The 65,674-nt window shown below is 32.2% G+C and overlaps 8 protein-coding genes and 2 long non-coding RNA genes across 18 annotated transcripts in view; 5 read left to right on the forward strand and 5 right to left on the reverse strand.

Annotated features, from left to right (window-relative positions):
• LOC149485053 (uncharacterized) overlaps positions 1 to 216 on the reverse strand; it is a 2,829-nt gene extending 2,613 nt beyond the window's left edge. Inside the window, exon 1 of the long non-coding RNA XR_016316174.1 lies at positions 1 to 216. This exon is cut by the window's left edge and continues 142 nt beyond it. This is a non-coding gene — a long non-coding RNA (uncharacterized LOC149485053).
• Positions 217 to 3,161: 2,945 nt separating this feature from the next.
• Positions 3,162 to 7,669, forward strand: LOC149485054 (uncharacterized). 2 transcript variants are annotated; one of them, XR_016316164.1, is made up of 5 exons: positions 3,162 to 3,538; positions 4,236 to 4,431; positions 4,833 to 4,967; positions 5,833 to 6,558; positions 6,649 to 7,669. XR_016316164.1 is itself a non-coding variant. In XM_089699745.1 (4 exons), exons 1-4 carry the CDS (start codon positions 3,459 to 3,461, stop codon positions 6,097 to 6,099), a joined length of 678 nt encoding a protein of 225 aa, XP_089555871.1. In that variant the 5' UTR covers positions 3,162 to 3,458; the 3' UTR covers positions 6,100 to 7,669. The 2 variants fall into 2 exon arrangements, 1 of the variants encoding a protein (XP_089555871.1); XM_089699745.1 differs by having other exon boundaries at positions 5,833 to 7,669.
• A 486-nt stretch (positions 7,670 to 8,155) lies between these two features.
• On the forward strand, positions 8,156 to 12,371 carry Taf13 (TATA-box binding protein associated factor 13). Of its 3 annotated transcripts, none has more exons than XR_016316165.1 (7): positions 8,156 to 8,277; positions 9,095 to 9,141; positions 9,217 to 9,395; positions 9,474 to 9,631; positions 9,820 to 9,877; positions 11,955 to 11,987; positions 12,261 to 12,371. XR_016316165.1 is itself a non-coding variant. In XM_089699746.1 (6 exons), the coding sequence occupies exons 2-5, from the start codon at positions 9,100 to 9,102 to the stop codon at positions 11,957 to 11,959; spliced, it is 384 nt and encodes a 127-aa protein (XP_089555872.1). In that variant the 5' UTR covers positions 8,156 to 8,277; positions 9,095 to 9,099; the 3' UTR covers positions 11,960 to 11,987; positions 12,261 to 12,371. The 3 variants fall into 3 exon arrangements, 1 of the variants encoding a protein (XP_089555872.1); XR_016316166.1 differs by having other exon boundaries at positions 9,820 to 9,873; XM_089699746.1 differs by lacking the exon at positions 9,820 to 9,877.
• Positions 12,372 to 12,570: 199 nt separating this feature from the next.
• On the reverse strand, positions 12,571 to 39,809 carry LOC149485056 (uncharacterized). 2 transcript variants are annotated; one of them, XM_089699797.1, is made up of 14 exons: positions 39,673 to 39,809; positions 39,216 to 39,414; positions 38,732 to 38,926; positions 38,418 to 38,528; positions 37,614 to 37,667; positions 36,895 to 37,003; positions 36,538 to 36,655; positions 36,319 to 36,454; positions 26,755 to 26,894; positions 20,126 to 20,244; positions 17,188 to 17,342; positions 15,661 to 15,790; positions 14,686 to 14,861; positions 12,571 to 13,731 (listed from the first exon to the last, which is right to left on the reverse strand). In XM_089699797.1, the coding sequence occupies exons 2-14, from the start codon at positions 39,379 to 39,381 to the stop codon at positions 13,616 to 13,618; spliced, it is 1,725 nt and encodes a 574-aa protein (XP_089555923.1). In that variant the 5' UTR covers positions 39,382 to 39,414; positions 39,673 to 39,809; the 3' UTR covers positions 12,571 to 13,615. The 2 variants fall into 2 exon arrangements, with proteins under 2 accessions (XP_089555923.1, XP_089555924.1); XM_089699798.1 differs by lacking the exon at positions 37,614 to 37,667.
• Positions 27,260 to 29,491, forward strand: LOC149485057 (uncharacterized). The gene is made up of 3 exons (XM_089699587.1): positions 27,260 to 27,523; positions 28,400 to 28,539; positions 28,816 to 29,491. Exons 1-3 carry the CDS (start codon positions 27,294 to 27,296, stop codon positions 29,025 to 29,027), a joined length of 582 nt encoding a protein of 193 aa, XP_089555713.1. The 5' UTR covers positions 27,260 to 27,293; the 3' UTR covers positions 29,028 to 29,491.
• Positions 30,425 to 35,388, forward strand: LOC149485058 (uncharacterized). Of its 5 annotated transcripts, none has more exons than XM_089699748.1 (4): positions 30,425 to 30,576; positions 33,287 to 33,451; positions 33,557 to 33,741; positions 34,003 to 35,388. In XM_089699748.1, the coding sequence occupies exons 1-4, from the start codon at positions 30,548 to 30,550 to the stop codon at positions 34,197 to 34,199; spliced, it is 576 nt and encodes a 191-aa protein (XP_089555874.1). In that variant the 5' UTR covers positions 30,425 to 30,547; the 3' UTR covers positions 34,200 to 35,388. The 5 variants fall into 5 exon arrangements, with proteins under 5 accessions (XP_089555874.1, XP_089555877.1, XP_089555873.1 ...); XM_089699751.1 differs by lacking the exon at positions 30,425 to 30,576 and adding an exon at positions 32,065 to 32,460; XM_089699747.1 differs by lacking the exon at positions 30,425 to 30,576 and adding an exon at positions 32,469 to 32,674.
• Positions 39,810 to 40,973: 1,164 nt separating the features above from the next.
• Positions 40,974 to 41,863, reverse strand: LOC149485059 (uncharacterized). The gene is made up of 2 exons (XR_016316175.1): positions 41,468 to 41,863; positions 40,974 to 41,214 (listed from the first exon to the last, which is right to left on the reverse strand). It is a non-coding gene; the product is annotated as an uncharacterized LOC149485059 (long non-coding RNA).
• Positions 41,864 to 43,528: 1,665 nt separating this feature from the next.
• LOC149485060 (uncharacterized) lies at positions 43,529 to 48,465 on the reverse strand. The gene is made up of 4 exons (XM_089699645.1): positions 48,007 to 48,465; positions 46,301 to 46,532; positions 44,687 to 44,963; positions 43,529 to 43,970 (listed from the first exon to the last, which is right to left on the reverse strand). Exons 1-4 carry the CDS (start codon positions 48,463 to 48,465, stop codon positions 43,547 to 43,549), a joined length of 1,392 nt encoding a protein of 463 aa, XP_089555771.1. The 3' UTR covers positions 43,529 to 43,546.
• A 4,803-nt stretch (positions 48,466 to 53,268) lies between these two features.
• Positions 53,269 to 56,801, forward strand: LOC149485061 (protein disulfide-isomerase A5). Its single transcript, XM_089699752.1, has 6 exons — positions 53,269 to 53,635; positions 54,101 to 54,286; positions 54,857 to 54,995; positions 55,498 to 55,659; positions 55,956 to 56,081; positions 56,278 to 56,801. The coding sequence occupies exons 1-6, from the start codon at positions 53,503 to 53,505 to the stop codon at positions 56,477 to 56,479; spliced, it is 948 nt and encodes a 315-aa protein (XP_089555878.1). The 5' UTR covers positions 53,269 to 53,502; the 3' UTR covers positions 56,480 to 56,801.
• Positions 56,665 to 60,393, reverse strand: LOC149485062 (ELMO domain-containing protein 2). The gene is made up of 3 exons (XM_089699753.1): positions 59,609 to 60,393; positions 57,492 to 59,523; positions 56,665 to 56,802 (listed from the first exon to the last, which is right to left on the reverse strand). Exons 1-2 carry the CDS (start codon positions 60,125 to 60,127, stop codon positions 59,101 to 59,103), a joined length of 942 nt encoding a protein of 313 aa, XP_089555879.1. The 5' UTR covers positions 60,128 to 60,393; the 3' UTR covers positions 56,665 to 56,802; positions 57,492 to 59,100.
• Positions 60,394 to 65,674: the final 5,281 nt, after the last annotated feature.

The following is a 65,674-nucleotide window of genomic DNA, read 5'->3' on the forward strand; positions in this document are numbered from 1 at the left end:
TTCACAATGACATCTTCTCACATGTAAACAAAACCGGATACTAAGATGGCGTCCGTGGCAGCAAAGCTACATCGATGCCAATGAAGAGGGCGCTAATAAAAAGAGTGTTGATGCTTTTTCTAAGGTAAAACCACTGTTGTGAGAAAGAGATGGGTATATCATTATTATTTCCGCGTCAAATTGAACAATTACGGCAGTTCCATAGGATTCTTTGTTCTGAGACGTAGACAGAGAATCCAATAGACACCAGCAGTGCGTGTCGCAGAAAGAGATAAAAAAGAATACATCACAATATTTAGGGTTACCGTGTGAGGGAAAATTTACCCTGCAATTTGTAAGATACAAATCTCTCAATATTCACATAACATAAGTGGATATAGGTCTACCAGAATCTGATGGCATATTTATATTTAAGAAATAAAAGATTTTTATGTGGCAACTTATTTGACAACTATCAAATTGGATGTCAAATTATTTGTCTTTTTTGCAGTTGATGGATAATTTAAAGGATTTTGTCTAAAAAATCTTCGAAAATGTCGAAAAAGCCGCTGCGATCACAAGCAAGAGGTGTTGTTTATAATGTGTATAGAAAAACATTCGATGAAGAAGGGTCAAACACATCACAATTTTCAATTTTGAAGATTTTATTGTTAAATTGGACTTACCCGTTTTGATACTATGTATTAATTAAAAAATATTATATGTAGGTAACTATAATATTGTTTGTTGATAAGAATATAATTTTATGAAAACTTATTACATAACAGGAGTTTCCAATACGGCTATTCGTCAAGTCCAAGCTGTCCAAGTCAATTTTATAATGTGTGTCTGTTAATACTTACGAAAATAAACATAATTTTATTTTATTTTTATTTTATTTTATAAAAAATTATAAGCAGTTTTGATCTACATTATCATTATATCGATATTTTCACATGGCATACTGGTAATGAATATACAAATATAGGTATGTGTAAATAATAATATGTATTACCTGTATAAAAGTAATTTGTATAATTGTATATTATACATGTAAGTATGTACCTACATAATTATTACTATTACTATTAAGTGGATATCTCATTATTAAGTACAGTATTGTCCACTTATGCAATGTGAGTAATGATATTGAGGACAAAATAAAAAATAAGCAGTATCAAGATCGTTCAGTCCATTTTCCCTAGGGTTGCACACTCAAAATTTTGATTTCCCTAATTGCCATCAGATTCTGGTTTACCTATAATAATGAGATATCCACATTACATACTTACATGTTTATACTAATATTATAAAGAGGAAATGTTTGTAATTATGCATGTATGCATGTATGGTTTTCACGCATAAACTACTGGACCGATTTCAAAAATTCTTTCACCATTAGAAAGCTGCATTTTCAGTTTTCACTGTGCAACATAGGCTATATTGCATTTTCAAAAAAATTAGAGATCCTTACCAAAAATGCAATAATGTATCCTTAATAAAAATTCTGTCATCGCGTGCGCTGCGGAATCTATTGAAAATAGAACAAATAAATGTTCTACGGTATTATAGAATGGACCAATATCTACAAGAAAGTCCGCGATATTCCATTCAAAAGATATAACGAATTTTTAAAAGTGTCAATTTACAGAAAATAGTAGGTATACTGTGTAATACAATGAGGAGGCGTAGTGCGGGACGGGATGAAGGTGAGGAGGGAAGAGATATTCGCAGAAACTACTTTGATTCCGATTTGAAAAATTCTTTCAGTGTTGATAGCCCATTGATCGAGGAAGGCTATAGTAGGCTATATTGTACCATAACACTTAGACCAACAGGAGTGGAGCCACGCGGGTGAAACCGCGGAGCGCAGCTAGTATATAATAAACATATTACTTTTAGATGGGTAATACATATTATCAATTATGTATATACACATACCTATATATTATATAATATGAATATATATCATTATCATAATCCCATATGAAAATGTGTATGTAATGAATAATGATAATGTAGATGAAAACTCGATTGTGTATTATTTCTTATAAAATAAAATAAAAAAAATAAAAGAATGTTTATTTTCGTAAGTATTAACAGATACACACGTTAATTACATTGACCGACCCGCGAATGCGCAAAAAAAAACGAAATTTACTTAATAATAATTTATTGTAATAAAAAAATTACATTTAAATTATCTCTAACTTAATTAACTACGTCCCTCCGGTTCAATGTTGGAACCAAGAGTGTGCATTGTCTTCGGCGGGGCAGCGTCGCGGTGGTGGTGATTGCCGTAATACTTTCTAACCTTCGGTTTTGGTTTCCAATCTGTTCATCCTGTAGCTACAATCCAAATTTGTCGTAAATTATCCGGTTCAGGAAAACTGGAACAAGCCATTGAATATTTCAGATATTTAATTAAATACACACTGCAGAATATATATTATTATTTCCCATAATAGTGGGTAACAATTTGTAGAAAAGTTGGCAACACAAATTTTTTTTAGGTTAAAATTTATAATTGTTATTTTTGTGGTTTTTAAACAATGTATTCAAGTCAACATCACGTGATACACAATATATTAACACGCTGAAATATCATGAAGGCCTATAAACTGATAAAGAGTTGTATACTTACGAGTGAAAAGACAATCCAGGCATTTTCGTTCCACTATCACTTTTACACCCTTTAACGCTACACCGCACCATGGTATTATTTTATAAGGTATTAACAAGTTTAAATCATTCTAAACCAAACATACCATGAATTACGTAACTTAGAACATGTAAAAACTATATTTTTATGGAAGACGATAGCTAGCTGTCAAACTTTGTTTATCAAAGTAGGTTGCTATTCTTGAAAAAAGTGGCACGCTGCGTGAAACAAAAAAAATTATCGTTCCCTCTCATTTCTTTACACAACACCGGCATAAGTTGCTCTTTTTCTTGTGTGAATGCGACATAAGATATCAATTTGTCTATTGGTTTCTCTGTCTACGGCCTACGATGTGCACAAAGCAATTTGTACAATACCCACGCTCTATACTATTGTAATATAATATACTCTAAGGATATAAGCTTCTTGATAGTATATAATATACTCTTATAGTATTACTTGCTCTGTGTTCTTAACTTCCAAAAACAATGTGACAAGCGACATTGACAAACATTGACAACATATTACTCATTAATAATTAATTATGAGAAGAAGAAGAATTACCTACTAAATACTAATTACGTGGTCTGTGTTGACAAATGGCAAATACCAAAAAAGAAAACAAATAAAACAAACATTAACACAGTAAACATTTCACAAACCAATTATCGAGATAAACTACGCGAGTGTATGTACTTCGCGTGTCCATACTACGTATGTATAAAACACTTACTTGACGCTGCCCTACACTCATTCCACGCAGTCCGCGCTTGCAGCACGTTTGCAGCTCGCCAAGGAAAGACGTGTAATTGATAAAATGCCGAATTGCGCAGTTATAAACTGTAGAAACTCCACAACAGTGAGTGGCCGAGTTAACGAAGATGTTTCCTTCCACCGGTAAGTAATTTTCTAATCAGAATATATGTATTATGTATATAACAGAAAACTGATAATTTGAATGAGCAGATTTCCAGAAAAAGAGGCATAGAATATAGATTTTTTTGTGTCAACTTGACCTACAACTTTTTAACCGACTTCAAAAAAAGAAGGTTATCAATTCGGCCGGTATATTTTTTTTTATGTATATGTACGCCGATTACGCCGAGGTTTATGAACCGATTTACTGATTCTTTTTTTGTTTGCTGCGGAATGGTTTCGAGTTGTTCAGTTAGGCCTAGTAGTTTTTATTTTATGAGAAGTTATGTCTGATCTCGATGACTTAATTGAAAATCTAGCAAGTAACTTTAATTCACTTCCCGGTTACCGATTGAGCTTACATTTTGTATATGTATGTAAATTGGAAAATTATCATGACATAGAGCTGATTTGGTGATGGAATCGGAAGGTGGCCATAGGAACTCAGTAATTAATGGACTCAACTTTATCGAGTTTGGGCTCATTTGATTAGTGTTGAAAAATACACTAAAAAGTATTAAATAAAAATAACTAAGTACTTTATTATTTTTATAAGTATTTTAATACATAGGTACTTACTAAAAATAAATATTATGACATGGACGCCATCCATCTAGTTGTCAGCTTGGGAGTATTTTTAAGAAAACTCCTTATTGCTAAGACTGTTTGTTTTTTTCAGTTTTCCAAGGAACCCGAACATAAAAGAAAAATGGATCGAGGCGACAGGACATAACAATTGGTTTCCAACAAAATTTAGCACAATTTGCTCTAAACATTTTAGTGAATCCAGCTTTGTTAAAGGAAAAAAGCTTCGACTATTGATAAAAACAGCCTATCCGACAATTGATATACTGAAAACGATAACTGATGAAGAGGTAAGTGTGCTCTTTATAAAAAAACATAATTTTAGGCATTTGAAATGCGTACCTATTTACAAAAATTGTGCCTTTTGGAATATTGTAAATTTTGGATTTGTATCTGGAATTGGACTTTCGTAAATTTTACTCTATTTTATTAATTTTATATTGTTTTAATTACATGTCTAATTAGTAACTACATGTTTTACTTGTTTAAATGTTACAGAATACAGATCCAAAACCACTCTTTAAAAGCCACTCACCACAACCAAAAAAGATAATTTTAGAACAGATACTTAAGTTATTATAGATTGAGATAGGTATACTTACGCTTTCCTCCATATTATAATGTAGATAGTGTTGTTCGTGTGTGTATGTACATTTTCCAGATATTCACAACAAAATTTTTATTTTTGCAGGATACTAACGAATCGTCAGTGGAACTGCATGTTGCTCACGATAAAATTGAAAAACAAAACAACGAAAATAATGATCCAAAACCACCACCCCCAAGAAATCCTTCGCCACAACCGAGAAAGAGAATTTTAGAACAGGTACTTAAGTTATACAGTTTGTAATCGTTAGGCGCGGGTCAAACACAAGCGGCGCGGGCGCGGGCGTGCCATAAGCGCACCTCTTGAATCTGTTTTGCACCACATCCTTCTTATACATTTTGTATGAAAGAATTTTGGACAGGCGTCGAGACGGCACGCCACGGTTGTGCCAAGGTTGCGCCAAGGTTGCGCCTTTCCAAAATTATTTCATACAAAATGCCAATAGCGCACCCGATGCACGCCGGCAGCGCGCCCGCGGCGCGCCGCGCCGCTTGTATATGTCCCGCGCCTTAAGTGTGCACAAGCGATTATTCCGTAACTATTGCAAATATCAACAAACTTTAAACTGATATTGAAAGTATCTAATGAGTAAAATAGTCAAAGTAAATTGTTAAAAATAAAACGTGAAATATCTAACAATGTTACATTAAAAGCTCCCATACATTTTATTTCCCATACATAGCAGATTTTCGAAGTGACATCCTCATTGTGCAATACACTGAGGCTCTATTTACAGTTTCTAAACGAACTTCCCTTCAAATTTGCTAAGTGATTAAAGCAGAAAACCAAAAAAAAGAAAGGAAATGCTAAAATCTTTCATATTAAATTTACATGGGATATTCATATCTCATACTAAATGTATGGAAGGGTTTAAAGTTAATTTTTTTAGATATTTCTCGCTTTATTTTAAAAAAAATTATTAGGGCTATTTTACTCATTAGGTTAAGTACTTTCGATATCAGTTCAAAGTTTTTTGTTATCTGTAATAGCTACGGAATAATCGCCTGTGCACACTTAACGATTACACACTGTATAGATAGAGATAGGTATACTGACGCTTTCCTACATATTTTATTTTTTGCAGGATACTGATACATACGAATCGTTAGTGGAGAACACACCAAAAAATAAGAAGTTATTAAGTAAACTGCATGTTGCTAAGGAAAAAATTGAAAGACAAAACAAGGAAATAAAAAGACTGAGAGAACAGAACCGTCGAAAAAAAGTAAAAATACTATCCCTGATGACGTTATTTTCGTGCTTGAACAGAAATGTTTTCTCAAGTATGAGCAGGCTAGATCACTTGAAACAACCAACGTTACCACTTAAGAACTTTTCTCCAGACAGTTGAAGAATAAAAACGTAGTCAGCATGTCAAAATATTCCCCAGCACTGCGGAGCTTCGCTTTAACATTACACTTTTATTCAACTTTGGTTGAATAATACCTGGCCTACAATGTTATGTGACATAACCTCCTCCTTTTTTTTGAAGTCGGTTAAAAAGTGTTTACTCTGTGCCTACCACATCCCCACACCATTCAAAAATGGTACAAAAGTATAAACGGGAGCCCTGGTTTTACTACTGAGTCTTTAGACTTTAGTAGCTTTAAAGTTCTTAGCGAGTAAATCAAAGCATCATCTATATTGTTGCCTCATGATTGACGAAATGGCGATAAGAAGAAAAATAGAATGGGACGGAAAAAAAATTGTTGGTTACGTGGACTTTGGAGGCGTTTTAGATACCGATCAAGCTCCTGAGGCTAAGAAAGCATTCGTGTTTTTAGTCATCGGTATAAATGCCAAGTGGAAGGTGATCTAGATATTTTTTATTGTTTAATTTTTATGTAATTTTATTGTGCGCATCCACAAATGTTACTCATTTCATTCATTTTATTTTTAGGTTCCGGTTGGATGTTTTTTAATAGATGGGGCAAATGGACAGCAAAAAGCTGACTTGGTGTCGGAGACATTTAAACGAATCGAATATATGCATAGTTGGTCTTACTTTTGATGGGTGTCCGTCTAATTAAGTGATGGCCAAAATATTAGGTTGTTAATTAGAACCGAATGGCACAAGGCAACAACGTTTGAACACCCAGTAACAAAAGAACCTGTTGAATTTTTTTTAGATATTGTCTCCAAACATATAAAAATATTGTTGATGGTGATGGTAATTGCATTTCATGGAAGTATTTCAAACACTTGAACAGACTTCAAAGGACTGAATATTTCCATTTAACTGCTTTGACTGATTTGCTGCAGGGACTGTCCCTGCAGCAAATACAGACTGACCGCACAGACTGTAGTTATGGTTTCTAAATAAACTGTATATATTTATTTTAAAGAGTTTTATTTTGAAGATTTTAAATAAAAGTCATAAAATTATTATCTTATTGTGGTTTTTTAATCTACCAACACAACAACTAGGTAGTTAGGTTCTCAATTGAAATTATGATAAGAATTATGCGATTACTGAATTGAATGAAAGGGAATGTACATAATATGCACATTGTGCTCTTCTACAAACTTGTAACCTTGTAAAATCCTTAATCTTATGACTTCTCTTTGCAGTTTCATTACTTCTGTGACAAAAATTACTTTCATTACTTCTTTTAATCAATCTCCTTTATAGGGTGTAATCGTTAAGTGGGCACAGGCCACAGAGCAAGTAATATAGTATCAAAAAACTTTATACTGATATCGAAAGCCCTTTACCTAATGAGTAATGAGTTTTGGATATTTCCCGTTTTATTTTTAAAAAGTTATTGTTGTCATTTTACTCATAGGTCTTGGGTAAAGGGCTTTCGAGTTTCGATGTCAGTATAAAGTTTTTTGATATCTGCAATAGTTACGGAATAATCGCCTGTGCACACTTAACGATTACACCCTGTATATTAATTGTTAATATTGTTATTAGATTATAATGTGTGTATGGTAATTTATCATGTTTCTGTCTTGAATCGATTTTGTAATCGAATAAGATTCATTTATTTGACTACCTCACAGATATAGATCTATGTAGTTTGATCTGGTTTTTGGACTACCTACTAGCAATCAAAGACGAGGAAAACCACGGAAAACGTAAGTTGTTTTAATATTAGTGTACGAATTATAATAGTGTAGGTAGAGTTACTTGAAAATATATAGAATTTATGAAGATTACACGAACATCAGCACCCAAATTTCATCCAATTCGCTTTTGCGCTCGTGCACACAACCTCTCATTGAAAATACAACTAAGTAGGGTTTGAAACGGGCTAGATCACAGTTCTGTGGGCTAGATATTAGAATCGCCGTGCGAGTTGCGCGGGCGTCTCTAATCGATTTACAATTATTATAGTACTCTTTGTCGATTTAGCGTAAAATGAAATTCCCATCACTATATAAAAAGCGCTCGTGACGTCATAACGCGTCAGCCGTCAAGGTTGGTACAAAAGTCAAAAAATATGACAATAATTATTGACACTTGGTTTTCATACAGAAATTTTGTTGTTGATTTAATAATTAAATAAACTTTTCATTTTTGGAAATAACATGCAGTGTTGCCAATTTGGCATAATTTATGCTAAATTTAGCATATTTTTACATTGTTTAGCATTTTTATTTGTTGTCTAGCATATAGCTTATTTTTTAGCATATAAAATATTATATAATAAAAGTTAAACCATATGAAACCAACTACAGTTTTGCTACCTTGCATACGTAAATTTAGTCGACATTTCATGGACATGCACAACTTCCACCTTGGAATTCTGGAATGAAGTAATCGATTATAAAGACGCAGCTGGTAATAACCCTTTTGCAGATTTATCACAGCTGGCAATATCATTATTATCACTACCACATTCCAACGCGGAAATAGAACGTGTTTTTAGCCAAATGAATGTCGTCAAAACTAAGCTTCGCAACCGTTTGTCGGTAAAAACTTTAAATGCCATTTTATACATAAGATTCGGCCTAAAGAGGGCAGGAAAATGCTGCTACTCTTACACAGTTCCGGATAATGTACTGCGCTCTATAGGCACCAAGGAAATATATAGTCTTGGCAATGAGGCTTCCACGTCTACGTCAACATTATCGGCTGCGGATGAAGACCAAGATATTAATATTTTATTTGATAATAACACACTCGAATAAGAGATGTTATTATTATTTTATGATGTTATTATTTACATATGTGTAAATAAATGTGTTGGATAAATAAAATTTTAAGTAAAATGTCGTTTTATTTGACATTAAAAATTTTTAGCAAAATATTTAGCTTAATTATAAATCCTTTAGCAAAATTTTGGCAAAATTTTAACAGCCATTTAGCAAATTTTATGTTAGTCTTGCTGGCAACACTGATAACATGGCTACTCCAACTCCCGATACACCAGAACAATACGACCAGGTTAGGATGAAATAAATGAAAGTTGGTATCAGAATAGTTGATGAAATTATAACTTCACAATCTTTATTTTTCTAGTTTGATGACGAGGAGTCAGATCAACAATTAGGGGCAACAGCTTCTGGCAGAAAGAGACTATTTAGTAAAGAGCTTCGGTGTATGATGTATGGATTTGGTGACGATCGCAATCCGTACACTGAAAGTGTGGATTTTTTAGAAGATCTTGTTATTGAGTTTATAACCGAAACTACACACAGGTAAGATAGTAAAAGATTGTTATGAATTTAAGTTTTAATAGCATTTAACTTATCATGACACTAAAATTATTTTTATAGAGCAATGGAAGTTGGAAGACCAGGCAGAGTGCAAGTTGAAGATATAATTTTCTTAGTTCGTAAGGATTTTCGTAAATATGCTCGTGTTAAGGACTTGCTTACAATGAATGAGGAACTTAAGAAAGCTAGAAAAGCTTTTGATGAGGTTAAATATGTTGGTAAGTTCAAAATTTGTTTAATTTTATTTGCATTTTGGAGTTTTTGAAAATCAACCATTATCTTAACATTTTTATATTTTGTTTTTATTTTCTGATTTTGCAAGCGAATGATTTAATTATTTAATCAATAAATGTGCCAAGTTACAATAAACTTATCAACTAAAATTACAACCCTTTTAAACTTATAGAAGATCAACAATAGTATTGGCAGACAAAATGCTGCTCATGCTTCTTAGACTGATGCAAGTAAATGATTTTCATATTGACACATTGCTTCTGTGTGTGCACTGTACTAATAGCCTTTTGTAAGCAAAACAAACAGATGTGACTAACCCATTTGAAAATTGTATTTGTGTTATTGTTGACTTACTGAAAGATTTTGAAAAGCTTGACAATGGAAATGCAAACATTCCTGGCATGTGTAACATGTTTATAACAGGCGTGATACTAGTTTTAAATGTAGGATATGTACATTGTACAAGAATATATCGATATATATAATATATAAAAATCAAACCTTTTCCTTGGTCACGGCATCACGCGTGAACAGGTGGACCGATTTTGATAATTCTTTTTTTAATTATATATTCCTTGAAGTACGAGGATGGTTCTTATGTATAAGGTTGGGTCGCCTAAGATCGGATGTGACATAAGATCGGATGCATGGAATAACTCGCAAACTAGGCAATATTCTCTACTGCTACCAACACTACTAGATCCGCCATTTTGTTCTGCCCCTCTCTTCACTCTGCGGCCGGCCAGCGACCAGACGGGACGTGTACACAGGTGATTCAGCAGAAAAGGTGTATTTTGTGGCGAAAATCGTCGATCCGATCTTACCTACAAAATTTTGATGGCTCATTGTGGAGAGTACTTTCATTGAAATAATGTAATTAATTATTTTGGGGCAGAATTAGCGAATCCTCTTTCCATCTGTATACTTTGATTACGCCTAGGACGTTCACAACCCAAGATCCGATCTTCCCTCCCAATGCCGAAGATCGGACCGAAGTTTAGCTCTTGACTGCGCCTTATGCAATAATGCGCAATAATTATTAACTTTTAATATATTTAACTATCCAATGACGCTATGACTATCAGACCTTAGGTACATTTTCATTATTTAGTCCTAGAACACGGAGGATAAAAGTTTGAGAAACTTAATTAGGATGAGGAGGGAAGACCGGACTAAAAAAACGCAATAAAAAAAAAAACTTCTTTGTCAAATTTTTTGAGGAATTTCCTGACTCAATCATTGATGCTCAATGTATGGACGTAAGTCCGGATGTTTTCCTAATGTTAACATTATTAGTAAACGCATAGAAGTGAAGATACTACATAGTCCGATCTTCGGCCGAACTGTTATTTTCTTCACTATGGTAAGTCGAAAAAAGTCTGCTTTTTAGGCTCTAAATTTGCTTAGATAGATAGCATCTACGCAAACCAAAAAATTAGGGGTTAAACAATATTTTCTTGTCATCAATAATTTACAGTTGACCGCAACAGAAAAACGACATCGAATCATGAGAAATAAAATAAAAAATACAGTACGTATAAAATTTTCGGCATATGCGTCCGATCTTAGGCGACCCAACCTTAGTAATACAAATTTTACTTAACAAATAACAAAAATTTCAGTGAACAGCAAAACATACTGTTCTTACTTTATTAAATAGACATTCTTATCGTCTAGTTTTATACTTATTTAATTATGATCTAAAATTATATTACCTTCCATAAGCAAAAAAAGAACTTGAATAAATAAATGTTTAGAGTTGCAGTATCACCCCCATTTTAAGTCATGTATTAATAATAAAAATTGTATCTTGCCTTTTATAAAAATGTAAATTTGTATTAAAGTCTATTTCTTTTTTCATTATAATATTATGCTTCTATTGACTAGCCTTTCAGTAGAAAAAGCTAACTGTAAGCACTTTTGGTTTAAAAAAAAAATTGGTTGTCTGTAAAGTCGGTTTACTGACGATAGTTGAACGTGACAACGTCCAATTGTGCTTCTTTGTCGCTCGTTCCGCGCTCTCGCTAGCACTTCAAGCGTTACATGGAACGCCTCAGAGCGAGGTAACGCCGCACGAGTCATGTTTTTTCGTGCGTGCAGCCGGCTCTATCGAATTATAAGACGTTGTCACGTCAAAAATGTGTTAAGTAAATAAAGGGGGCTATGCATTAGAATTAGTGTACAAAGTAGGCTCTATTTAGACAAATAAATGGGTAATGAATATACCAATTAGAATTAACAGTCACAGTGAGGTTCATGTATGAAAAATCATGTTAAATAATTTATAAATATACTTTTTTCTTTCAGAGTGATGATAGTTTACAAAATGGACCAAATATTGTAAGTATACAGAATAATACAAGGAATATTTACTCATTGAAAAGTATTTTGGAGAAAAATATATTTAACTATTATGTAAAAAACATTCTTGTAAAATAATTTCAAAAATGAAACAGATAAAAACACATCTTGAGTGGACTATAAAATATTTAAATTTAAATTATTCAATTAGATTCAAGAGACCACCTAGTACCTACACATAATATATTTTATACATATTATCCAAATCAGTTTCAAGAATATTAACTTATATGTATTACTGTTTTTTTTTAGATTGATGAAGACAAGAATATTTATGGCAAAATGGTAATAAAATGCCTGAATAGCAGTTTGTGGGGAGTTTATATAAGTGAAAAATAAGTTATAATAAAAGACATGAATGAACATAGTGTTTTAATTAAAAACCCTCTAGAAAAAGGCAGAATGTGTGGAAAAAGATTTATTAAATACCTATTCTAGCATTTAATATACTGTTTCTATTGATTTAAATGTAAATCTAACATCACATAAGAATGTTAGTCAATCTTAATAAACAGTATATATTATGCTGTTTAATTATGTATCGGTAAGTAAAACAACAAGTTTTTTAGATCCTTTATTTGTGCAAATAAATAATAGAGAAACACAGGCAAAGTAATGTCAAACATAAATCTAATATACAAATAATTCAATCAAGACACAAACAAAAATTAAAAAACCTTCATTTTGGTTATGGCAAATAATATAATTTAATCACTTCAAACACGTCAAAAACTGGAAATAAGTTGCATTCTACTTCTAAAGTACAAAGTTCTATTCAGTACTATATTGTATAAATATATTAATTCTAAAAATGTAAAAATGTGTTTCGCGTGATTTACGCAATCACTTAAATAGATGTAAATAAAACATTTCAGGTGACTAGACCTGTTAAAAACAGCCAAAAATCTACTTTGGTTTTAGAATATATTTCACAACAAATTGGTCAACATATTATGTAACATTATCTTATAATAATAAATAGGCCGTTATGGCAGTGAATGTATAAACATCTAGACAAAATCTAAGATTAGCTCTAACATCTGGCAATGTGTAATACAAAAACAGTGAATACTTAGAGAAATAATAATTATAGTAGTAGCAGGAAAGCCCGTAACTTTACGAATAAAAAGTGTACTTGTTCATTACATTTCTTACAACGGAATGCTAAAAACAAAATGCTAGGACATAAGCCCTTTATTTTGAGCCCTGTTTACATTAAATAAATAGTCAACTTTATAGGACACCTATAACAATAATTAATGTTCTCAACATTATAAATATCAAAGGGGAGACAACAACATATTTTAGGTGTATAAATTCAAAAATGTGTATAAATTATTATCAACTCTATATAACAAACGGGTCAAAGATAAGGCAAGTCAACCTGTAACTTTCTATGTTAAACATTGTACATAAACGATTTTCAATCTTCTATGTTGTTTCTATGTTATTCTCAAAGGACATGCTAGTGCTACATACTCGAGATTATTAAAATCCTAATAAAGTGTATACTAAGAAATCTAATGATATATCTATGTCTATGATATATAAAGGCAGAACAATGGGTAAATTCTACGTTTTTGAAATTGTAGGTTAAAATCTCATTTTTAATCTGTGGGCGGGTCCATAGCGGCGATGATAGTTTTCATGACAGCTGCAGCCGTCAGAGCAGCGTGTGGCTGCCACTCTTTGCCGCGGGTGCCATCGCGATAATCAGATATACCTTGAATGAAAAATTGATTTAAAAATGCGAATTAACACAACATAAACAAGCATTTTCCTGAATGTCAAAATATGTAGGTAAACTTTATAATGGTACATTTTAACTACTTTTACTTCATAGCGCAATATGTTAATTGTGACAGTTTTGAATTTTATAAATACTACAATAATTCATATAACTAGATGGCTTCACGAGTTTTAATTGTACATGGTTTATAGGTTAAATAGCTACTTGTTGGCTCTGCAGTTCCAGCTCGTACGCGTTATTGTGATTTGTTACTTTGTACGTAACTATTAATAGGATATTAAATAAAGACTTTAATGAATTAATAGCTTTTAATCTAGCCAAACGGAATGTCGCGTCACACTGCTTTCTTCCCGCGACATTGACTGACATCTGCCAGCATTAGGGAGGGGACGTGGCCGCGACTAGTGATGTGCGTTCTTGATTTCATCTAACACTATGTACGTGTGTTTGACTGGGTAAGTAAAACTGTACGCGTGTGTGTGATGTCTGAGCGCGCGTTCTTCTACGTGTGCTTTCTATAAGCATATACACATGTGCGTGTCAGATCGCGCATTTTTAAGCTATTGCATAGGTTCTATCGCGGGCCTTGAGCGCGGGGACCGAATCGAGTAATTCCGTAACAAAAAAACCTCACGCTCCCCACTCCGACCGACACGGAGGTGTGGCTTAAAGGCATGCTATGCAATAGCTTTACCGCGGCAGTCCCCGAGTGCCACACGTCTTTTTGAAGTGAAAACTTCTTTAGCGGCGTTGTGTATAAAATCTTAAACTCGCGTCAGAACACGTGACCTGATCGAAAAAGCGTAAGACGGATGGATATCAAACATGCTCAACGTTAATAATCAAGTTTTCACTTCTGCCGGCACTCCCGGAGTGCAACCCGGCTTTTTTTTTATCTGTGTGTGCGTCTATATATGTGTGTCTCACCTCGAATAGACACAAAGCAGTCCTTCCTGTTCCCCACGACGCTATCGAGCACGGCATCTAGCTCGCAGTCGTACGCAAGCGCTCGTGCGTGCGCCGCGAACGCCGCGCGCGCTTCGCCCGCACCGGCGACCACGCGACCGCCCGCTACTGGCGCGCAGTGCACGCGTGCACCGTGACTGTATAATATTATAAATAAATAAATATTATAGGACATTATTACACAAATCGACCTAGTCCCACAGTAAGCTCAATAATTAAGGCTTGTGTTGTGGGTACTAGGCGACGATAAATATAATCTTCTTATATATAAAAATGAATCGCAAAATGTGTTGGTAAGCGCATAACTCAAGAACGGCCGAACCGATTTCGATAATTCTTTTTTTATTATATTCCTTGAAGTACGAGGATGGTTTTTATGTAGAGAAAACGTAAATATGTACCACGGGCGAAGCCGGGGCGGACCGCTAGTATTTAATAAATACATATATAGATAATAACACCCAGACCCAAGAACAAATAATTGAGTTCATCACACGAATATTTGCCCTGACCGGGGATCGAATCCGGGACCGTCGGCTCAGTAGGCAGTTACTTTACCACTGCGCCAACCGCGTCGTCAAATTAAATATTAAATGATGATATTATACAGGGTGTCCCAAAATGTAGTGATGAACGGAAGCTGGGAGGTAGAGGACCTAGAGGGCTATCCGAATCACCCCCATGTATGTTATGCGATTTTTCGTATTTTCGGAGTTATGACGTTTTTTTTTCAATTTTTCACCTTTCGCCTAGCGAATAGATATAATAATAATAGAGCAGAATATACAACTTGAACATTGTTATCAATTTTCATACCACCTAGAACTAACTTCATGCTGTTAAATGTAGGTGTCGGTGTGCGCGCATCGTAAAAATTCACTCTCATCATTTTTCTCCATCGCACCAAAAGAACTTCAAAAAAACTGCAGCACTCACGTGTGATCGCCGTGCGGCGCGGGGTGCGACACTTCGATGAAGGCCCCGTCGCCGACGTCCACGCACAGCCGGTCCGTGCCTTGCTCGGGCGCCTCCCACCGACCGGGGATGCCTTTTAGACGGGCTAGACCTGCAAAATTGATATTTTTGAAGTGAAAACTTCTTTAGCGGCGTTGAGCACTTTTTCCGTAATGGGTATAAAATCTTAAACTCGCATCAGGACACGTGACCTGATCGAAAAAGCGTAAGACGGATGGATATCAAACATGCACAAAGTTAATAATCAAGTTTTTACTTCTGCCGGCACTCGCGGAGTGCAACCCGTCTTTTTTTTAAATAGTTGAGGACTCGACTAATCAAAGCTGACATTTTTTAATTACATGTAAGGTAGCAAATTATACAACAATGAGAATTGGACAAGATGAGACTGAGAATAAGGACAATTTTGACGTGACAACGTCTTATAATTCGATAGAGCCGACTGCACGCACGAAAAAACATGACTCATGCGGCGTTACCTCGCTCTGAGGCGTTCCATGTGGCTTGAAGTGCAAGCGAGAGCGCGGAACGAGCGACAGAGAAGCACAATCGGACGATGTCACTCTCAACTATCATCAGTAAACCGACTTTACAGACAACCAATTTTTTTTTAATAGTTGAGGACTCGACTAAACAAAGCTGACATTTTTTAATTACATGTAAGGTAGCAAATTATTCAAGAATGAGAATTGGACAAGATGAGACTGAGAATAAGGACAATTTTGACGTGACAACGTCGAAATTGTAGAGCCGACTGCACGCACGAAAAAACATGACTCATGCGGTGTTACCTCGCTCTGAGGCGTTCCATGTGGCTTGAAGTGCAAGCGAGAGCGCGGAACGAGCGACAAAGAAGCACAATCGGACGTTGTCACGTTCAACTATCCAGTAAACCGACTTTACAAACAACCAATTTTTTTTTGTAGTTTTAAATGAGTAGCACGTTGTAGGGCGCTAAACTAGTACATCTTTGTAAAATTGTACGTGAGAGGGGATACAGGAACAAATCTGAGAATTAGGATGATTTTGACAATGTTTTTTACAATAACTATACATTATAATAAACAAATAAAATTACATTTTTAGAATTACAAATTAGTAGTAAAAAAGACAATTAACGAGGCGAGCGAAGCAATTGATGGATAGAAAAGTTTAATAAATTATGATGATGTACACTATAATATACGATCGTGTAGTTAGGAAATACGTATTTAGATAGATTAGATAGATAAATTTATAGATAACTAGCTTACCGCCCGCGGCTTCGCCCGCTTTGTCTAAAACCCAATAAATTATATACTAAAACCTTCCTCTTGAATCACTCTATCTATTAAAAAAACCGCATCCAAATCCGTTGCGTAGTTTTAAAGATTTAAGCATACAAAGGGACATAGGGACAGAGAAAGCGACTTTGTTTTATACTATGTAGTGAAGCTACGTAATACCATTTAAGAGAAAAACTTATCATGAATAAGCCTTTATTCTTACCATCTTGTACATATGATGTCCACAACTCGTTACAATTAGCAACTCTAAGAGCTATGTCTTGAAGCAAAAAGTTCATTGGTTTGTACGGCTTCACCTCATAGTCCCAGCCACCCTTTTCATTGCGTTCTGCCTTTTCGCAGAAGACGTAAACGTATCTGAAATATGGCAACATTTAGAGATTTAGTATGAAAATTAAAACATGTACCAAAAATTAGTGAAAGTCAAAACCACTTGTATATACAAAAATCAGTCAAACACATTTTTGACCGATGCCCTCAGTCAAAAACATTTTTGACTGTTTTTTTTGCCGTCAAATGTGGTTTTGACTGACGCCTTTAGTCAAAATCGTTTTTTAGGAAAAGCGGAAATACATAGTACATAATTAGTTTAGTACATAGTCTCATCAGTCTTGTTTTATCAAAAAAATTTAAAATAAACTAATGATTGACTGATTTTTATTTTTTGCAGTCAAAATGTGGTTTTGACCTACAAAGAGTTTGAACCATGTGAAAAACACATACAAAGTCAAGGTATGATTAACTGAATTAGCTCTATTAACACAATATGTATTGCACGCCTCATAAGCGAAGCGTTGAGGTGGGTACTACTGTCACTTCGCGCAAAACATCTGATTTTTCAAACTTAAAATGTCTTTATGTATCATACATTGCACTTGTAAGATAATACATACACACACATATTAAGAAAAAACACTATTCTTAACGTTCATGATATTTTTGATGTCATTTTTGTTATTTAAACTAGTTAAAAAACAGTTTAAAATAATTTGGAAAATCCAAAAGTGCACGCCTCATAATTTTTTTTAAATAAATATTTATTAATTATTATTTTTGTTTATTTAATAACAATTAAACCACATCGAATCAGACCCTGAAAAATGAAAGGGTTCTATTCCTGAGCATACTCAAGCGTAAGAGAAAAAAAAAGACTCGATTAGTAAAGTATTTCGGTCGCTATCGTGTTAACAAGAAAAAGGATCCGCACATACAGACACACGGACGTCCAAGACAGAACTTTTTTAAACTGTTTTTTAACTAGTTTAAATAACAAAAATGACATCAAAAATATCATGAACGTTAAAAATAGTGTTTTTTCTTAATATGTGTGTGTATGTATTATCTTACAAGTGCAATGTATGATACATAAAGACATTTTAAGTTTGAAAAATCAGATGTTTTGCGCGAAGTGACAGTAGTACCCACCTCAACGCTTCGCTTATGAGGCGTGCAAAAGTTCTGTCTTGGACGTCCGTGTGTCTGTATGTGCGGATCCTTTTTCTTGTTAACACGATAGCGACCGAAATACTTTATTAATCGAGTCTTTTTTTTTCTCTTACGCTTGAGTATGCTCAGGAATAGAACCCTTTCATTTTTCAGGGTCTGATTCGATGTGGTTTAATTGTTATTAAATAAACAAAAATAATAATTAATAAATATTTATTAAAAAAAAATTATGAGGCGTGCACTTTTGGATTTTCCAAATTATTTAAGAATATTATCCTAGTTATTTAAATGCGCACTATTAATTTATGTAGATAATATTAGTCACAGAATACTCGTTTTTAAACAAACATAACAATAAAATCACATATAACCGGTGTTACATAAAAATTACCTCAATATTATATGTATAGAAGGTCAATTATATTATCAATCAATCAATCTTACTTCACTTTGGAATACTTCTTGCGGCATAGGTATTTTACAAGTAAAAGTCAACTAACTAGAAATTTTCTTAAGTACTAAGAGCGTGTATACCGAGCGAACGTGTCAGAAGTGAAACTTCTATGGCAAGATTCAAAGATATCAAAATTGTCACTTTTCTCCATGACGTGACGGTATTGCCATGACGCGACCTTGAAATTTTACCCTCATCGCGCCTAAAGAAGTTTCACTTCAAAAAAATCCATTTTTATCAAATACAAAGATTTCAACGCAAAACTATCATTACAAAATTGTTTAGGACTATAATTTAAACGAGGATATAAACAAAGGACATGCATTACATGCGTATATTTATAGTCGTAACAAGAACACAGATAATCCTCAATGTTAGCATGAATGAATACATTATAAGGTAAATTCCCAGTTGCAATATATCACGTTTCGTCGCGTTTGTGACGTGCGTATGCGCCTGAATGTGATATCACCGAAGTACCTAGTACTTAACCTAAGAGACACGAGCGCAAGGTCACGCGTAAACTAATTAACCGATTTTGTGTTGATTTGAAGAGGTACAATGTAACTAGTGACTCATATTTTGTACTGATATTAAATGCGAAAGTAGCTTTATTATCTCTGTGCACCAAAATTGATAATTTAGGTTTTTATGTTTAAAAATGGAATGGTCCTTTCAAAACTAAAACACAGAGCTGTCCGCAAATAATAAATAATTTCGTAGGAAGTTATCTTCAACGATAAAATATTTTATTACCTTAAGTACGTTAACTTTACAAAATATTTTATAGTGCCACATTAGAAATATGGTACGGTGATTACAACAACTATTGTATATTGACGATAATTTTACTCAAGGTTTTTCTTTTTATGGCGTTACCGCATAGTCGATGAACCATTTAAATCGAGTGGGACGTTTTTCAAGGTAATTTAATACGTCTATAAAAATAAGTACTTAATAAAATTATACCATACATTCACATTGACGTCTGTTTGATATTGACTTGAGAGCAATTTAGATGATGCAATTCCTGATAGATTTTTATTTTATTAATTTTAATTTTTTATTTAGTCTTTTAGTTTGTTTTATCTAGTAATGGCAGGGAACGAAAAGCTAACAAGATTTGTCTGGAGCTCATTTTCTTTAAAATCAGTGTTTTATTTATTATACCTTCAAAAATTTCCGAAACTTTTTTTTCGGTTTTCATTTCATCTACGGACATACATATTATATAACATACTTATCAGGCAGATCCGTGGCTGGAGTCGATACCACCACATCACCAAGGCGCACGTGTTTCTTGTAGTCGGTATAATGTGGCACCCCACCACCGACACCCACCAGGAACACATATTCCACCTAAAACAATAAAAATCCTATTACTAAAAATATTTGTGATTAGCCAATTGCTCAAATTTATTCATAGAAAGAAAGGAGAATGGCAAACTCCCATAGGAATCTGGGCCTGATCGTTACACTGATGATATATGGGGAATTAAATAGATAAAAATATACTGATTCTATAAATATAACAATTATAGACCTGTTCTATGGGATAGAACATAATATTCGCCATTCTCCTTTGAAACAATGTTTTATTATTTATCATACGTTTTGCGAATGGGACAACTTAAAAAAGCTGAGTTATTTTAACCAACTAAATACTTACGAATCGATCAAACATATTTATAGAATGGAATTTGGAACTATTGGCAATAATGTTTTCATATTTATCGTTTCGTGAATGATTGAAAGTAAGCCGACTGTTTCTATTTCGGAGTATCTTAAAAGTCCTGAGGAGTTATTTTCGCACAAGTATTTCATCTAATCATACTTTGGAACGAAACTAAAATTCCTGCCAATTCAAAATCTATGAAATAATATTTTATGCTGCGTTTATAAATTACAATGAGACATACAATTACAAATTTAGTTTCTGTAACCAATCCAAAAAAAGAACGTGGAATTCAGACATGGTTCGCTTATTCAACGCTCTCAAAATATCTCCAGACATCTATTATTGCAAACATATTTTGAAACATTAAATACGTTGAAACCCGACGAATGGAATCTGGAGTCGGAAGCTTTTAATGTAAATAAACTATTTTTGTTGTGTTTAATGGGAATGTAATAGCGAAAAGTGGTTACACTTCGCGTGATTTCAAAGAGAATAATATTATATAACTAGCTGCTCCGCGCGGTTTCACCCCCGTGGCTCCACTCCTGTTGGTCGTAGCGTGATGATATTATATAGAGTATAGACTATAGCCTTCCTCGATAAATGAGCTATCTAACACCGAAAGTATTTTTCAAATCGGACCAGTAGTTCCCGAGATTAGTGCGTTCTAACAAACAAACTCTTCAGCTTTATAATATTGGTACAGATTTGTACTATTTAAGAAGAGTTTACACAATTATTTAATTCGATTTGTGATAAGATAAATCGATGATTAAAAATGCCAATGAAAAATATTTTTCGTAATTTTTGGTCAGAAATCATTCAACATATTAAAATAAAGTAGGTATGTACTGAGTAAAAAAGGTGAAAGCATAATATCAACAAAATATATAATATCAACAAATGAAAAAAAATAATTCCTGAAACTGTTTCCTTATTATCTAGTCTCTATAATTATACGTAAACAAAAATATTATGTTTATATTATAATAATAATATAATATTATATATTATATAATATTATATTATTATTATTTGTACGATCGACGATCTGAACAAAAAAATTGTTTGTCTGTAAAGTCGGTTTACTGACGATAGTTGAACGTGACAACGTCCGATTGTGCTTCTTTGTTGCTCGTTCCGCGCTCTCGCTTGCACTTCAAGCCACATGGAACGCCTCAGAGCGAGGTAACGCCGCATGAGTCATGTTTTTTCGTGCGTGCAGCCGGCGCGCGCTATCGAATTATAAGAGCGTATACGCACTATGCGGGTAGCCGCATTGCGGGTAGCCGTCCGGCTGACCGCAAGCACAATTATGTACGTAATATTCATTTCTATGCGCACTGCGATGCGGCTACCGCAGACTGCACAGTGCGCATAGAAATGAATATTACGTACATAATTGTGCTTGCGGTCAGCCGGACGGCTACCCGCAATGCGGCTACCCGCATAGTGCGTATACGCTCTAAGACTTTGTCACGTCAAAATTACGCGACCCTATAATAATAGGTCAATTGCACCTTATTGACATGATTGGTCAATTGCATTTGAAATAAATTCATTCACCATTCAGATCATGATTGTTTACCTTTAACATGCTATATTGCTGAAAACATTTACGTGTTTTATATCTATATTAGGTAAATTAATACTTAATGGGTAGATGTTTACAATAAACATTTTCATAATACGCACATTGAACATGGTAAAGAGGATAATCACTACATAGTATAAAACAAAGTCGCATTCTCTGTCCCTATTTCCCTATGTCCCTATGTCCCTTTGTACGCTTAAATCTTTGAAACTACGCAATGGATTTTGATGCGGTTTTTTTTAATAGATAGAGTGATTCAAGAGGAAGGTTTATATATATAATAAGATCCATTAAGTAGTGGAGAAGTACTGTTATTTTTGAGGTTTCTAATGTGATGTCGTAAAAAATTACATTTATTCCGCTTACATTGCAAACGCAGGCTGAACCCTACGAGTTTTATCAAAATAATGTACTAAGTATTATACACATTGAAAAGGTCTACAGAAAAGTCCGCGATGGTATATGTCTATCTCTTATGGATAACCCACAATAACTTTTTTTTGTCATTTACTTTTTACGACAAATAATGGCTAATTTTCGAAGCGATTTTAACCAATACAGCATTAATCTTTAACCAATTAAATACCATGGATACATTGTTCATTTAATATAGATCTATATGGCCGTTTACACCGTATGATTTAAGTGAATATTTTCGAAGATATTACAGATTTAAAAATTGCGGGACGTAGCGTTTGCGGCCGCCCGGCTTTGTAGGTATTTTATACCCGTGCGATGCCGGAGCGGGCCGCTATATTTTTATACCTATACAACGTTCACAATTTTTCTGTAGTGTATTTAGTATCAGCATTGCACCCGTGCGAAGCCGGGGCGGGTCGCTAGTATTATTATATTATGTAGTTGATACATACTAAATTACCACACAAGGCGAACTGTTTGATTTATTATTTATATTTTATATTGTTGCTACTTAGAATAGAATATGATTTATTGTATATTTAAATATTATAGTTGTGTTTACTAATAACGAGTAAAGTTTATTTAAGTGCAAGTAATCCAACATACTTTCTGTTAATATGTTTTTATTAAAGCCAATATCATAAATATTGGTTACACGTAATATATTTTGTATTCTTAGTACTTTTTTTCTTGGGTTTTACTACTCTTGTTACTTGTCTTAAGAATCTTGTGACTAGGATTCACAATTTAATGTGTGGAAATAATAAAGCAGTGATGTTATAACCAGTATTTTTTTTATAGGCCCTATTAAAATTTTGACTTGTAATTAATATCTTTTATTGAAATTCATTGAGGTGTGATATAATTTCTAGTATTCTGTTTACTAGTAATTAGTAACGTTACTATACTTACACCGCTAAATTTAAATAGATACTTAAAAAAAATGGTTGCCTGTAAAGTCGGTTTTACGGGCGAAGATTTTACGTGACAACGTCTTTTTCTCGATCATAGTTGAGTGGGAGAGAGACGCAAGGCATTCGGCGGGCCTCTCTCTCGTTCGGTGACTCATCGTAACGTTACCGAGCGTTACACTTTTTCATAAGTGACTCCCAGTCGCAACCTAATTTAAGACGTTGTCACGTCAAAAACTTTTGGAGGAGAATCTACACATGAATATTCGAACAAGTTTTACTATAGAACCGACTCCAAAAAGCGCGAAAAACAATCATATGTTTTTTACTAAAGATTTGTGCTTTTAGAGTCGGTCCTATAATAAAAGTTGTTCATATTTATGTGCCGATTCTCCTCCAAAAGTTTTTTGGGTATTTAAATTTAGCGGTATAAGTATAGTAACGTTACTAATTACTATTACATATTGATGATTTCGATCAACTTTCTTCTTATTATACGAAGCTCTAATAACTAATTTAATTGAAAACTTTATTGTTTTTTTTAAATTGTTCATATAAGTGATACTTAGTGAAAAATTGTTCGAAATCTTAATTTGCAGATAGGTGGACATAATAAATAAAATTTGATAGTTTCCTGAAATAAATTTATTCTAATTATTAACCAAAAAATGATCATTGACAACATAATTTTAAGTAATAAACTAAAACTTTTTCTATAAAAGGTGACTGGTAATTAGTGAACGAAAAAATCCTGGGGATGGTATTCATGATAATAAACAACTTGCCCAACTGATGCTGAATTTTTAGTTTTTTAGTTTTTAGGCAACAACACTGCCACCAGCCAAGTACTTTGTATTCAGTCTCAATGCCGCTGTGGCCACCCACTTCTCTTCCACTTGATGCTACGGCTCTAAGGAATTCCGTAGCCATGCGACTTTCTCCCTTAATTCTTCGTCGGATTCTGAAAGGAATCATTTATCATTTAAATTGAAAACAGCAATACCCGTAAAAGTAAACAAACTCGCTTTTCATTAAAATATACATTACCTGCTGATGCTGCTGGCAATCGTATTAATGGAGCTACATCCGAATTCGATGACGAAGATGATGTTCTTGTCAAGGAATGTGAACGGGCCCGGTTTTAGTTTACTGATCAACTGACTTATTTCATCGTTGGTTAAAATTCTGAGTGTTCCAGAATCCACTCTTCCATCTAGACAACGCAATATACCAAATTACTTTAAGTATGAATAAGGTAATATTATGAACATTAATACATCGACTGTTCTGACAAACAATAGTTTGGTACTGTGTTCTGGGGTGCAAAGAATAAATAAAAAACTATCTAGCTTCTAACTATCTACTTATGTAGTTTGATTAGGTACTTACCACGAAATTGGGTTACATACTCCTGCAACCCCCACCTCTTAAGGAGATCACTGGTTAATTGATCCATGAGTATTCTTTTCATTCAATTGTTTTTGCCCTGCACAAATCATTTTCACTTATGTGTTAAACACACGCGCGCTCACTGACGCTAAGCAAATGAGCAATTGCCGGCCGCTCCGGCCGCCGGCAGATCAAAGTAAGAATGTAGGTATCTTGTTACTAGTAAACTTTACTAATTCCAATAAAAGGTATATATAAACACTAATAGCCATAACTGTAATGACAAATAATAGTTTACTTCTTGAGGGAAAAATAAAACTAGTTCTAATTACAAGTTCACGAATTATAGAAATAAGAAATGCCATATTAGATATTATAGTTTTTTGTAATCGGTCACTTTAGTAAAACTCTTTTATAATCATAACCAATCTGTACCTCTTGATATTAGTACAGTACCTACAAATTCAAGGAATATTTATTAATACATGTAAAATCCTACAATCCCAAGTAAAGAATATTAATTTCGACATTTAAGTAATAAAACCCGTTTATTGGTATTATATTACGAAATTAATAAACTGTACTTGAAATTAAATTTTTTGTAGTTTTCATTAAAAATACATAGGAATTGATAAAATTTGATAATAACGCCATTTAATAACATTGTTATTAATTACGCCGAAATTTTTTCTCTCAGTGGAATAATATATCACTTATCGGAATTAACTCGTATTGGGGAAATACCGACAACCTATAGATATGTCGTGGCCATATCGTAGATTTGCTCATTTCATGATATGATCGATCATTTCGTGAAATGGTCGCATTTCATGAAATGGTTGAATGTCTATTGGCCACATCATGATGTGGTTTGAGCAGATCAATAAGTATAAGAAATCGTTTCTCGATATGGCCAACTAAATGCGCGGTGTTTTCATGAAATGATCAAAATTATTTGATCATATCGTAAAATAGTTACATTAATCATTGGTAGAGGCGCTGCAAGCTCTGTGTTTATGTGATAAGATGGCGGCCGCTGGCGAAAATTTAATTATTCGCAGTTAAAAACTTCATAATTCGTTTAATAACAATATGAAGAAAGTCATAGCAAAGAATTTACGACGAAGAGGTTCGAGTACTATGGAAAATGCGGATATCTTATATTGAAGAAAAAATGCGTCTTAAATAATAGGATTTAAGACGCATTTTTTCTTTTAGGATATATATTTATATATCCTACTATATTATTATAATTGTTTCTTTTTTAAAAAGCGATTCGCTTCTGGCAATCGCCGGCCGCTGCCGCGGCACTAACTTATATATATTACAATAAACAAGTTCTTAAAATATTCTGAATTTTTTTAATATTTTATGGACTCTCTATATTTTATACGATCTGGCCAAATGTGGATGACCAAATCGTGAAACGTTGACGATTTAACGATCTGATCAAACTATATTGGCCATTTCATGAAATGCGACCATTTCGTGAAATGATCAATCATTTCATGAAATGAGCAAATCTACGATATGGCCACGACAGATACACGGATAACTAGGTACATAATAACACGTTTCTAGTGATTCTACGCTTGTTTTGCAAATAGTAAAAAACAAAAAAGATTTTTTTTAATACCAATACTTTACATGAATATGATAAATCTGAAGCTATTAAAAATAATATTTATCCATATTCCATTGGAACCTACATTACTGCGAGAAACCACAACACTGTGAACCACAACAGATGTGTTAGCTACTATTAAGTATTCTGTGACTATAGTCACAAAATACTTAATCTATATATAGGTATAGTAATCTATACTAATTACTAATCTAAAGTTTAGCTGAATTTATTTCATAACGTTTCGATTTACCTTTTGGAAGATGCCGAGTAATCTCGTAGTAGTGTTACCGGCTGCTGTCATGGCCTCCCTCGTACGGCCTACAGAGGGCAACTTGGTAGTGACAACACGATGTGCTCCTATGGTACCCAGCGTGTACACATTTGATTCACCTGAAAGAGAATTATTCAATTTAAGAAAACTCAAAAAACGTCACTACTGACTGTCGAGTAAATATCTATCTTCACATCAGTTATAAGTTTTAATTTTTAAATAAGAATTCATTTAAAGTTCTCAAAAAATATTTTCCTCCTACCATTTCTATTAGTCGCTCCTTTTTGATGTCTTTTACCATATTCGTATACCTACCTAAATTTTCCTATATTCGCTGCTACATAACCATTTTTAGGTGTAAAAACGTAAACTATCTGAATTTGAATTTTTATACAACCTATATAACCAATCATTATTAATGATGATTCATTTGTAAGTTGTGAGAACAGATCACAATAATTCATTTGAAGTAAAGCACGTATTATTACATACTGTTCGATCCTTTGCCGTAATATTATATGCAAATAAATAAATCAGAATATAGTGATCAAACAATGGTATTAAAAGTTTGTGATGTTGTATTTGTGTTATGTGTTATAGTGTCTGATGTTGCGAATGTGCAACCACGAAGAGTCCTCAAAATAGTTAACAACGATGTCAAAAATGATATTAAAGTTTTTAAAATCCCTACGAGTTTACAAGACGGAACTATCATAGCTTTGTTTGGGAAAATAAAGTTTTCTGAAACGTAAGTAGGTATTTAAGCAAGATCCTACGTAAAAGCCAAAAGCCAAAATTATGAAATTTAATGCAAATTAACGAGTAGATACCTAGTGATATTCAGTTAAGCAAATTTTGATGACTACCAGGTGTTAAGAAACAATAGAATTCCTAAAACACGTCAGTAACAAAACAATGTATAACTACATCACGTAAATTGGAAAATGGAAACAGCGATTTTAAACTACATAATTATTTTTAACAAAAAACACATTTGGTACGGGAATCCCCCCCAAATGTTGATTATATGTTTTTTTTTTTATGTTTTTGTTGTTATAATTGGCGGCAACAGAAATACATTGTCTCAGATTTTTTTTATGTTTATCACGGTTCATGATGCCTGGTGACAGACGTATGGACAGCGATGTTTCAATAATAGGGTCGGGACTCGGGACCCTTTTACCCTATCGGTACGGAAAATTGATGATGAAAACTATTATTTAAATAATAATAGTTACCTACCTACTTAAATATTGTCTCCATACACTTAAAAAATCTAAAATGTATAGTGAGGCCGTCGCATTAGGCTTTTGTACGCAACCTCTCATGAACCGGGTCAAATATGCCAAATGGCCTTTATTTAATTATACATTAAAATAATACGATAACGACGAGAAACGTCGAAATTCAACTTAGCGCTACCTATACTTAATCAAACGAGTATGGTTTGAGAACCAAAACACGTATCGCTATGAAGAATGGAGGTATCCGACAAATCCTAGTGCCTTATATTGTGGTAAACGAAAAAAAAGCATGTTCCATGTCAAATTAAATATATTGTAACAAGTCTCTCGTAGTTCCCACACACAGTGTGGATTTCCTACTCATATACTTACATTTACAGGTTACAAGTGGATTTAATATCCAAAACAATGAGCGAAAATATTAATTGCAGTATCATATTCAGCCCAAAGGATGGAATCGTTGCTTTGTCGCAAACTCTTATCAAACACGAAAGTACATATAATATAAGCCAAATAACAGGTACAGGTTTTGCATATTATTATTTGATTGACTTGTGGTTAATGACCCTAACTCGTAAATCAGAGGCATAATTATTATTGTTGTAGACCCTACTGCCTAAATATTGAAAGTGATTATTAACGTTTAAAAAATACTCATTATGAAAACATGATTATCACTTGTCTAGTTCCCAAATTCTAAGCTCTCCTCCTTTAAGTACCTATCTAAGAACTTATTTTGAATAGAAACTGTTGTCACATTTTGAAACGTGATACAATAACTATTTTTAAATTTTAGTTTCAGAGTTTGTAACGTTTACCATAAGATGGATAGCGACATCAAGAATTTCTTCACGTTCTGACATAATCTCAATACTATTCGAAGGCAACGAGGCGGGTGAAACTTTTATCGAACAATGTAAATTTCAATCACTAAGCCACTTGGAGGAAATCAACGTTATAGGCCCTGCACACATTCAAACACTGAGCTTTGATTTTAAAGAACAGTAATGCTCAACAATTAGTGATCTTAAAAAGATCATGAAGTGATACAACCTCTAGTCATATTTGAACTTTGTTAAGTTGTTAATAAAATGTCGTATTATATAACTTACTTATCCTTGTTTTCTTTATATTACAATAAGGAAATGCTTAGGTAATATGAATGTACTTTGTGGTTTACCCAAACGTTAATTTTAAGGTTCTGGCGTCTGTACGTGTGTGACGTGTACATAGGTAAATAGTGTAAAAAAAACAATATCACTAAAATACCGCCAGGTGAATTAACGTGAATTTTTAAGTCCTATAAAAGTGGGTGAACTGAAGCCTGTGTCCAGTAAGAAATAGGCATTTTTTTGTTGTCACCGAGAATGAAACCCCTCGTTACTATACACGTTTTCATAATAAAAATTCATAATTTAACGAAATATTTCTTTTTACGCCACAAATTAAATCCAAAGTGACCTGTCGAATCAAACAAGGCCGTGACACAGTCACAGCCAGACAATTATACCCAATATAATATAACTATAATATAGAAATGAATCGCAAAATGTGTTGGGTGGTGTTGGTAAGCGCATAACTCGAGAACGGCTGAGCCGATTTCGATAATTCTTTTTTTATTATATTCCTTGAAGTACGAGGATGGTTTTTATGTAGAGAAAACGTAAATATGTACCACGGGCGAAGCCGGGGCGGACCGCTAGTACCCAATATAATTGACATTATTGACGTCGTAGAGACAAACGTTTCGGCGCACCAAAGTCGAATTATTTATTTAGCATTATCAAAGCAATAATACCTTTTAAAGATTATCCATTTTTTAAGTGGACAATGTATTTGCGCGTACTTAGACCCTCGGAGAAGGGTAATATCGAAAACCCTACTACGTAATCCCCAAACAGAAAGATAATTTCAGCGCACGACGAAAATAAACCTAAATATTATATTATCACAACTACTACTATTCTCCTTCTAGTAGTAGAGAGAGTAGTGCGGCTAGTAAACCGCACTACTCACTAACCTTATCAATTTTTTTTCAGAGTCGGCATACTCCAATATTTTTTCTGAATAACATATCGCTTTGGTATCATTGGCCAATCTAATCATTTTATTGTTATGACTGTTTACTTGCTACAGTCTTCTATACTTTGTGTTATTACGTTCTTCCGATTCTCAAATAGCGTGAGTCGTGACCGTGTTTTGAGATTCTCTTCAAGTATTATAATGATCGCAAGTCGCAACACTGACCTAAGCCCTTGCATTTCTAAATAACCTATGCTTTAAATGACCTATATTGACTTTTTTTATCTTGCATTTAATAAGAATTTCCAATGACGTAAGCGAGACTCACAGACTATGGAAATAACAGACCCTAACAGGAAAGTCCCTATACGCAGGTTTTATATTAGTTGACAGTCTTAAACAAAGCGTTTTGGAGTGATATTGTGAAATATGTTCCAGAAAGTTTAACCCCAGTGCGTGTTTTAGATGAATGATATTTCTACCGTAAGATTTGCAATACAAATCTGATGCCGCTCATCAACAATAAATACAAAAGGTAGGTAACCACAGACATGTATCAAGATAGACTAAGCGAGTGTATGTACTTCCCGTGTCCAAACTAAGATTATGAAACTTACTTGACGCTGGCCTACACTCAGTCCGCGCTTGCAGTTCGCCAAGGAAAGACGTGAAGCTGAATAAAGTAAAATGCCGAATTACGCCGTTATAAACTGTAGAAACTCCACAGCTGTGAGTGGCCGAGTTAGCAGAGATGTTTCCTTCCAACGGTAAGTAATTTTCTAATCAGAATATGCACTATTTATTTTAAAATCAAATAAAGAATATCTGTGGAAAACGATCGTGACAAACACGGATACCAAATCATACGAAATGATTCGGAATACATTGCGGCTTTTACTTGGCACGGTAAAGATCGAGTCGTATGATAACAAGCAATGAATAGCGTCTTCTCATTTTTCTGTTCTCATTTTTCTGTCCAATTTTGTGGTTAGTGATGTTCATTTGATGCAACAGTTCTCGATTCTAATCGATTTTATAATCGAACAGAAAAATGATAATTTGAAGGAGCAATTTTTCAGAAAAAAAGGCATAGATTTTTTTTTGTCAAAACTCCTTATTGCTTAGACTATGTTTGTTTTTTTCAGTTTTCCAAGTAACCCGAACATAAAAGAAAAATGGATTGATGCAACGGGACATAAAGATTGATTGATTGACAGTTTCATTACTTTCTTTCGATGGCCTCTCTAGTACGTAGTACACGGTAACTCAATGGGCATATGTAAGAAAAAGCTAAAACACATTAGTTTACTTGTTAGAATATTAAAAGGTTTATAAATTTATTTTATCATTCCTCTGTCTATGGTAATTATCATTTTTCTGTCTTGAATCGATTTAGTAATCGATTACGATTCATTTATTTAATTACCTCTTAGACATAGATCTAGTTTGATCTGATTTCTTTCGATTTACTTCGATGGGATAGGACGATACTAGAATCGCCGCGCGAGTGGCGTCCTAATCGATTTAGCGTAAAATGAAATTACCATCACTAAAAAGCGCTCGTGACGTCATAACGCGTCAAGGTCAGTACAAAAAATATGACACGCTTGGTTTTCATACAGATCGCGGTACTTGCGTAGTCTATCTATGTCTGTGTAGGTAACCATATGTTATTTATGAATTATGAATTAATAAAAGTATACTGTATAACGAGGCGATTTTACGATAAGAAATTTGGGTCTAAAGATGATAATTAGAGGGGTTAGTGAAATATCGGATTCCTATGGGAAATTTGCGACGCGGACTATGCCGCGACCGAACAGCTAGTGAATTAATAACCTAAAGATAGTTATCATACTTAGATTTATTATTTTTTTTTTATAATTTAGGTACCTATACTTAATTTTTGGAAACAAATAAAGAAATTTTTTTTATTTTTTTTTTTATTTTATAAAGCTGAAGAGTTTTGTTTGAACGCGCTAATCTCAGGAACAACTGGCCCAATTTGAAAAATTATTTCGCTATGTGTTCTAAAATCAACAAATGCGTGGATTAACATATCTTGCCCTTTTTAAGGGCATAATTGTATTAGGTATGACTTATCAATCCTCTTTATCACCTCAATATAAATTACGAGAAAACCCAGTGACTGTGCCGTGTAATCAAACGCAAATGATAAGGAACCACTTAGAATATGGAACAAATTATTTTTAACCAGACTGACTTTAAAATGCTTATAATCACGAGAGAGGTGCCAATAAAGTAACGTATGTAAACATTATATTATTCTATTACAACCCAAGTCTTCTTACGAACTATTCGTGTGCTGAAGCGGCACAGTCGATGGACGTCTTAAAGAAACTAACTGTGTTCCTTGTGTAGTGAAAATTTAGAACCAAGGTGTTGTAGTTATATAGCGGTTAGTATGTCAGCGTGTTTGTTTTTGTCATTACGTCATCTTAACCAGACATCGGCATTCCATCTTAAATCTTTTATTGATACGCCTTGAAAAATCTTTTAAACAAGCTGTCGATTCGGATCCGTGGTTCGGATTGTATATAACGTTTCTTTTTTCTGAAAACAAGTACCTAATTATTCAATATGTTAAAAGTGTGTTGTGAATGTATTTTCGGGTAAGATTTAATATATGTAATAATAAAGTTATGTATTTCGTGTGTAGCAATTACCTATACGTATTTTTTTATTATAAGTACAGTGCGTATTAACGATTTCTCATTGTATAATTTATCCTGGGAATTCTAAAGTGACAACATAGTCTAACAAGTTGTACGCCTGCGTAGGAACCTCTTTATATTCGAATGTCAATGTCAAATTCTAAAAATCCTGTTTTGTAACAACAACAAGGTTAGAGTTATGAATGATCAACAGAAGTAGCGAAAAATAAATAGCGCATCAAATGTGTGTTATTTAAATATATTTTATTGGAATTAAGGCGTATATTTTGTACTTTTATTTCATTTAGCTGTGGTGATAAATGTGGAATATGGGCACTGGATTCAGGTAAATGATTTGTGCTCAATTAGGAGTAATATTATTGTTTACCTAAGTAAGTATATGTTTTACGATAGGATCTATTTAATATAGAAGTGAAGATTTGGAGTAGGTTATTCCTTTCGTGTATTAATCATGTAACATATTTTCTATATGCAGTAATTAATTGACTTTCTTAAATGTATAAATTATAATAGCACAAACAAATATTTTAATTCTTAATTTTATCACAGTAATGGAACTCAGAATGAGGTCGATTATGGAAGATCAATCAATGGTCAGGCACTAGGAGAAATGATGGCAAACAGAGAAAATGAGATCATTTTCAATTTGCCTACAAAATTGAAGCAAGGAGATGAATTTGAAGTTATTGGACATATGACCTCAGATCGCAGAAGGTAAGACGTAGTATAAGTCAGTTCTTAACAGTGCTAAACTTTAATCATAAATTCATATCATAGGATAAATTATGAACTATTTCAATTTTTATGAATTTATTTCAGGTTAATCGTAGCATTAATTACAGGCACATATAAAATAGACCATAATAATGTTGCCTGCGAAGTGGAATTTAATTTCACAGGAGATGAAAGCATTAAACTAAGAAAGATAATAAATGGTGTTGCCCAAGAACAAATAGTTGGAGATATATCATCTTCATCATTGTTGATGGGTATGTATTTTGAAAGTAAGTTATTCCAATTAATATATAAATCAGAATTTTTACACATTGATTTCAATGCTCCTACTTTACAAGTACCAAATAACGGTTTATTTTTACTAAATTGAGAAAATGTCATAGTGAAGTGAGATTTTAAATATATTTATGTGTGGAGGTTGTCTTATAAAATTCCCATAAATTTATTGTACAAATTGCATACAATATCTACACTATCTTTTACTACTTATCAAATGAAAAACAAATTTTGTATCTATATTTTTGTTACAGAAGCGCAGTTCAAACTAAAATTTAAAATATGGCGAACATCCATATTAATAAGCGTTGGATCAAGGATGGAGGATGATGGTGAGCAAGGCGACACCATTTTGGAACCTTTTGACTTCGATCATAATATTGACGATATTAAATTTTTAAGTCTGAGTAATGATATAGAAAAAGTAAGTAATTTAAACTTCTCTTTTTGAAACTGACACATTTGATATGGCTATTAAGATTATTATATAGAGATTTGCTTCCCATGTAGAAAATAAAGTGGAAAATAATGAATATTGCCATTAGTTAATGATAGAATGCCTGTAGTCTATAAACTTTGTATTTGTGGTAAACATTTGTTTAGCAACAAATTTGAAACAAGATATAAGATTCTTTGAAAATAATGCTGGCAATATAGCTTGTTGCAAAGTGGATGTTGTTCATATTCTTAAACATGTACGGATGTACATATAATTGGCATCTATTTGGTCGAAATCACATTTGGACATTCTGTATTTTTAACAGCAGACCTATAGTTTTTTAAACAAATGTTTACCACATGAGCCTCAATCTTTTCAACAAATATCAAAATTGAAGGTGTGTTCACTGTTCAGTCATGGGGTTCTTTACACCCGTCCATCACAATGATACATAAGTATTATTTTTAGTAGAATTTAGCTTAGAAGTGTAACTTCATTATTTATATAATTTTTATATAAATATATATTAATTTTGTATCTCATTCTATTTTATATTGACATGTTTTAATATCTATAATATTATGTAATAATATAATTTACTGTTTAAAATGAAAATACCTAAATACTATCGTATTATGTACCTTATCTTTACCTTTTTGTTATGTGTACCTAGCTGACTTGAGGTTTTTATAGATAAATAAAAAAAATATTTCTAACAATTAACCATACTCTTGATGTGAGACTGGTAAATTTCAATAATAATTATTTATCATTTAATATGTTTGTCTTCATGGCAGAATTGCATTTAACTGCATCTATTGTGTGTGTGTTTTTTAAGTCCTAGATATATAACGTCCATTTGATTCTGTTTTTTGAAATTTCTTATTTTTAAGTGCTTAATTGTAGCCATGTATGTATTAGTATTAGTTCTATGTGTTACATTAAATAACAACACAATAAGTAGGCGTTCACGAAAGCCCCTAAAATAAATGCCTCCTACATTTTACATCACCTTAATGCTACTTGCCTATTTTTATAATTAAAATCACAGTATATGTACAGCACATGAGCATTTGATGTTTTTCATATTTATTTATTGTCATTGACTAATAACTATTGATTATGTTCTTGTTTAAATAAAGAATAATACTGTTGTCCCACCTGCGTATTGTATATGCAAAATAAAGTACAGATAAATATACGCAATTTTTTATTTTAAAAAACCTTTCCGTCTTAATTTTGAAGTTAGAAAATTTTTCAGCTGAAATTGTTCAGCTGTTTTGAAGAGAAATTTCTTTAGGCGCGTTGGCAATATCGTCATGCTTTAGAGTAAGGCGACCATTTTACCTTTAGCACCTTTGAATCTTGCCAAAGAAGTTTCACTTTTGACACGTGTGCTCGGCAAACACGCTCCTTTTTTAGTATAGCATTCATGTTTAATATCTAGGCCCAAACTTTTGATTGAAGTTGGAGGAACGCCACCAGCCACTTGAGCCACCAGCTACTATGCAATCCAAATAAGAAGAGAATCGATCCATTTGTGACGTCATACGCATACGTATTAACTCAAATGAATTATTAATAATCTAAATCAAGCAATAAGATTTTGTATTTCAATTTGATGCAAGAATCAGGCAAAATAAAATGCTGTTATTAAAATGCAAGGAGGCTTTTTTAAGTAAATATAAATAATTTCATACGAACATAATAGGCATAGACACATAAAGGACATTGACATAGGTACCTATTCTTAGTTGGATCGCATTATAGCTTCTTCTAAGCAGAGTTTTTACTATAGTCGACGAGAACGTTAGTGGCATGCGGAGTTGCAAAACGCGCCAGTGACGTCAGTCATTAGGGTTGCACGTGTCATTGAAATAAACGATCGATAAACGGGCTCCTCAATTTCGGACCTATAGTATCACTTTAAGGGCCGATTTTTCAATGCTTGGATAAAACTTATCCGTCCATTAAAGTATAACACGATAATATTAAAATGTCACGTAAAATGTCAAATACGGGCAATTAGAATACGTTTTTAAAATGGTAGTTTTATACATTATTCGACGAATAAGTTTTATCCAAGCATTGAAAAATCGACCCTAAGTAAATTAGAATATAAAGAACTTACCAACAGTTGTATACCGCACATATGTTTCTTGATTATCCATCATAGCGTCAACGGCTTGTTTTTCACAATACAGTGCTGTGACCACCGCGATTGTTGGCTGCCGGGCTGAACTCAATGTGGGCATTTGTTTCACAACCTAAAGAGAAGATATTTTAAGTAATATTATTTTATAATCATATAGGTAGTTATATATTATGCTTTAACAAAAATACTTCATACCTGTGTGTCAACACTATGCTGACGAATGTATAAGCCTTCTGACAGAGGTCGAGTCAGGCCTTTCTCTTCTAACGACTCTAAAGCATCCTTTACTTCTGCTTTTGACCATTTTTCGGCACTACAAATATAATTCATATTAGGTATATTATTATGATAGACCGAAATCAATTTCACGCTATTGAACCTGTTTATTTGTTTAATTAATTAAGTACATTATTGAAGTATTGAAAAGGCTCATTATATATAATATGACTAAGCTTTTGTAAACCCTTATGTTTAAACTATTCAGCTTATTTATTTAAAACAGAATTTTAAAAATGCTACTTATAATAGTTAAAAAATAATACAAATACATACTTAACAAAATCATCAACGCTCAAAGGATTTGGGTACGCATTTTCAATCATATCTAGCACTCTTTGCTCCGAAAACCGTGTTTGATGTGCAAAACTGTCTTCCATGAAAGCTGAAAATATGAAACTTATTAGTATCTTCATATTTATACATTTATAAGGCTAATGTACACTACATGCAAGTTTTGGTAAAACTTTACATTAGCATGTGTAATGTGTATATACATGTGTTGAATAGTGTGCAGTTCCTAAATTCTATGCATCAATCTACATGCTTTTTTTTTGATGGATTATATGTATACCGTAGGAAAAACTACTCACGATGATAGCATCTAATGAAGGTAATATGAAATTAGAGCTAAAAACTAATAAGGGGTCCACTAAAACTAATGTTTTTATAGTTCATAGTGCTTACTAAGTTACTGCAAACTATAAAATTCTGGTATTTTATGGTTGCACAATGTATTCAGGTTTAATAATGATTTAAAAGAAATGTAGTATTTATTGATATTTAAGAGTGAGCTTTACAATGTAATTTGGATTTTATTAGTATTTTTTTTTAGATATTTTGACACACAAAAAATTTACAAACTTTAAAGTTAATGCTTATTAGTTGCTAAGTTTCCAAATAGGGTGAATAAATAAAACAAAAAATTTAATGAGTTAAGATGTTAACTGTTTGACAAACTCATGCCAACACTAAAAATAAAATAATATACATACTACCATTAGTTAATTTGTTTACAATATCCTTACTCGTTATCACACCGTTTGCCTCTGTACCATATAAAATTAAAAGTATTAAATAAGTATAATATATAAATAAATAGTATACAACTAACAATAATTTGGTATATCATATAAATATAATAGTATATAGATAGGCAACTCATAAATAACATAATTTAGTAAAAGTTATTTTTGTATAATGGAAATTCACCCCTCAACAAGAAAATTTCAGTGTGAAAAAAACAAGCATAATATGAATTTTGGCCTTATGAAATTTCAGTCAGTCAATTTTATTCAGACTTATTTTTTATCATTGCCTGTCAGTTAAACTTTTCAGTGTGTAGTCTTATAATTTACTAGCTGCTCCGCGCGGTTTCACCCTCGTGGCTCCATATGATGATATATAGCCTATAACCTTCCTCGATAAATGGGCTATCTAACACCGAAAGAATTTTTCAAATCGGACCAGTAGTTCCCGAGATTAGCGCGTTCAAACAAACAAACTCTTCAACTTTATAATCCATTCTAATATTATAAATGCGAAAGTAACTCTGTCTGTCTGTCTGTTACTCAATCACGCCTAAACTACTGAACCAATTTGCATGAAATTTGGTATGGACATATTTTGATACACGAGAAAGGACATAGGCTACCTTTTATTGCGAAATATGCACGGGCGAAGCCGGGGCGGACCATTAGTATTAGTATATATTTATATCATCTTCAAAGTGTATCACAAAATTTGAATAAAAAAAAATTATGTATAAGTATAAAATTATTGTATTTATTATGTCTTACCTGGTGGTGGTAATCCACTTCCTTCCTGTCTGAGCTCAACTTCTAGCACTTTTAATTGATGATACTTGTTCTGCATCAATTTTATTATTTTCTTAATGAATCCAACATAATCTGGATAGAATAATATAAGTCGAATTAGCCTTCTTCTTTACTTAATTATTGGTGAATATTTGACATAATGGATAATTTATTTTTTAGAGAGTATGGCCATTTCTAGTTTGACTTATGTGGTAAAAAATCATTACTATATCTTATATCTTCTAAATGAAAAAGCTCGAATTATATTTACAATTAATAAATAAACTATAACATACCTTTTGGGAAGTTTTGGGGACTGACGAGTTCTCTGAAAAATGCTTGAGCCTCATGTGGGCCTTCATACAAAGAAACTTCCGGTTTGAACCAGAAACGTAATGCCCGTGCCTCCCTCGTATGTGTGCCATCTACAGACGACACTAAATACACACAAAACTCCAATTGTGCATGACATGGCTCTGTTAGACCATTTTCTGAAAGAAATATCAATATTACACATTAATTAAAATAACTGAAACAATAATTTCCATGTTTTATTGAAATGTCTGTGTTTAACCATCCAATTTTTTTGCATTTGTAAGAAAAAAATCGTAATAACAATCAGATATTTAAAATTTTAGTTAAAAATATTATATGCTTAGTAATACTCATATAAAATATTCTAAAATTATAAACAGTCATTTTTTTAATAAATTAGAGTTATGATACAATAATGTTATCAGAACATAGTAGGTGTGATAAGACTAATTAAGTTAAGCTTACCATAAACTTTTTCCTTGTTTATAATGATGCCTGTATGGTCCCCACCTGCTACATGTATTTTGTCACTGGGTTCAGCCTCTACTGCCTTTCTCTCCACAATTAAAGTTGTAGATGTAGGTGTTTTACTCTTAGGAGTCATAACCACTTTTTCTTCAATTTCAGCCATTTTAAAAATAACTTACTTTTCGCTTATGGAATCCTATTGAAAACAAATTAACAGTGAGATCAGAGATGAGTCATAAACTTTGTCCTTTTTTAATGTCTCGAGGCGAACGTCAATAGTATAGAGCTTTTACTAGCATGTTTGTAAGCCAAGGTTATAAATATTAAGGAGCGATTAAATGCACAGTAAATATACATTTGTTGTTAGATCAATGTATCCAACTTTCAAACATAAGGGCGTTTATGATAAGGAGTACGCAGACTCATTTTCCTTGAAGCAGGAAAATATACTTACAGCAAAAGGAAGAACCGCTTATATAAAATAAATAGCTGTAAATTAAATATCAGCACCAAATATATTATGTTTACTATAAAATAATTAAAAAAAAGTAGAGCAGTCTATTTTCAATTCGTATTTTGCCAATTGTCAATTTTTAAATTAGTGTCAAAAATGACAATAATGACATATGTTACTAAAGGTTCGAGCGCACTATACGCAACGTGGACGCAACTACGCGGCAGCGTAGCGGCGCGACGCGACGCTACGCTACACAGCAAAATATTCGGATGAACACATTCAATGAACATGAACCGCAGAGATGAACGGTACTTTATAGTTTATAGGACGTCGAGTGGAGAGTCGTAATTTTTTTTTTGTGGTTAGCTATCGACTGGAAACTTTCAGTTTATAAGCTTCACAAGCTTCTTGGTGACATGTGATGTGTAATGGATGGATCTTCTGCACAACGTGTAAAACACGTGAAATATGTTATGCAGTGCAGACATAGCCACACTTAAGTATATTGCACGAAATATTCGCGCGAAGTTATTGGAATTTTTTGAAGTTGTTCTATTTGGAGCATATAACCCGTAGACAGAGAATCCAATAGACACCGGCAATGCGTGTCGCAGAAAGAGATAAAAAAGAATACGTCACAATATTTAGGGTTACCATGTGAGGGAAAATTTACCCCGCAATTTGTAAGATACAAATCTCTCAATATCATTATTCACATAACATAAGTGGATAATAATGAGATATCCACATTACATACTTACATGTTTATACTAATATTATAAAGAGAAAATGTTTGTAATTATGTATGTACATATGTATGTATGGTTTTCGGAGCGCAGCTAGTATATAATAAACATATTACTTTTAGATGGGTAATACATATTATGTATATACACATACCTATATATTATATAATCCATACTATATAATATTATAAATGCGAAAGTAACTCTGTCTGTCTGTCTGTTACTCAATCACGCCTAAACTACTAAAACAATTTGCATGAAATTTGGTATGTAGATATTTTGATACCTGAGAAAGGACATAGGCTACCTTTTATTGCGAAATATGTACCACGGGCGAAGCCGGGGTGGACCACTAGTATGTATAATATATATCATTATCATAATCCCATATAAAAATGTGTATCTAATGATAATGTAGATGAAAACTCGATTGTTCATTATTTTTTATAAAATAAAATAAAAAAAATAAAAGAATGTTTATTTTCGTAAGTATTAACAGATACACACGTTAATTATATTGACCGACCCGCGAACGCGCAAAAAAAAACGAAATTTACTTAATAATAATTTATTGTAATAAAAAAATTACATTTAAATTATCTCTAACTTAATTAACTACGTCCCTCCGGTTCAATGTTGGAAGTTGGAACCAAGAGTGTCCATTGTCTTCGGCGGGGCAGCGTCGCGGTGGTGGTGATTGCCGTAATACTTTCTAACCTTCGGTTTTGGTTTCCAATCTGTTCATCCTGTAGCTACAATCCAAATTTGTCGTAAATTATCCGGTTCAGGAAAACTGGAACAAGCCATTGAATATTTCAGATATTTAATTAAATACACACTGCAGAATATATATTATTATTTCCCATAATAGTGGGTAACAATTTGTAGAAAAGTTGGCAACACAAAATTTTTTAGGTTAAAATTTATAATTGTTATTTTTGTGGTTTTTAAACAATGTATTCAAGTCAACAGCACGTGATACACAATATATTAACACGCTGAAATATCATGAAGGCCTATAAACTGATAAAGAGTTGTATACTTACGAGTGAAAAGACAATCCAGGCATTTTCGTTCCACTATCACTTTAACACCCTTTAACGCTACACCGCACCATGGTATTATTTTATAAGGTATTAACAGTAAGTCTAAATCATTAAAAACCAAACATACCATGAATTACGTAACTTAGAACATGTAAAAACTATATTTTTAGGGAAGACGATAGTTAGCTGTCAAACTTTGTTTAGCAAAGCAGGTTTCTTTTCTTGAAAAAAGTGGCACGCTGGGTGAAACAAAAAATTTTATCGTTCTCTCTCATTTCTTTACACAACACCGGCATAAGTTGCTCTTTTTCTTGTGTGAATGCGACATAAACTATCAATTTGTCTATTGGTTTCTCTGTCTACGATATAACCGGATCCATTCCTTTTTTTTTTTTTTTTTTTTTTTTAATAATTTATTCATGACCATGGATACAAGTCCTTCAGTCGCAATCTTAAAGTAATATACATTTCAATATAATATAAAACATACATTATACAAAAATAATAAAAAAATTATAATAAGATACAGAACTAACATTAATATTTTATAGTACGACATAAAAGAGATGAAATTAATTATTTTGGAACTAATTCGTTTTTCATTACCTGGCAACCCTGAATTGGCAATGTAGCTGTCAAGTTGAATAAAAATTTGTTGTTTTTTTCGTAAAGTGGAGAATTATTGAGATAAAAGTGTTATTTAGAACAAGAAATTTAAATAAAAAAGGAGACATCATGAAAAAGGTTAAACGTAGCGGTGTCCGTGATGTCGTGTATAAAGTTTTTATTCGGTGTTTGTCCGAATTTCAAGTTGGAAATTTATTGACTGATTTGGAAAACGTTTACAAACGTATAGCAGAATATACCGGTGAGATTCCATTTATTTTTGCTCAGTACTACGTAAAATAGAATATTCCATTAGTGACGAGTGTTTAATGTATGTATGTATGGCGATTATTACGTTTTCGCAATTTAATTTGAGGTTATTTGTATGTAAACAAAAACTAGTTTTTATAGTGCGACCAGCACAATTTGAGTCAAGAAGTTATATCCAATCCAACCAGCCTCAAATAAAGTACTTAGTTTAGATTTTACTACATAGTATAGTGATAACTGTTTTCATACAGCTATCTATTAATCAATCAAACCATAAGAAAAAAAAAATATTTTAGATTTAGCTTACTAACTACTTACTAAAGTAGCGCAGGGACGCTGGCCTCCTACATTAAAAAAAAAATTAATAAAATAAAGGAAGTTTTAGTTTTAAGCTACTATAAAAATATGTTAAATGTACTATTTGATTTTATTCATCTTAATTCGTTTGTTATAGGGGTTTCTGAAAGCACAGTACGCAGGATAGTAGAGGAAGGGAGTAGAAATGAAGGCAAATTTGTGTGAGGTGATGAGAGCAGTGAAGATGACTCAGATAGCTGTTATAGTGCTGAAGAACCAAATGATGATACTGAAGATGCCCCGTACCCTCTTGCCAGTACTTCGAAACAGAGTGATGATCAGTCCTTTGAAGGAGTAGAATATTTAGATTTTGATGAATTATATTAATGTACAAAATTTATCTACAAAAAAAATAAAAATATGTAGTTTTCAAATCGCCTTGTTTTTTTCTACCCGACGGACCCAGAAAGAGGGTAATGTGTTTGAGCTGCATGTATGCTTGTTTGTTTGTATGTTTGATTCTATGTGCGCCTCTGCAGTCTAAACACTTGACCGATTTTTATAAAATAACTAATTCCAAATACATTTAAGTAAAATTTTACCTAGGTAGGTCAATTAAAATACTAATGTATTTTTGTCTTAAATTTACACTATTGCTACAATGAAACAATTATAACGGTTTAAATCGCGGTATTTATTTTAGATTATATTATATAGATTTTTGGATTTTTATTCTATAGTATCAAGATCGCTTGCGTCGCAGTATCAGTGTTGCTATATGAGCGACGGTGGCGCCCTCATTTATTTTCATCTCTTTTGTGTCGCACTGTAACTTATTTACTAAGTTTACAATACAATTATTATACATATTATATATTCGATCGTTTTTCAAAACAGTATTAGAAATTAAATTTTTTCTACAGTATTAACAATGTAATTATATAACGGAATGAAATAATCTTTGTTAGATAATAAATCTTCGACCCGGCGGGGAACACTAATTGAATGTCCTTGGGCGATATCACTTATTTCACTGACAAGTGTCAATCTTTGAATACCAAACGTTCGACACTGTAAAATAATATGGTTTATGTCTGCATTTTCCTGGGAACAATGGGTACAAATGTTTTCTGTAATTATTTTCATCCTATAAAGATGCGCTGGAACCAAGCAATGTCCAAACCGCAAACGGCTAATGATCGTTATAAACTTTCGACTAGTGTATCTGAAATCATTATACCAAGGTGTTGTAGGTAAGTTTCTTTGTAAATTTGCATACCATTTTCCTTTGTTTTCTGTGGTCAAATCCCAGTAATCTTGCCACATATTTCTCATTAAAGTTTTAAACTTATGATAATAATCCGTAAGGGCGCTTGTGCACTACAAGGAATTTTACTGTCCGGCATTCCGATTTTTTACGGTCCGGTATGGCATGAAAAAACCGATGAATTGCTTGTGCACCTGTCCGTCTTTACTCGGATCAGTGCGGTACAGTTCAAGGAAGTATGGCGGTATAATGCTATCATAAATGATTGTTTTCGCATTTTACAAGAAACGAGTAAAAATATAGAAGGTGAAATATTATATTACTTCGTTATAAAAAAAGTAAAGTTCCGACAGAGATTTAAAATGCGTGTTTCACTTATTTATTAATCGGCGACGAGGAGCTAAATCTATTCCCACTTGAACTTTAACTTACCAACACTTACTTAGATAATAATTATAGGTCAATGCTTGGTCAATGTATATAAAATAACAATACCGACTTCTCAAATCTCATTGCCAGCTAAAAGAAAGTAAAACAAGAGCTTGCTTTCAATTGGCATATGCAATAAAAAGAGTAAAATCCAAGCAAGTAGGCACTCGAAAACAATTATACCTACAGCGACTCGTAAACTCAAAAAACCATCCGGAATAGGGAAAAGTAAAATGTCGGACAGTAAAATTACGTATAGTGCACAAGCTAGTATATAGATTAATTGCGTGCCATACCGGACCGTAAAAAATCGGAATGCCGGACCGTAAAATTCCTTGTAGTGGACAAACGCCCTAAAAGGAACTTTGAAAGATCCTGTCAGGTCTTCATCATGCTCCTGACGTGTTGCCTCGTCTACAATTTCGTTACCAGTTATGCCACTGTGTGAGGGAACCCATACAAATTCAATATGTTTGCCAATAATTCGTAAAAAATCCTTAATCCTATACAAAATATAATTCTGTTTAAATACAAAATTGCAATTACATAAAGCAGATAACACACTTTTGGAATCTGAAACTATCAAAATATTTAAATTAATTACATTAGATTTTACATATCGCTGTCCTAGTTCAACAGTAAGATATCTTAAAAAAAAACAAAATTGAGATAAGTTTTGGTTCATGTGAAAAATTCGCTCTTCTGTCTGGTTCAAAACTCAGATATTTGTAAAACGCAACCAAAGTGCCCAAATTTAAATGTCTCACTGGCATATTTTTAACGACCTTTAGTTCAAGAATCTGACATCTTAAGATATCTTACAAAGTCAGGAAGATTTTTACTTTTCTTTTATTTCTACACAGAGACATCTTCAAATGTCCTTATATGGAATTATAAAAACATTTCTATGTTGAGACATCTAACTGCCAAAAAAAATTAAAATCAGCCAAAAAAACTGGTAAACCTTATACAGTCAATGAAATAGGTTACCAACAGATTTATGACTGGAAAAAACTGTCTAAAATGGTGAAAAATTTCAACTTAGACGAAAATGGTCAAAAAATTGTATGGGGTGACATCAAATGTATCCAAGTAAAAATATACCGGCCGAATTGATAACCTCGTCCTTTTTTTTGAAGGCGGTTAAAAAAAGAAGATCCATACAAATTTGGCTACGAAATCTTCGCTTCACAAAGTCGCTTTCTCTGTCCCTATCTCCCTTTGTATGCTTAAATCTTTAAAAGTTAAAACTACGCAACGGATTTTGATGCGGTTTTTTTTAATAGATAGAGTGATTCAAGAGGGAGGTTTTAGTATATAATTTATTAGGTTTTAGACAAAGCGGGCGAAGCCGCGGGCGGTAAGCTAGTAATAGTTAAACTGACTTGTGCAAAAATAATAATAAGATTTTAACTTATAATATGAGACTGATTTGTGCAATTAAGATACTAGGTATAATAAATAATACATTACAAGCAAACTATTTCTCAGTTTTTAATTAATTTTCCTATCCCGTTACCAAACATTTCCGCGGATTTAGTCGGACAACTTACATTCTCAAATATCGATGTACTGTAATACTGAGATATCTTAAAATTGTGTCGATCTCAGTGGATTTTCCATAAATTTGGAAGCTTGGTTGGATAAATCTTTAGTATTTCTTAAACAAAACAAAAAACAATAACTCTATGAGTTACAATATAAACTTAATTTTTAATAAACCATTTTAGAGACAACATTAAAAATACAAAACATGTTTTATTTAGTCTGAGTTCAATATAAGGTTATCTTACTATTAAAAGCCTTAAAACTAATATTCAAATTATTTTATTAATATTGAAATATAAATAACTCCGTAACACATTAAACCAAACTATAGTTTTAAAAAATCAACCACATTTCAATTAACAACGAGTGAATTAATGACACTAAAATCATAAAAGTATGAATAACTCAAAACATACTTTGTTCAAAATATCTTACTGTTGAACTAGGGCAGCGATATGTCAAAGCAGCCAGAATGGCCCAACTTTCTGCTGTGAAAATACTACAACTATTTGGCATTCTGAAACATTTAGTTACTTTCATTTGTGGGTCATAAAATGCAGCCTTAACATGGCAATCACTCTTAGAGCCATCGGTATATACAATGTAAAAATCAGTTTTATTGGATAAGGTGGAGTCTTGTAATTGCAACTAAAAATATTGGAGTCATTACTTCATCTCAACATAATTCTATAAATATACGGAAAAAAATATTTCTTAAAAATTTGTGAATAAGTAAATTTAATGCGGATATTATTTCACCGTCATAAGCACGAAAAACTGTGAAGAATAAAAAAGTATTTCCAAAAGTTCTTAAAAAGACAGCAATAGTTGCAATTACCCGTCCTGGCGGGTAATTGCAACTAATTGCTTGTTTTACTTATTTTTCTATGTGTGTTTTCTGCGCGTGTATTTTAATAACAAGCTTTGAAACATATTCATAGGATTATGATATCTAGGCTCTTGAAATAAAGACCAATTTCGCAAAAAAATACTTTTTAGCTGTGGGGCGGGATATTGCAACTATTTTCTCAAAAATAGTGATGGGAACCTTATCGTAATTTTATCGACTGCCATGGTAGCAGAATTAAAACTCAGGGATATAACTGTTTTATATATATTTTAATTAGAATATATCTAATCACATAACAAATTCTTAATTTATTTAAATTAACGAAACATTTTAAACACAGTAGGTACTTAACAATTATTTAGTAATGAAAAAGTCTGTTTTTACTCTTATTTCTAAATTCTACACTATTTTTTAACTTTATTTGAAACACACTAAAAGCCTTTTAGTTATCAAACAGTCTTATTTTACTCTTCCTTTGAACTCCTTACTATTTTACCTAGCTTCATTTTAATTAATTAGAATAATTAAATCTCAATCAGAATACCTAATCAAATTTCCCAACAGAAGAACTCCAAGTGCTTGTTTACTTACATTCAAATATCTCTACCTTGTAAGGAAAGATTACCATGTCTTCTTCATTTATCACAGCATCGGGTAATCGTGAGATCACATCTTCTTTTTCTATAATGGAAATACTTAAATATCAATAAGTCACTGAGTAACAATCATCGAAAAATAGCAATCGTTTTATAATTTAAGTTTAATATCATTGGGTTGTATCGACCTCATCGACATATTTATGTCCACTGTCACATCACTAACATTTTCATACTTCATACAAAAACTGTCAGATAATTGCAACTAACCTAAAAATAAAAAAATAGTTGCATTAATAAGACTTTTCATATTTGGTCTGGTAAATGTAACTGCACAGAAAATTCGGAGTAGAAGCATCGTAGAATAAAACAAGCACGTACAAAACGACTTACCGTGGTTGATTAATACACTCCTTGTAAAAAAACCCGCGAAAAACCACAAAAAACAGTATTTTTGATCAAATTACGCACCGCGTGCATTCAGCGCTGACAATAACAAAATGGTGGAATGACAAAAAGCCCTGTCACTCACACAATTCTTGACCGATGAGCGCCATATATATTTTTTTATTAATATTTTTACTAGCAGAACAATATCACGCCTGTTGTTGTGCAGAACAGCAATCCTAGAAGGCGTTATTTAAGATAGTTGCATTAACCAGATAGTTGCAATTACAAGACTTGACCTTATATATTGTCTGAATTCAAACTTGTTATTAACAGAATCTAAATCACACTTTATATCTAGAAAATTAAGTAATGTATCATAAGGGAATTTGTAAATTGGCCATTTGTTGCTAATGTACATATCTTTTGTTAGATTTTTTACATAATTCACTATTGTTATAATTTCAGGCAAATTACCTGAGATAATTGTATTAGCCGTGATGTTGTGAGTACCAGCTGACTGTAGAATTGGATGAATGATATTATTTAGAACAATATTATTATTACAAGATAACACCTTCAAAGAAAATCTCTCAGCCAGCTGTAATCGTCGAAGACACAATGGAGGTATGCAATTCTCAATTTCCATAGAATTAATAGGAGTGGTGCGCATGGCTCCACTAATTATTCTCAGACCCATATTTTGTATCACATCCAATTTTCTTAATAATGTATTACTAACATTCATATACGCTAAAGAACTATAATCAAAATGACTTCTGACTATGCTTTTATATAGCATACTCAATGTTTTTGGATCAGATCCCCAAAAAGTTCCTGCTAAGCTTCTTAAGATATTTATTCCCCTCATAGCATTCTGACATATGTAATTAATATGCTTATCAAATTTCAATTTATCATCTAGTATGACACCTAGAAATTTATGTTGATTGGTACTAGGAATGATTTCATTATTATATTTAATATTTACAGTAGAGTGTGCAAAAGGATCTTTACTAAAAATTAGAACATTGCTTTTTTCCGAACTTATTTGAAGTTTTAATATGTTACTATAATAATAATGCAATTGTCTTAATGCTGTATTCATATTTTCAATAGCTATATTAAGATTTTGATTTTCACAATATAAAAGCAAGTCATCAGCAAATTGCAATATTTTAACTTCTGATGTGTCTACAAAATTAAGGATCTGAGATGTGTATAAGTTGTACAATAAAGGTGATAATGTTGCTCCCTGCATTGTCCCTTTGTTTACAGTTCTAGGTCCATGTAATTTATTGTTGTATTTTACAAATAGAGTTCTTTTATATAAAAAGTTTAAAATCCAGTTTAAAATATGTCTTGGTAATTCCAACTCTTGCAAGACATTTATCAAGCTCTCAATATTAACATTATCAAATGCACCTTTAACATCTAAAAAGACACATATAACATTACTGTGACTCAATTTTGCCTTTTTAAGATCTGATATAAGAGATACAAAGCTTTCAGAGCAACTTCTTCCTTTTCTGAATCCAAACTGTATGTCTGGTAATTTTTGCTGTGTCTCAGCAAAGTAATCTAAACGTAATTTTAACATATTTTCAAAAAGTTTGCCCAAGCATGATGACAGAGAAATAGGTCTATATGATAGAGGATTGTTCGCAGGTTTATTTGGCTTTAAAATCGGGATTACACATTGAGTTTTCCATGAGTCTGGTATTACTAAATTTAACCAAAGTTTATTGTATATATTTAATAAAATTTCTTGCGCATTGGGGTGTAACTTTTTAATTAATAAGTATGGAATACTATCTAACCCTGGTGTTGTATCTTTTCTACTTTTAATTGAAATGTACAGTTAATTGATGGTAAATTTGCTATTGAGAAATGCATTTTTAGAGTTTTCAACAGATTTATGTAAAATGGCATATAACCTATCTTCATTTAACTGTGTTGAATCTGATATGTTATCTAAAAAGCTTGGAATCCAGTCATCATTGAAATTCCTATTATGACAAGAACCTATTCTTTTAAATCTTTTTACATAATTCCATATTTGAGAAACAGGTGTCATTCTATTAAAACTAGTACATAAGTTGTGCCATGAATTAATACTTTCCTCTTTTAATATCCTTTTCTTTTGAGCGTCAAGTTTTTTATACTTAATAAAATTAGGAATACTTGGTGACTTTCTATATTCTCTAAGGGCTAACTTAGAATTTTTGACTGCATCCTCACATTTATTATTCCACCAAGGTGCAGGTTTCCTCATTACTTTTAAAGATTGTTGGGATTTTTGTTTTGGAACAGTTGACATTCTAATATCATACAAAATATTTACAAAATTATTATACAAATCAATTGGTTCTGTGTTATCTATATCTAAATTTGAAAAACAGGTTTCTGATAATTCATGATATTTAGACCAGTCTGCCTTGCTATAAATATATTTTTCATCCACAGGACGTACTTCATATATAGATGGTTTCACATTCATAACAACCATAGTTGGATAGTGATAACTACCCATTGGATCATCGTGGACATGCCATTCACACAGAGGAGCCAATGAGGGAGTGACCAGGGATAAATCGATTGCAGAAGCATTTCTATTGGGATATTGAACAGTTGTTGCCTGACCATCATTTAGAATACACATATCAAATTCATCAATAAGATTATATAAACTGTTACCTCTATTATTATTAGTCGCACATCCAAATAAAATGTGATGTGCATTTAAATCACCCATGACAAGACACGGCTTAGGAGTTTCGAGTAAGACCTTTCTCATTTTGTTGGTGGCAAATCTGTTACTATTTGGAGGAGCATATACACAAAGAATATATAATTTACCTATAGATGTATCAATTGATATGCAAATGTTTTGAATGCTTTCATAAAAAGTTGTTTGTACAATATTGTATTTTAAATTTTGTTTAATTAATATACCTACTCCATTATGCGTATTTGCTGAGTTTTTATATATAAGGTTGTATGGTGTAAAATTAGGAATGATACTAGTACTTTTAAGCCAGGTTTCGTTCAATAAACAAATATCTATATCATGCTCCGAGAGAAATGTTTTTAATAAGGCTTTTTTGCTTTGTAAGCTTTGTATATTAAATTGTAAAATCTTTAAATATGCATCCATTATGTTATTAAATTACTTAATAAAATATCTTTAATTGTTTTATTTGTTACTGGAGTACTGTTTTTGCTATTACCAAGCATTATGAGAGACTTGACTAATGCATTTATAATTATTTCATTATCTACAATTTGCTCAAGGTTGAGTGATTTTGAATTAGTGCCAGTAGTTGTGTCAATCGGCTTAACCGGTTTATTAAGAGCTGGGAATCTTTTATCAGGGATAGTGGGTACGGTACTCACCACAGTGGCATATGATCGACTGAGGTTCATGTATTTACTTTTCTTTTCTTCTATTTTTTTTTGTTTTACTGGGCAGTCTCTCGAGATTGCTAAGTGATGACCGCTGCAGTTGATGCATATAATTTCTTCAACATCGCATTCCTTGTATGAGTGCTGTCCAGCACATGAAGAGCACATTTGAGTACCTCTGCAAGCTTTTGCTGAGTGATTAAACTTAAGGCATTTATAACATTGTAACAGGGGTGGGATGTACAACTGGATCGGGTATCTGAACATTTGTATATAAGCATATTGTGGCAGTGTCGTAGTCGCAAAGGTTACTGCAATAGTACCTAATGGTGTCAGTTTTCCATCTACTTTTCTCTGGAATCGTTTTATTGAAATCACTTCCGCATCACAAGTGATAATCTTGTATATCTCTTCATTTGTTAAATCTGTGGGGACATGCCTAATGACCCCAGTGGATTCTGTTAAGTGCGCCGGCACAAATGCTTTTAATTTATTTTTTAAAAGAAATTTCTCCATTTTTAAGAAATTGTTAGCTGATACTGCTTTTTTAAATGTAACACCAAGTTTGAAAGCATTGACTCTGTGCACACCAGCAACACCTTTAACATGCTCAGTGAAAAGTTTAGTAAGCGCTATTGGATTTTTATTACCAATTTTTTCACTGTCGAGAGATTCTACGTATACTATACAGTCTGTGCTATGATTATCTGGGAACTGTCTCGTATAATTCGGTTTGGTAAAAATTTTGAAATCGAGATCTTTCTTCGTCGTAGTCAATTTTCTTTTTTTAGTTTCTTTTTCAACGGGGCTTTCGCCACCGTCAGAATCGACTCCCATGATATTTAAAATATATTTTGGTGTGTATTAATTAACTATATAAACAATTATTTACAGTATTTAAACAAAATGTTGAAAAATTTAATCGCAGAAAAAATTAAACCTCCCGCTTAGTTTGACTTCCCGCCAAAAAGTCCGGATCCATTCCCTTCATTATGTGTTGCAAGTTCGATTCGCAAGGGTGTGATTTTTTTTAATTGGATGCCATTGCGTGGTATAATCTTGGTATAATAAATAATAATACTACGATCTCAACTTCAACTGGTTCTTTCAGTGAGATCTCATTTCAATTTGTTTTAGTTCGTTTAATAATTTGAATGTAGTTTCGTTTATTGATAATTATTTAAATACTTTTGGACATTTTTGTATCCTGTGTTTGTATCATTCCAGAGTACCAAATAAATTGCATTTCTTTCCAAAATCTTCACCTGTTGTCAAATGCCAACACTATCTTTTTTATGTTGAGTTTTGACTTTTGACGTTTGCGGTTTGGTACTGTTAGGTACTGACAGTGTTGCCAACTCAGTGGAATTTCCACTACATCTGGTGGTTTAGCTCCCCCATTTAGCGGACAAATATTGGTTTTAGTGGCTGGTGGATTTTCCTAGTGGTTTAGATGAGTTCAATTAGTGGTAAGGTACGACTTTCAACCACTAGAAAGATTTACATAAATACTCAAAAAGAACGACTTGAACTATGTGAAACAAGGGTATGATTTTGTGTCATGTTGGTAAAAGAACGAACATTCGGGAATTCCCCGAAAGTTGTTTGTCTATTGCTTGAATATTTTTGATTATAGAATTTATTACTATTGATCTAAAGTATGATTTGATTCAAAAGGTTATATGTATGTTTATTCTGTATTTGTGTACAAAAACAATAATAATTGTCAGTCGGTATTGGTAACGCCGCGGCCGGTAGCTTCTAGCTTGTCGTATTTTAATTAATTTTGTGAAGTAATATGGTTTTACAATATGCCGAAACCACACAAAAAATTTCTTTCACAGAAATTTATTCTTCACATGTACTGAAACTCTAGAAGAAGCAGATTCTTCTGAAGATGATCTTTAAATACCTACATATATTGTAACAAAAATAAAAATTACTTAGTTCAAAATAGATGTTATTTACAAAATCGCAAAAAATTCGCCAACGGGCATTCAATATTTACATGTCTCTGGATATCTTTTAGTGTTTTTTCTGGTGGTTTTAAAGACCGAATACTTTAGTGGATTTCTGGTGGGCTACGAGGCTCCAATATGTGGGTTCGAAAAAAAAAAGTTGGCAACACTGGGTAGTGGGTACTGACATTGTCATTTGTCATTACCAAGTAAGCGGTCAGCAACGCGATTTCCCTGATAATTATTTTGTTCTTTCACGATTTTATTGGGTTTAGTCTTTAAGAATAAATTATAGTTTGCGGAATGTTATATTTCAGAATACTTAAAGCTGCCGTAAGGAAGGAATTGATTTAACGTCTCTTCATAGTCAAAGCCGGTTCCTAAGTTTTACTCCATCAGGAATACTTTATAAACTTTTTGAAATGTTGCTAAAACTGTTCATATTGACCTTTTTCTTTAACATTAATATTATTAGCAGTCAAAACCTACAAAGTGTAAGCGATGATGATTTATTACAGCTTATAAAAGAGCAAGAAAAACTTATAGTATTGTTTCGTAAGTATTATATTGCTTTTTGATACGGCATAATGTTAAATAAATAAAGCTCTTAAAAAGTGTCGTAGTCAATAAGCTCAATGTGGATAGTTTTCTTGAATGTGAAAATATCACACTCAAGAATCCTTTTACTATGAGATGCAATAATATCCAGGATGCCCTAGCTCCTAGGGTAATAGAGTTACAAAAATTTAGCCCACAAAGTAACAAAAGTTGCCTCTTACACCTCAAAGGCTCATTCCATGAACGCATGCATGTCACTGCTCACACTGCAATTGCTACACCTTTCTATGATAATGTGAATTCTTGATCTAATATTCTAACTGTTATCTAATGTATGTAACAGGTGATGGAACATCTAAATAAATTTTATAGAGCTTTCTATATCAGTAATAGTACCTACAGACAAAAATTAAGCTATATTAAGTTAAGAACCCAATAACTAAAGTATACATTTGTTTTCAGATAAGCCAAATTGTAAGGAATGTGACAAACTAGAAAAAATAATAGACATTTTACAGGAAGACTTTGAAAAAGAATTAAATGCACCATCTGTGAAGGTTGTGAATAGTCATCTAGCTAGACTATACAGTCCCACTAAGGAACCTGCACTTGTATTTTTCAGACATGGAGTACCTTTGCTTTATGATGGTAATATTAAATATACTACTTTAAATGTTACAGGTTATGCATTGTATTGTTCTTTCTTAATAAAGACAGGGGATAACTTCGTCTACATATGACATTTCATGTAGTGAGTTACATGCTATCTTTGATCGTAACCACAAGTGTTATAGATTTTTTTTGTAAGGCACTTACTATTATAGGGTGTTTGCGCCACCTCTGGAACATTTATTGGACATTATTTACATTTATTTACTGGACATTATTTATATTTATTATGTTATTTTATTTAAATTATCATATGCAATGCTAAATAGTGAATTTAAAGAACAAATATTATAATTACAATATATTTTTTTTATTGTGAATATGGAAGCGCTTGACCACAATCTCGCCTGATGTTAAGCTGAGATGTAGTATAAGATGGTTTGCGTTTCCATAGAAGTTACCTGTTCACTTCTTGAAGGCCCCCATATTGTACTTGTCATACATTGTACATGACAATAAATTAAAATACAAAATTAAAAATATCAAATAAAATGGTGTGTTATAGATTTATAGTAACCTAAATTTTATAGTTTTAACATAATATTCCAGGTGCGGCTGATGAGGGTGAAGTATATGGTTATTTGGAAAAGAACCAGTCTCCATCAGTTAAAGAGTTATCAGATAAAATATTTGAACACATGACGCAGGCCGCTACTGGGGCCACAACAGGGGACTGGTTTGTTATGTTGTGAGTAAATGATAAAGTTATTAGTACTTAAATATTTTATTAATACTGTTTAGTGTTTACATACAATTACTATTAAATATCTCATTAATTATTATTAATATAATATTACTTAATAATATAATCCTACTATTAAGGTTCATATAAGGGGATAATTTTTTGTTATAAATGTATATTTTGCATATAGTTTGATGAGAAACATTAACCATATTAAAATTAACAGACTGGTTGGCTTGGTTGGTAGTGGCCCTGCCTTCCAAGCCAGAGGTTGTGGGTTTGATTCCCACCCAGGGCAAATATTTGTATGATGAACATAGATGTTTGCTCTGTGTCTGGGTGTTAATTCATAATTGTCTATTTAAGTATTTATTTAAAATTATATATGTATGTTTATCAGCCATCTGATTACCATAACACAAGCGAAAGCTTAGTATGTGATCAGATTGTGCCGTGTGTGAAAATTATCCTGAAATATGTATTTATTAATTAATTTAAAATCTTATAGTTATGGCGCATCATGTGTTGAATGCCAAAGGCTACACGCAGTTTGGGAGGGTGTGGGCGCAACACTACGCGGCAGGGTTAATGTCGCAAGGGTTGACGCAAATTTGGCTGGTGCTCTTACAGCTAAACGTTTTAAAGTTCAGAAATTACCAGCATTCCTTTTGTAAGTAATAAATACACCACTTTATAAGCAGAGTCAGTCTGGGTAATTGTGAATAGGGTTGATTGGAAACAACTACCCTTACACTTTTAATACCTATTCTAAATTACTCGTTTACAACTGTAAATAATGTTTAATTCTATAAATCCGATTTTTGAAACATTTGGAAATCCATCCGATTGATTATAGAATAAATTCTTGTTAGCTGTTTACAGTCACCTCTGTTCACAATTACCCACCCTGATTTATATCTCTAATAGATTTTCCAATAAACTAACAATAATTCATTTATATTTTAGCTTCCGTTTAGGCAAAGTGTACAGATATGATCTACCTAAAAATGATATTAAATCTTTCGTAACATTTGCTCAAGACTGGTACAAAAATGTGAAAGCAGAGACAGTACCACTTTTATCATCACCGTTGTAAGTATTTTAAATTTTTTACATATTTACTATATTTATTTTTTAAATAGCTGTGTAGTTGGCATGCAAAGATGCGTTTCTATTTCACGCTGATATTCTGTGAGGGTTTGGTACCGTCCCTATGCAAGATGCACTTTATGCCGAAGATTCCTTGACTCCCACATTCAGACTTGAAATTTAGCACTTTCTTTTACAGTGATGATGTAGTTGATTGGTGTGTGGAAATGCTTAAGTTTTCAATTAAACTTGGACTTGAAATATTAGCGAAACATCCTTGGATTTGGCAAATAGGAGTAGCTGGATTTGGGTTGGTAGCAATAACAGCACTTATAGCCTTGATGAAAGCAAGGAAACCAAAACCTGCCAAAGAAGTGAAAAAAGACAAGAAGAAGAAGTAAACATCAAATTAAAGTACAAAACACAATACTTAATGTAATAATATAAATTTTTCTAAGCTTAAACTATATATCTTTGAAAAAGTCCGTCCATTATTGTTCATTCCAATGTAAATAGTTATGGACTACAAATTTTAATTATTTATACTTTTTTTAATGAGAAAGTTTGATTTTTTTAGAGGAATACAAAAAATGGAAAAAAAATTATAATAATATAGTAACTTCTTTGATCATAAGTACTATGATCTCTATTATAAAATTATATTTTTCATGAACAAAATATATAATAACAATGAATCATGGCCTAGTCTCTCTAAAATATATTACTTTATATATGTCGTGGCCATATCGTAAATTTGCTCATTTCATGATATGATTGGCCATTTCACGAAATGGTCGCATTTCGTGAAATGGCCAATTTAGTTTGGCCACATCATGATGTGGCTTGAGCAGATCAATGATAAGAAATCGTTTCACGATATAGCCAACTAAGCGCGCGGTTTTTTCATGAAATGATCAAAATTATTTGATCATATCGTAAAATAGTTACATTAATCATTGGTAGAGGCGCTGCAAGCTCTGTGTTTATGTGATAAGATGGCGGCCGCTGGCGAAAATTTAATTATTCGCAGTTAAAAACTTCATAATTCGTTTAATAACAATATGAAGAAAGTCATAGCAAAGAACGCATTTTTTCTTTTAGGATATACATATATTTATATATCCTAACTACTATAGAACTATAATTGTTTGTTTTTTAAAAAGCGATCCGCTTCTGGCACTCGCCGGCCGCTGCCGCGGCACTAACTTAAATGACATTAAACAAGTTTTTAGAATATTCTGATTTTTTAAATATTTTATTGACTCTTTATATTTTATACGATCTGGCCAAATCGTGAAACGTTGACGATTTAACCATCTGATCAAACTATGTTGGCCATTTCATGAAATGCGACCATTTCGTGAAATGATCGATCATATCATGAAATGAGCAAATCTACGATATGGCCACGACATATATACTAAAGAAAGTTGTCTAAATAAAATTCATGTTTACCAACTTTTGCCTTCCTCTAATTAATAATTAATATCCTAATCACTGTACAAACACTATGTACTACATAATATTTATATTTTTATAGTTCTTTTGGTATAATATATTGGCATTTTTTAATAATAGATACTTTAATTTCTTTAAACCTATTCCTTTTTTATTCAATTTGATGATACACTGATATCATCTCATTAATTATTTGTTTTGGTACCTATTATAAATATCTAAACCATCTAAGAATTATAAAATGAAATGCTCCATTTCATATATTGATTGATTAAAATATATTATAGTTAAGACATGTATAAAGAAAACAAAAATAAATAACTAAGTAACTATCATCTTCATTATTTTTTGTTTCAAAAGGTTCTCCTATATTCTTTAATGTTTGATGATCTGCTTCTTTTGGCTGTAGCATGATGTAACATTATAATTATTATATACAAATAGTCATCATCAATAAATTAACAAAAATAATTAAGTATTTATTTCCTGAAATTAGTACAAATTCTTCAGCTTTAGGGTTCTTCAATATAAATGGAAATCGCTTATGTGAATAATACAACATGTATAGTTTAAAATTATTTATTTTTGTTATATGTATTACTTATAACAGTACATACAGAAGCTCGATAATATGCATAAGTGAACACACAACATGGTACATAGTATAAGTAGATTTTATATACCTATAGCATTACATACTACAAGACAAATATTGCAAGTGATCTACAAACTATACATAATAGTATAGATGAGAAAACTACTCTTATAAGTCTAACGTGAATTTAAAATCTCCTAAACATAGAAGTAGGTAATGTCATGGTGTATTTAAGACATAAAACTTAACTAACTAGTAAGCATGTATGGATAATGCCACATCTCAGTATTTTGTTTAATAAGTTATTCAATTAATTATTATCTAAAGACAATCATCCTATTACAAAAATACACATATAGCTACATATTATAAAAATAATGTGTTGTATTGCTAAAATATGTGATGTAATTTTAATATAAAAAACTATTAATTACTACTTTGTGTGCTTTTTCATTGCATGGGGTAAATTATTTTACTGGTATGCTTTATTTGTTTTTTGTTATTGATTAATTTATTTAATAAAGATAACATTCTTTTACCCATGTTGAGAATGTATAAAAATTTAACTAAATAAATAGTTTTGACTAGGTACTATATTAATTTAATAAAGGCAAATTTACTGCCAAATTATTTTGTTCTAGTAAACTGAGATAATTTTTATTTTTAGTAGGTATTGTCAATTAACAAAAGGCTAGTTTAATATATTTCTATAAAAAATGTATCAAGCTTGAGCTTTAAAAACTTCCTACATTTTCTATTTCATAAAAAATATATTCATTGTCATTATTATAAGCAAAAAATACTGTTTGATTAATTAGCAAAACATGCTTTCTTCCTATTCCAAACTCATACTTAAGTTGTTTTATTTTAAGAAAGAAAATAAATTAGTCTAAATGGTTTTAGATAAAACAAAAAAATGTTATGAACAACAATTGTAAATTTAAGTTAGTCAATGAAAACAGATTTCAACTATATAGTATCAACTTCTATCTTTATTCTAAATACAGAAGCTGGATCAGCTAATTGAGATCGAACTGAATTCTCAAATTTCTTGAATATCATAGAAAATTCCATTATGTTTTCTGGTTTAGATTCTATCCACATTTTATCAAATTCATAAAATAGGTAGCAATAAAATCTATGGAATAAATCTATATTAGGTATATATTGCTTAGCGTTAAACATGTATGTCTTTGCTGATCCATCTTTCAGAAGGTAGTATGCCATTGATGTTAAATTAATGCCAACGATTGCATAAGTATATCCATACTTAGGATGATGTGAGTGGCTCAATACATGGCTTGACACCTGTGGATATTCTGAAGCAAAAAACAACAAGTTTTCCAAACCCAAGAGGCCCATTCCTCGAAAATCGGTTTTAGGGTCATCTCCCTGTTAAAAATAATACAAAAAAATTGAGGTTAGCAAAAATTATAATAAAACACAAATCTATAATCATTGTAAATGTTCTACAAACCTGAAATCCTATATTCTGCCACTGTTTGGTCACTCTGTCTTCTAATAACTCATTGGGTTGCAACAATTTCCATAGCGTCAACAATTTTTCCTCATGTTGTAAATTTTTGCTATCATATTGAGTACATCTAAGGTCTTCCACTTCATCTAATAGTTGTCTGTAGCACCATATTTGTTGTAAACAGTATCTAAATGTCGGACTAAAGGTAGGATGTAATTTTGTGTTTATTTGTTTCGTACGGATGATTATAGATATTGATGGATTTAATATATTGTCAAAATTAATAGGAATAAATCTGCGTTCAATGACTACAGCATCTAAAAAAGCGATGACCTCTTTAATATCTCTGGTGCGTGAGAGCATTAATGACTTTTCTACATTGCAAGTTCTTTGCGCTCCAAGTTTATCACCGTAACAGATTCTTTGTAACTCGCAGAGTCGTGTTGTTTTCCGAAGAAACCACTTTATGAAAGGTCTTAAATACCAATGCAATACAGTCCAAAGGTTGAAAAACACCATTTTAATTTATATTTTCTGAAGAAATATCATTTCTTCCGAATTCTCAAACATTACCTTAGCAACAACTTGCCAAACAAAAAGTACACAATTATGGGTAAAGGAAATCTGGAATTTAAGCCTCGTTCATATCAATCTTTTTTATCTGTTATCACCACAAGAAGTACTTTGAATTATAAACTTAATCATCAATAAAATAAGAATGGTTGTATGTATCACTGGTGCAAGTTTCGTTGAATTATGAATTTAATCTTTTTTTCATGACATTGGCTGTCAATCTCTAGTGGTCACTGGTCAATGTCATTGTCAGGGTCTCGTCAGGGTGGATAGCTTCAAAATTTTATAACGGAGCATAGCTTATATAACACAGCTCAACAAAAAAACAATTTTTTGTTGTTGGCAACAACAAAAAATTGTATATATATGTAGTATATTATATGTTGTTGGCAACAACAAAAAAATGTAAATAATCTGTAGAAATATCCAGGGCAACAACTTGTTGCCCTGGATATTTCTACAGATTTATATATCTCAAGTACCCAGTTTGCGAATGTAATCATTAAAATTATTTAATTGGCTCTAGTTTTTTATTAATTTAGATTTTCATATATTTAATTCTCCTACGGCTCTTCAGAATACGGGTTACTAACAAGTGTTTATTTTTTTGGTGAATTACGTTTTCTGCACATTTCTTCGCTCAGACATAACCCATTTCTATAAAACTGAATGTAGAATATCAGAATAATAATTATTTTCTATAAAAAATCATTTTTATGAATAACAATGTACGGTTTGTATTGAGTTGAAGCAACCGAGTAGCACTTGGTCAGAAAAGTGGATACTAGGTACACCAAATTCCCTTGTGGTTTTTATTAATGGGATTAGAAAAAGCAAATTCATAGGGAATAATTAATAAATATGAGAATTTAGCTAGAAGTATAGGAAGAATATCGATGGGCCGATGGCCCTACAGGACAGACGAGTCGAAAATAATTAATAAATTATGAAAATTTAACAAAATTAATAACTGATGCTGAATGTAAATTATGGAGAGGTATAGTATTGGAAATTTAAGCTAAATTTAAAGCACCAATTTATAAAGAAATTGCGTAAAAGTTGTTAAAATAACTTCAATATTCTATGAGCAAATACGAGCATAAAGCTACACTTTCCCTACAGTCTCCTAGATAGATTTCCAGTAAATCTTGGACATTTCTGTGAGAAACAGGAAGAACGCATCGAAAAGGAACTAATTATTATGGAATAAAAGTATATAGGTTACTGTTGGTCCTTAAGATACTATTGTCCCCAAATTAACTATAGAAGGGCAGCCTATAAAATCTATTTCCTTGTACTATTTCATAAGTTTTAATGATTTTTCTGTATTTTTATAACCATTTAAATTAATTAAAAACTAAAACAAAACAATTAGTAAAACTTTGTGATAAATAAATGATATTAAATAAATATACCTACCTACCTTCTAGGCTTCTATTTCATGGTGCGTTTTATGGTCTAATAAGAAAATTAGGATTAAAAAAAAACTAGAGCCAATCTACCAAAAAAATTAATAGATTTATATTTTATATGCATTCAATTATTTGAAAACACTTTCACATCCAGGGCAACAAAATCATTGTTGACCAGTGTAGGTAATATAATATGACTATTGGTTAAAATTTTAAAATATTGTACCGACCACAGTACCGACTCATCAGACCCTTTATCACTTAATATCATAAAAAATCTTATATCTCGGTTATTCTATCCCTAATGCCTATACGTATACATCTAGTACATATATACTTATCTATTCTTTGTCTAGCACACTAATTGGAAGAGGAGGGTAGAAGCATTGGTAGAAGCCAGAAGGTGGGTAGAAGTAAGGACACGAGTAAGCAGGACTGTCTTGTATGGAGGATTAGTCGAAAATGTGACCACTTGTAACACATACCTAAGGGGCCGTCCATTAATCACGTGATGTTTTTTTTGGCATTTTTTGACCCCCCCTCCCCCTTGGTGATACGTGGTGAGGTTTAAAACTACCCCTCCCCCCTCCCCCCTATATCACGTGTATTTTTTCGTACCTGCAAAGAATCTATTTTTTATTTATAAAAAAATACTGGTATAAGAAGTTATTCTAATTTTATTATAGAAAATTAAAGGCTACTATAATAAACGTTCAGAGGTAGACAGAAAGATTGCAGTTTGTTTTTGAATGACATAAAAATAATGAAAGAAATGCGAAAAAGTTGTACGCGTTTGACTAAAAATAAATACATAATATGTAACGCCGCTTTTCGGTTGAGTATCGCGCGCTTGCCGAAAAAATAAATACACGTGATATATTACTTTACCCCCCCTCCCCCTGGTGATATTTCGTGATTTTTTGATGCACCCCCTCCCCCCCTTTTGAGCCTCACGTGATTAATGGACAGCCCCTAAGTATGTACGAACAATAATAATTTGCTTTTTCTAAAAAAAGCAAATTATTATTGTTCGTACTGTCAACGAAATAGCGCTAGTGTAGAAAGTGGGAATAATATCATTCAGAACTTCGCCTAACCTTGGCCACAGAATACCTACATAATAGTAGCTAATGCCTTGGCCTAAACATGGCCTAAACAGGCCTAAACAGAGTGAAGTATCCTGAGTTGAAAAATTTAAATGAGAATTTACTTTTCAACTTCAATTTTTATTTCGGTACCTAATTCTTCAATACTATTTTTTATTTGATATTTACAAATAAATAATGCTACTGTAGCGCTCCCTATCAACGAACACTTTTCAATACACTGAGATCAGAGATGGTCGTCCTTACTTCTACCCTCCATACAGTATTATTACATTGGTAAAGTTGGTAGTACAACCGTTAGAATGATGTGCATTTTCTACCCGTATCTCAATCACAATTATTAACATGCCTTGGAATTAAAACATAAATCGAGAGATTATTTAGAGGAAGCTAGAGCTTACGATCAGTAACTAGCTCCTTATTTTTATTATTTTTATTTTATTCTAAGCGCAATAGGTGCCTACTTACTAAGCTTTTAGCTTATTATTTTAATTTTATTCTAAGCGCAATACCGACTGGGCCCCATAGTCAAAATAACTAGTTGTATTGAGTTCTATTTGTCTAGCAAAGCATTGCCAATATTTTTTACAGACTAGCTCGAGTAGCCCCGCTAGGTATAATAAACATATTCTCATGACTTGATCGGCTCGTGGTGGCAAATCTCTATGAGTTATCGATTATCGAGATATGGGAGATGTGATTAAACATGTCGCTTTATTAATCAGGTATAACATTAAACAATGTGGGTACAACAATGCGATCCACCTATCCATAATCCAATAGATGACACCTAGCTATAGCGCTTTAATGTAACGCTGTAAATAAAGATCAATTAATAATTAATGAAATAGGTAGGTAAGTCAAGCAAACATCGTGAATAGTGAAACTACCGAGGGGATGCGTAAATGCATTTCCCAACGTTAAAAAAAGAGCGTGTGTGCCGAGCATACGCGCTCCAATCCAAGTTACTAAGCAAGTTATTTGGCGGGAGGCGGAGTGTCCGTTCTGTAGCGTTTAGCTACTATTATGTATTCTGTGCTTTCGCATAATTTATAATATTAGTAGGATAGAATAGGATAGGATTGACGTCTTTTCGCGTTATTTTCATGAATGTCCATATTTTATGGAAAGGGTAAGTAATTAATTTTAAATAATATTTCAACCAAATTTTAAAGACAGCCTTTATTTCGAACTTGTGTTTTATTTAATGAAATTGATAACCTTTACAGTAAAATTATTTACACTGCAACAATACATATACAATTTGACGTGCGCATTTTGCGTACTTTATATACAACATACGTAAACTTGACAATAATTAACACAAACTTTCACAACTTCACAATAATAAGTGAATAAATATTAAATATAAAATATTTAAAAGTGTGGCGCACAGATATTTGTCTATATAAGTGTATGGCACTACTTGATTAAATTAAATAACAAACAGGTAACAATGTTCATACAAGCAAAATATTTTGTAGGTTGGCAGGTGGACACTATTTAAGTCAATTAGCTCAACAATTCGTGAATATGTTATTTTACATTTCTCAAGAAATATTTGTATCACTTTCATAATCATAAATAAAACAATTTCAATAAAAAACCTTTATAATATTGGTTTAATTAAAATGCCTACCATTAATAATTCACTATAATAAAAAAATCCATACACGTGCACAGCACAGACAAAAAGTGTGTAGAACTTTTACTTAAACTACGTAAGCTTTCATATTTATCTCACTAATGTCTTTTGTGATCCTGAATAATCATCATAATTAAGTATAATGAACAACATTAGAACCTAAAAATTCTAAAAGTTAACTAGGTATGTTAATTACTACCTAGACCTACATACATTATTTTGCACCCGAATCAAAGCTGGAATTAGAATAATCGCGAATTTGGTAAATCAATTCCAATAGGACAGGCTATAAAATAAATGAGAAGATCTATTTATTTCCTTAAAAATAACATATCTATTATTTAATATAATGTTCCAAAATCATTTAAATATGAATTTGAGACGGTTTGTAACTAGTATGTATTATTTTGAAACTCGAACTAATCTATGAAGGCTAAGTTAAAGCGTGTAGGTAAATTGAATCGAAGCTAGCCCTAGTGCAGTAGTTTACTGGCATAATGTTTCGGGAAAATACATATACCTACATATTTTTAAATAACACAGTACCTAGTATTTGGTGTTAGCATTCAGAAAATTTAGTGAGGTCAGAGAATACTGATAGTACTTAATTAGGTACCCTTAAATATAAGTAGGTATATGTATTGGTGCCATACAATTTTTGCATGTGATACGATGCATCTGTAATGTGTAATATTGATAATAATTGTCATTTCTGTTTGTTCAATTTAATTTTTTTTATCTTAAATTTATATCCTTATATCGATTTGACATATTGCATGCGCAGTATTCGTGAAATTAGCCTAGTAAAGCACAAAGGCATGAATATATTTTTTTAAATCTATGAACGAATACAAATAAGGTAAGGTACTCAATCTGTAATTATTAAAAATTAGGGTATTAAGAAAATATGAAAAGGAACGAATTTGGATGAGCCAATTTATTCGTTCTGTCAAGTTTTTTTATGAATAACAAAAAATATCCGTCTGATGATTATTTAAAGCAATGCTAGAATAGATACCGATTCATCTCCTAAAATATAGAAAGCAGACATGCTTTAACATCTAATTTCTTTATAAATATCTATAAATGGTATGTTGCTTAAAATTCTTAAGGTTAACAAACAATTTTCGTTGGTGTTGTACTAAATTTTTCCAGATGTTTAACATCAACACTTTAACTTGCATTAGAATTTAAATTTTTAAAGGTCAAACTTAAACAATTGTCAAATATAATAATTATTCATTATCTATTAGTTAGAATATAAGTAGATATATTATAAAAATAAAATGATTATTTAACTAACTATAGATTTTTTTATAGAAAAAAAAAT

This window comes from Colias philodice, chromosome 10 (genome assembly GCF_061535455.1).
Source record: "Colias philodice isolate Cphi_HAF_F1 chromosome 10, ilColPhil1 Martin Lab GWU primary, whole genome shotgun sequence".
In the NCBI taxonomy this organism is placed as follows: Eukaryota; Metazoa; Arthropoda; class Insecta; order Lepidoptera; family Pieridae; genus Colias; species Colias philodice.

Excerpts from the sequence above, each read along its gene's own strand:
- LOC149485054 (XM_089699745.1), top strand. The coding sequence starts at position 3,459 with ATGCCGAATTGCGCAGTTATAAACTGTAGAAACTCCACAACAGTGAGT. Across the intron at positions 3,539-4,235 it reads GAAGATGTTTCCTTCCACCG|TTTTCCAAGGAACCCGAACA; the intron begins GTAAGTAATTTT and ends TGTTTTTTTCAG. Across the intron at positions 4,968-5,832 it reads GAAAGAGAATTTTAGAACAG|GATACTGATACATACGAATC; the intron begins GTACTTAAGTTA and ends TATTTTTTGCAG.
- Taf13 (XM_089699746.1), top strand. The coding sequence starts at position 9,100 with ATGGCTACTCCAACTCCCGATACACCAGAACAATACGACCAG. Across the intron at positions 9,142-9,216 it reads CACCAGAACAATACGACCAG|TTTGATGACGAGGAGTCAGA; the intron begins GTTAGGATGAAA and ends TTATTTTTCTAG. Across the intron at positions 9,396-9,473 it reads ATAACCGAAACTACACACAG|AGCAATGGAAGTTGGAAGAC; the intron begins GTAAGATAGTAA and ends TTATTTTTATAG.
- LOC149485057 (XM_089699587.1), top strand. The coding sequence starts at position 27,294 with ATGCAAATAAATAAATCAGAATATAGTGATCAAACAATGGTATTAAAA. Across the intron at positions 27,524-28,399 it reads AAAATAAAGTTTTCTGAAAC|GTTACAAGTGGATTTAATAT; the intron begins GTAAGTAGGTAT and ends TTACATTTACAG. Across the intron at positions 28,540-28,815 it reads TAATATAAGCCAAATAACAG|TTTCAGAGTTTGTAACGTTT; the intron begins GTACAGGTTTTG and ends TTTAAATTTTAG.
- LOC149485058 (XM_089699747.1), top strand. The coding sequence starts at position 32,643 with ATGTTAAAAGTGTGTTGTGAATGTATTTTCGG. Across the intron at positions 33,452-33,556 it reads ATGACCTCAGATCGCAGAAG|GTTAATCGTAGCATTAATTA; the intron begins GTAAGACGTAGT and ends AATTTATTTCAG. Across the intron at positions 33,742-34,002 it reads GATGGGTATGTATTTTGAAA|AAGCGCAGTTCAAACTAAAA; the intron begins GTAAGTTATTCC and ends TTTTTGTTACAG.
- LOC149485056 (XM_089699797.1), bottom strand. The coding sequence starts at position 39,381 with ATGGCTGAAATTGAAGAAAAAGTGGTTATGACTCCTAAGAGTAAAACA. Across the intron at positions 38,927-39,215 it reads AAACAAGGAAAAAGTTTATG|AAAATGGTCTAACAGAGCCA; the intron begins GTAAGCTTAACT and ends TATTTCTTTCAG. Across the intron at positions 17,343-20,125 it reads GCCACGGATCTGCCTGATAA|ATACGTTTACGTCTTCTGCG; the intron begins GTATGTTATATA and ends GCCATATTTCAG.
- LOC149485060 (XM_089699645.1), bottom strand. The coding sequence starts at position 48,465 with ATGAATGTTAGTAATACATTATTAAGAAAATTGGATGTGATACAAAAT. Across the intron at positions 44,964-46,300 it reads AGTAAGATATTTTGAACAAA|GACAGCGATATGTAAAATCT; the intron begins GTATGTTTTGAG and ends CTGTTGAACTAG. Across the intron at positions 43,971-44,686 it reads TTCAAAGTTCCTTTTAGGGC|AAATATGTGGCAAGATTACT; the intron begins GTTTGTCCACTA and ends AACTTTAATGAG.
- LOC149485061 (XM_089699752.1), top strand. The coding sequence starts at position 53,503 with ATGTTGCTAAAACTGTTCATATTGACCTTTTTCTTTAACATTAATATT. Across the intron at positions 54,287-54,856 it reads AGTACCTTTGCTTTATGATG|GTGCGGCTGATGAGGGTGAA; the intron begins GTAATATTAAAT and ends ATAATATTCCAG. Across the intron at positions 55,660-55,955 it reads AAATTACCAGCATTCCTTTT|CTTCCGTTTAGGCAAAGTGT; the intron begins GTAAGTAATAAA and ends TTTATATTTTAG.
- LOC149485062 (XM_089699753.1), bottom strand. The coding sequence starts at position 60,127 with ATGGTGTTTTTCAACCTTTGGACTGTATTGCATTGGTATTTAAGACCT. Across the intron at positions 59,524-59,608 it reads GGCAGAATATAGGATTTCAG|GGAGATGACCCTAAAACCGA; the intron begins GTTTGTAGAACA and ends TATTTTTAACAG.